The sequence below is a fragment of the Tamandua tetradactyla genome, chromosome 10, assembly GCF_023851605.1.
Source record: "Tamandua tetradactyla isolate mTamTet1 chromosome 10, mTamTet1.pri, whole genome shotgun sequence".
Taxonomy (NCBI): domain Eukaryota; kingdom Metazoa; phylum Chordata; class Mammalia; order Pilosa; family Myrmecophagidae; genus Tamandua; species Tamandua tetradactyla.
This window is the reverse complement of record NC_135336.1, coordinates 45,678,108-45,740,033: the sequence shown is the minus strand read 5'-3', so window position 1 is coordinate 45,740,033 and position 61,926 is coordinate 45,678,108. Positions and strand designations below refer to the sequence as shown.

General features: G+C 37.0%; 1 protein-coding gene across 4 annotated transcripts; it reads left to right on the top strand.

Moving 5' to 3' along the window:
• The first annotated feature begins 26,075 nt into the window (after positions 1-26,075).
• LOC143648451 (centrosomal protein of 97 kDa-like) lies at positions 26,076-60,511 on the top strand. Of its 4 annotated transcripts, none has more exons than XM_077118523.1 (11): positions 26,076-26,198; positions 27,957-28,099; positions 30,925-31,083; positions 32,021-32,122; positions 39,841-39,954; positions 40,493-40,659; positions 44,048-44,212; positions 46,511-46,644; positions 46,997-47,765; positions 52,748-52,823; positions 58,664-60,511. In XM_077118523.1, the coding sequence occupies exons 1-11, from the start codon at positions 26,156-26,158 to the stop codon at positions 58,682-58,684; spliced, it is 1,893 nt and encodes a 630-aa protein (XP_076974638.1). In that variant the 5' UTR covers positions 26,076-26,155; the 3' UTR covers positions 58,685-60,511. The 4 variants fall into 4 exon arrangements, with proteins under 4 accessions (XP_076974638.1, XP_076974635.1, XP_076974636.1 ...); XM_077118520.1 differs by having other exon boundaries at positions 55,306-60,511; XM_077118521.1 differs by lacking the exon at positions 26,076-26,198 and adding an exon at positions 26,375-26,653 and having other exon boundaries at positions 55,306-60,511.
• The last annotated feature ends 1,415 nt before the right edge of the window (positions 60,512-61,926 follow it).

The window sequence follows — 61,926 nt, the reverse complement described above, 5'->3', positions numbered from 1 at the left end:
AAGGGGCATGTCTTCTGCAATGAGTGAGGCTTACTCTAATCACCAGAAGCCTTTTAAGGAGAATTCAAAAGAGACAGGCTCTCTTCCTGCTTCAACCAGCAAGCCTCTCCTGTGGAATTTGTCCAGACCCTCCATTGGAATCGTTGGCTTCACAGCCCGCTCTGTGGATTTTGGACTCTGCGTTCCCATGGTTACGTGAGACACTTTTAAAAATTTTATATTTGTGAGTGTTTCCTGTTGATTCTGTTTCCCTAGAGAACCCTAACTAATACAGTGAGATAGATATTGGCAAAACTGAAGAGAGCAATAGATGTTTCAACAATAATACTAGGAGACTTTAATACACCACTCTCTATAGATAGAACAACCAGACAGAAGATCAACAAGGAAATAAAGAAATTAAATAACTTGATAAATGAATTAGACCTAGCAGATGTATGTAGGTCATTGCACCCCAAAGCACATACATTTTCTCTAGTGCTCATGGAACATTCTCCAGGATAGATCATATGCGGGGGCACAAAACTGGTCTTTATAAATTTAAGAACATTGAAATTATTCAAAGAATTTTCTCTGGTCACAATGGGACGAAGCTGGATCTCAACCACCAAAGAATGAGAACATTCACAAATATATGGAGATTAAAGAACACACTCTTAAACAACCAGTGGGCCAAAGAAGAAATTGCTAGGGAAATCAGTAGCTATCTGGAGATGAATGAAAATGAGAACACAATTTACCAGAACTTATGGGATGTGGCAAAGGCTGTGCTACAGGGAAATTTATTGCCCTCAATTACTATATTAAAAGACAAGAAAGAACAAAAATTGAGGACTTAACAGCACATTTGGAGGAATTTTAGAAAAAATCAGCAATCTAACCCCAAAGCAAATAGAAGAAAAGAAATAGCAAAGATTACAGCAGAGATAAATGAATGGGAAAACAAAAGAACAATAGAAAGAATCAATAAAACCAGAAGTTGGTTCTTTGAGAAAACCAATAAAATTGATGGGTCACTAGCAAGACTGACAAAGAAAAAGAGAGGATGCAAATAAACAAAATCAGAAATGAGAAGGGGTGTATTGCCACAGACCCTGAAGAAATAAAAGAAATCATAAAAGGATACCATGAACAACTATATGACAACAAACTAGACAACACAGATGAAATGGACAAATTCCTGGAGATACCCAAATAAGCCACACTGACTCAGGAAGAAATAGAAGATCTCAACAAACCAATCACGAGTAAAGAGATTCAATCAGTCATCAAAAATCTTCCTATGAAGAGAAGCCCAGTGCCAGATGGCTTTACAGGGGAATTTTATCAAACATTCCAAAAAAGAACTAACACCAATCATACTCAAACTTTTCCAAAAAATTGAGGAAAGAGGAACTCTACATAACTCATATTATGAAACTAATATAATTTTAATACCAAAACTGGGGAAAGATGTTATAAGAATAGAAAATGACAAGCCAATCTCCCTAATGAACATAGATGCAAAAATTCTCAATAAAATATTAGCAAACTGAATCCAAGAACACAATAAAAGAATTATACACCATGACCAAGTGGGGTTTATACCAGGAATGCAAGGATGGTTCAATGCAAGAAAATCAATTAATGTAATACAGCACCATTAACAAATCAAAAGGGAAAAATCACATGATCATCTAGATTGATGCTGAAAAAACATTCAAAAAAAATTCAGCATCCTTTTCTGATAAAAACACTCCAAAAAATAGGAATCAAAGTTAACTACCTCAATATGAGAAAGGGAATATATAAAAAACTGATAGCCAGCATTGTACTCAATCGAGAGAGACTGAAATCTTTCCCCCCAAGATCAGGAAGAAGTCAAGGATGACCACTGTCACCACTGTTATTCAACATTGTACTAGAAGTTCTAGCTAGAGCAATTAAGCAGGACAAAGAAATTAAAGGCATCCAAATTGGAAAGGAAGAAGTAAAGCTCTCATTATTTGCAGATGATATGATACTATACTTGGAAGATCTTGAGAAATCTACAGCAAAGTTACTTGAGCTAATAAACAAATTCAGCAAGGTGGTAGGATATAAAATTAATATGCAAAAATCAGTAACATTTCTATACAGAAGCAGTAACCTAGCTCAGGAGTCAGTTAAGGAAAAAATTGCATTCAAAATAGCAACTAAAAGAATCAAATACTTAGGAATGAACTTAACTAGGGACGTAAAGGAATTGTACACAGAAAACTGCATAACATTGCTAAAAGAAATCAAAGGAGATCTAAATAGGTGGAAGACATTCCCTACTCATAGATAAGAAGGCTAAATATAGTTTAGATGTCAATTCTACCCAAATTGATCTACAGATTCAACACAGTATCAATCAAAACTCCAACAACCTACTTTGAAGATTTGGAAAAGCTAATTACCAAATTCATCTGGAAGGGAAATAGAACTCAAATAGCTAAAAACATTCTTAAAAAGAAGAAGGAAGTGAGAGGATTAACACAATCTGACTTTGAAATGTATTTGTTCTAGTTTGCTAGCTGCTGGAATGCAATATACCAGAAACAGAATGGCTTTTAAAAAGGGAGTTTAATAAGTTGCTAGTTTACAGTTCTAAGGCTGAGAAAATGTCCCAATTAAAACAAGTCTTTAGAGATGTCCAATCAAAGGCATCCAGGGAAAGATACCTTGGTTCAAGAAGGCTAATGAAGTTCAAACCTTCTTTTCAAGTGGAAGGGCACATGATGAACACAGTCACAGTTTCTCTCTTGTCTGGAAAGGCACATGGTGAACACATTCAGGGGTCCTCTCTCATCAGGAAGGGCACATGGTGAACACGGCATCATTTGCTAGCTTTCACTCCTGGCTTCCGGTTTCATGAAGCTCCCCGGGAGGCATTTTCCTTCTTCATCTCCAAATGTTGCTGGCTGATGGACTCTTTGCTCCATGGTGCTGCAGCACTCTCTGCACTCTCCAAATCTCCTCATTTTCCAAAATGTTTCCCCTTTTATAGGACTCCAGAAACTTATCAAGACACACACACAAATGGGTGGAGACATGTCGTCACCTAGTCCAGCTTAACAACCACTCTTTATTAACTCATATCTCCAGGAGATGATCTGATTACAGTTTCAAACATACAGTATTGAATAGGGATTATTCTGCCTTTATGAAATGGGATTTAGATTAAAACATGGCTTTTCTAGGTGATATACATCCTTCCAATCCAGCATAGTATTATAAGTCACGGTGGTCTAAACAGCATGATCCTGTCACAAAGATAGAAGCATTGACCAATGGAATCCAATTGAGAGTGCAAAAATAGACCAGCAAGTCTATGGTCAACTGATTTTTGACAAGGCCTCTAAATCCTCTGATCTGGGACAAAATAGTGTTTTCAATAATTGGGCATGGAAGAACTGGATATCAATAGCCAAAAGAATGAAAAAGGACCTCTATCTTACATCCTGCACAAAAATTAACTCAAAGTGGATCAAACTCCTAAATATAAGAACTAGCACCATAAAACTTCTAGAAGAAAATGTAGGGAAACATCGTCAAGACCTAGTAATAGAAGGTAGCTTCCTAAACTTACACCCAAAGCACAAGCAACAAAAGAAAAAATAGATAAATGGGAACTCCTCAAAATCAAATGCTTTTGCACTTCAAAAGAATTTGTCAAAAAGGTGAAGAGTCAGCTAACGCAATGGGTGAAAATATTTGGAAATCGCATATCAGAGAAAGGTTTGATTTCCTGTACATACAAAGAAATCATACAACTCAACAGCAAAAGAACAAACAACCCAATTATAAAATGGGCTAAAGATATGAATAGGCATTTTTCTGAAGAGCAAATACAGATGGCTCAAAAGCTCACAAAGAGATGCTCGTTTTCACTGGCTATAAGGGAAAGGCAGATCAAGACTACAATGAGATACCACCTGACACCTATAAGAATGGCTGCTATTAAACAAAGAGGAAACTATAAATGTTGGAGAGGATGTGGAGAAATTGGGACACTTATGCACTGCTGGTGGGAATGTGTAATGGAGAAGCCATTATGGAACACTATTTGGTGGTTCCTTAGGAAACCAAATATTGAGTTGTCCTATGACCCAGCAGCAGCACGGCTTGGTATATACCCAGAAGAGCTGAAAGCAATGACACAAACAGACATTTGCACACCAATGTTCATAGCAGCATTATTCACAATCACCAAAAGATGGAAACAAACCAAATACTGATTAACAGATGAGTGGATCAACAAAATGTGATATATACATATGATGGAATAATATGTATTAGTAAGACAAAATGACATCCTGAAGCACATGACAAGATGGATGAACACTGAGGACATAATACTGAGTGAAGTTAGCCAGACACAAAAGAATAGGTACTGTATGATTCCACTTTTATGACCAGCCTAAAGAATGCTGATGGACTGTGGACTTTGGGCCCTCTACATGATGCCCAATGAGTTCAGGTGGCTGAAGGATGCACTGATGGAGAAGTAGATTGGCGAATGATGGTGTATACTTATGATCTAAGGTTGTGCTGCTATGAAGAGGAACAAAGCCATGAGACATCCAACGATGTGAATGAACATGTGGGACATTTGGTGAGACAATAAGCCAGAAACAAAACAACAAGAATGGTAGGGTCACCTTAGAAAATGCTTATAAGAAAACAGGGTCCTAGATTGTAATCTTTTAGAGCAGACACATTAAGTGTGGAGTGGTGATTATTATTTCTGGATTTTGAGAGACTGTTTTATATATATATAAAACAATCTGGGACATTGTTATGGGACAACATATAGTGTATATATATGTATATAACAGATATATATATATATATATACCTGACATTTAGAGACAGGAACAAAGCAGAACAAGTTGGTGTTAAAGTAATTCAGAACATAGGGGTAAGGAAGACAGTGTCTGTATTTTAGAACCACATATACTCTTTGAGACCAATGCAACAAAGTTTTATTTGGTTTGGAACTGAAATTTTCTGTAGTGCATAATCTAATTTAACCTATCTGTATAGCTCATTTGAACAATTGTAACATGGGGAGTACAGAATAAGAAAGAGGTCCTTTAATTCTGTAGAGATTATTGTAATGCATGGCTACGTCCTAAAGTATATTAAGCAGATAATCAAAAAGTATTGGCAAAGTCCCTTGAGGGATGGGAGAAAAATATGGAGGTATTAAATCTTACCATCAGGGAATCCCCTGACACTGTGTCAAACTTTAGGGACACCCAAGTCGATAAGCCATGCCCTTGATCAGGAGGCTTACTCCTGTGAAGCTTATGTAGGTAGCGGAGAAGCTGAGACTACCTATAGACATGTCTGAGTTACTTCTGGAGGACTTTTTGTTGCTCAGATGTGGCCTCAGTCTCTCTAAGCCTAACTCTGCAAGTGAAATCATTGCCCTACCCTCTACATGGGACATGACATCCAGGGGTAAAAGTCTCTGTGGCAACATCAGAGAGGACTCCCAGGGATGAATCCAGACATGGCAACATGGGATCAACAATTCTGTCCTGACCAAAAGGGGAAAGAGAAGTGTAATTAATAAAGTATCAGTGGCAGAGAGCGTTCAAATAAAGTCGAGTGGCTACTCTGGATTTTGCTCCAATTAGACCTTGTTACCTATCATAACCTGTCAACCCCCAACTAGGACCATTCCAGCCAATCCTAAAGAACACCTAAGACAATATATAAGATTCCATAAGGGTCCCATGCACTAGAGTAACTTTCCAGAAACCTACATCCTCCAGATAGGTTCCTGGTCCAGATAAATCCTGAAACCTAACCCAGCCTCTCCAGAAAATCAGATAGTTCCATCTCCCTATCCCATATTAGTGACAGACCCTTCCAATATCAAAAATTTAAAATCACCATAGCCCAAATACCCCTAAAAAGAGGGATGGAAAGATCAAAGGTGATGGTGGAGTTATGTAGAGAATAAAGGATTTTACAAATAAATATGAATACTGAATCATTAAATTGGTATCTCTTTTAGTCGCCAGTATTTTAGAGTAGCTAGAATTAAAAACCTAAAATTGTGAAATTGTAACCCAGGTCAAACTATGAAATATGTTCTACAACTAATTGTGGTACTGTGCTATGAAATTTATAGCTTTTGTGTGAATATGTTATTGTTCACAAAAATAGAAGGGAGACTTCCGGAGAAGATGGCGGCTTAGTAAGACACGCGGGTCTTAGTTCCTCCTCCAGAACAGCAACTAAAGAAACAGAAACAATATGAAAAAGCTCCCGGAGCCACGACAGAGACCAAAAAGACAGCGTACCCCATTCTGGAATGGCTGAACGGGCAGGGAGAATCCGCTGCGGTAAGATACCTGAGGGGCGCGCGCTTTCCCGGGCCAGGCGGCTGGCGACCGGGTCCCTTCCACACACGTGGCTTCCCGGTCTGACTGGGAATGTTGGATAGTGGGGCCCTCCCACCATGCTTGGCGTCTCGGGCCAGCTGGGCAATTTGGACCGGAACTCCCCAAGCCGCGGTGGCCAGCGACCCCCCCTCCACGCGCGGTTTCCCGGGCCGACTGTGAGATTCGGATTGGCAAATTAAAGGAGCCACAGCATCTTTTACTGGTGGGACCCGCAGACAGACGAGTGCCACGAGCGCCACCTACTGGGCAGGAAAAGAAAAACAGAGCCCAGAGATTTCACAGAAAAATCTTTCAACCAGCCGGGTCCCACACCCAGGGAAATCTGATCAAATGCCCAGACACCAGCAGAAAATAACGGATCATGCTCAGAAAATTGAAGATATGGCCCAGTCAAAGGAACAAACCAATAGTTCAAATGAGATACAGGAGCTGAGACAACTAATGCTGAATATACGAACAGAAATGGAAAACCTCTTCAAAAACCAAATCAATAAATTGAGGGAGGACATGAAGAAGACATGGGCTGAACAAAAAGAAGAAATAGAAAATCTGAAAAAACAAATCACAGAACTTATGGGAGTGAAGGACAAAGTAGAAAAGATGGAAAAAACAATGGATACCTACAATGGTAGATTTAAAGAGACAGAAGCTACAATTAGTGAACTGGAGGATGGAACATCTGAATTCCAAAAAGAAACAGAAACTATAGGGAAAAGAATGGAAAAACTTGAGCAGGGGATCAGGGAACTGAATGACAATATGAAGCGCACAAATATACGTGTTGTGGGCGTCCCAGAAGGAGAAGAGAAGGGAAAAGGAGGAGAAAAACTAATGGAAGAAATTATCACTGAAAATTTCCCAACTCTTATGAAAGACCTAAATTTGCAGATCCAAGAAGTGCAGCGCACCCCAAAGAGAATAGACCCAAATAGGCGTTCTCCAAGACACTTACTAGTTAGAATGTCAGAGGTCAAAGAGAAAGAGAGGATCTTGAAAGCAGCAAGAGAAAAACAATCTGTCACATACAAGGGAAACCCAATAAGACTATGTGTAGATTTCTCAGCAGAAACCATGGAAGCTGGAAGACAGTGGGATGATATATTTAAATTACTAAAAGAGAAAAGCTGCCAACCAAGACTTCTATATCCAGCAAAATTGTCCTTCAAAAATGAAGGAGAAATTAAAACATTTATAGACAAAAAGTCACTGAGAGAATTTGTGACCAAGAGACCAGCTCTGCAAGAAATACTAAAGGGAGCACTAGAGTCAGATACGAAAAGACAGAAGAGAGAGGTATGGAGTAAAGTGTAGAAAGAAGGAAAATCAGATATGATATATATAATACAAAAGCCAAAATGGCAGAGGAAAATATTATCCAAACAGTAATAACACTAAAAGTTAATGGACTGAATTCCCCAATCAAATGACATAGACTGGCAGAATGGATTACGACTCAGCAATACCACTGCTAGGTATCTACTCAAAGGACTTAAGGGCAAAGACACAGACAGACATTTGCACACCAGTGTTTATAGCAGCATTATTTACAATTGCAAAGAGATGGAAACAGCCAAAATGTCCATCAACTGACGAGTGGCTAAACAAACTGTGGTGTATACCTACGATGGAATATTATGCAGCTTAAAGACAGACTAAACTTATGAAGCATGTAATAACATGGATGGACCTAGAGAACATTATGCTGAGTGAGTCTAGCCAAAAACTAAAGGACAAATACTGTATGGTCCCACTGATGTGAACCGACATTTGAGAATCAACTTGGAATATATCATTGGTAACAGAGACCAGCAGGAGTTAGAAACAGGGTAAGATAATGGGTAAGTGGAGCTGAATGGATACAGACTGTGCAACAGGACTAGATACAAAAACTCAAAAATGGACAGCACAATAATACCTAATTGTAATGTAACTATGTTAAAATATTGAATGAAACTGCACCTGAACTATAGTTTTGTTTGTTTGTTTGTTTGTATCCTTTGTTTTTGTTTTTTTTCTTTTCCTTTTTATATATATATATATATATTTTTATTAGTAGTATTATTTTAATTTTCTTCTCTATATTAACATTCTATATCTTTTTCTGCTGTTTTGCTAGTTCTTTTCCTAAATCGATGCAAATGTACTAAGAAATGGTGATCATACATCTATGTGATGATACTAAGAATTACTGAGTGCATGTGTAGAATGGAATGATATCTAAATGTTGTGTTAATTTCTTTTTTTTTTAATTAATAAAAAAAAATAGAAGGGGAAAAAAAGCCAATTGTGATGACAGAAAAATATTTAAGCCCTCTAGCCTCCCATATTCTGGAGCAGCTAGAAGGAAAAATATGAGAGGATTGTGTGGTAGCCCATTCCAAACTCTGGGATCTGTCCTGTAACTACTTGTTGAAAAGTACCTTGAAAGCCATTGCTTTCTTATTTCTTTTCTTTGTATGTATGTTATATTATACAAAAAAAGTTTAAAAAAAAAAATGAACACAAGGCCAGCTAGTCAGTATGTTTTTTCACTAAGAAAAATGTTTTGTAGCCTTCAAAATACGCTGCCTAAAAAATTATTTAATTGATGTTCCTATAAATTAAATAATGAGTTATTTAATACCATAAATAATAAAAAACAATAAGATTAATTACTAATTGTAACATTTTAGTTTCAAGTGAATTAGAACTTTAGTGAACTTGTTACTTTCATGTGAGCATAAAATTTCCTCCAAATTAAACTTTCCTGATAAGATTTTTGTTGATATTAACAAATATGAATTATTTAAGTATTAAGCAATGAAATATATCTTATTTGGGAGATTTGCAGCTCTCTGTAAGCCAATATTGTCCAGCTGAAACGTCAGGATTTTATGAAATCATGCATGAGTAAAACCCCACTCAAATGACTAAATAGTTCAATGAATTTAAATCTAACAAATAGAAAAATTTCATTAATATGATTGCAGATTACGAACTGCTAGTCTTTAAGAAATCACTTTTTGTTAATTTTTGGTGTAGAATGACAGAAAATTAATAATGGTTGTCTGAAAGCACTACCAATATCGTTTCCCTTTGTAATCGTGTATCTGTGACATTACTGACTTTTGCACATTAATTTTATAACCTGACATCTTACAGAATTTGTTTATTAGCTCAAGTAACTGTGGTAGATTTCTCAGGATTTTCCAAGTGTAGTATCATGTCATCTGCAAATAATGAAAGTTTTACTTCTTCCTTTCTAATTTGGATACCTTTTATTTCTTTTTCACTGCCTGATTGCTCTAGCTAGAACTTCTAGTATAATGTTGAATAATAGTGTTGAGAGAGGGCATCCTTGTCCCCTTCCCAATATTACAGGGAAAGGTTTCAATTTCCCTCCATTGAGTACAATGCTGGTTATGGTTTTTTCATATATGCCTTTATCATATTGAGGACGTTACCGTTGATTCCTATCTTTAGAAATGTTTTTAATCAGAAAAGGATGTTGAATTTTGTCAAATGCATTTTCAACATCAATCAGGATGATCGTGTGATTTTTCCCTTTTGTTTTGTTAATGTGCTGTATGACATTAATTGATTTTCTTGTGTTGAGCCATTCTTGCATGCCTGGTATAAAGCGCACTTGGTCATGGTGTATGATTCTTTTAATGCACTTTGGATTCAGTTTTCTAATATTTGTTGAGAATTTTTGCATCTATATTCATTAGGGAGGTTGGTTGTAGTTTTCCTTTCTTGGGCATCTTTTCCTGGATTTTGTGTTAAAGTGATATTAGCTTATAAAATGAGTTAGGTAGTGTTCCTTTTCCCTCAATTTTTTTGGAAAACCTTGAGCAGGGTTGGTGTTAGTTCTTTTTGGAATGTTTTATAAAAATCCCATGTGAAGCTATCTGACCTTGGCTTTTCTTGGTAGGAAGGTTTTTGACGACTGATTGAATCTCTTACTTGTGATTGGTTTGTGAGATCTTCTATTTCTTCTTTTACGATTTTATTTTTTTTTAATTTTTTAATTTTTTACATGGGCAGGCACCGGGAATCGAACCCGGGTCCTCTGGCATGGCAGGAGAGCATTCTTGCCTGCTGAGCCACCATGGCCTGCCCTTCTATTTCTTCTTGAGTCAATGTAACTTGTTCATTGTGTTTCCAGGAATTTGTCCATTTCATCTAAGTTATATAGTTTGTTGGCATATAGTTGCTCATCCTCTCATCTTATGATTTAAAAAAAATTTCCTCAGGGTCTGTGAGAGATAGACCCCTATCTCATTTCTGATTTTGTTTATTTACATCTTGTCTCTTTTCTTCTGTCAGCCTTGCTAGTGGCCCATCAATTTTATTGATTTTTCCAAAGAACCAGCTTTTGGTTTTATTGATTCTTTCAATTGTTCTTTTGTTCCCCTATTCATTTAACTCTGCTTTAATCTTTGTTTTTTCTCTTCTTTATTTGCTTTAAGGTTCATTTGCTGTTCTTTCTCAAGTTCTACCAGGTGAACAGTCAAGTCCTTGATTTTTGCTCTTTCTTGTTTTTTAATATAGGCATTTAGGGCAATACATTTCCCTCTTAGCACAGCATTTGCTCCATCCCATATGTTCTAGATTGCTAGCTGCTGGAATGCAATATACCAGAAATGGAATCGCTTTTAAAAGCGATTTTGGTTTTATTGATTCTTTCAATTGTTCTTTTGTTCCCCTATTCATTTAACTCTGCTTTAATCTTTGTTATTTCTCTTCTTTATTTGCTTTAAGGTTCATTTGCTGTTCTTTCTCAAGTTCTTCCAGGTGAACAGTCAAGTCCTTGATTTTTGCTGAGAGAATTTTGTCAACAAGAGACAAGCCCTACAAGAAATACTAAAGGGACTTCTGCCGGCTGTAAAACAAACAGACAAACACAGAAAAGGGAGATCTAGAGGAGGGCACAAAATTGAAAAATGCCAGTAAAGGTACATGTTTTAATCCTAATTGAAAGGATAAAAAGGGAAAGAGGGAAAAGAGTATATACATCTGGCAAATGTATATACACTCTCTGCCACTGATACTTTATTAATTACACTTCTCTTTCCCCTTTTGGTCAGGATGGAATTGTTGATCCCACGTTGCCATGTCCAGATTCATCCCTGGGAGTCCTCTCTGATGTTGCCACAGAGACTTTTACCCCTGGATGTCATTTAAAAAGGGACATTTATTAAGTGCACATTTACAGTTCTAATACTGTGAAAATGTCCAGATTAAAGCAAGGCTATAGGAATGTCAAATCTAAGGCATCTAGGGAAAGATACCTTGGTTCAAGAAGGCTGATCACGTTTAGGGTTTCTGTCTCAGCTGGAAGGGTACATGGCGAAGTCTGCTAGCTTTCTCTCCTGGCTTCTTGTTTCACGAAGTTCCCTGGGGTCATGTTCCTGCTTCATCTCCAAAGGTCTCTGGCTGTGTCTGCTCTCACGTTCTCATTGCTCTCTCACGGCTCTGCTCCCGGGATTCTCTAGCCTTTTCCAAAACGTTTTCTTCTTTTAAAGGGTTTCGGTAAATAAAAAAGACTCACCTGGAATGAGTGGAGTCACATCTCCCTCTAATCCAAGGTTGACACCTATAATTGGGCAAGTCACATCTCTGAGGAGATAATCTAATCACGTTTCCAACCCATAGTGCTAAATGGGGATGAAAAGAAATGGTCGCTCCTATAAAATTGGATTAGGATTAAACCATGGCTTTTCTAGGGTACATAAATCCTTTCAAACCAGCACACCATAATTTCTAACATGCTGTATTCTAATTTTCATTTGTTTATAGATAGATACTGGTTTCTTTCGCAATTTCTTCTTTGACCCACTCATTAAGAGTGTATTATTTAATCTCCATATGTTTGTGAATGTTCTTGTTCTTCGGTGGTTATTGATGTCCAGCTTCATTCTATTGTGATCAGAAAAAGTGCTTTGAATAATTTCAATGTCTTAAAATGTATAAATTCTCCATTTCCTTGTTGACCCTCTTTCTGGTTGTTCTGTCTGTAGAGAAGAGTGAGGTATTGAAGCCTCCTACTATTACTGTTGAAGTGTGTATTGCTCCGTTTAGTTTTCCCAGTGTCTGTCTCATGTATTTTGGAGCTCTTTGACTGGGAGTATAGACATTTATGATTGCTATTTCTTCTTGGTGAATTGTCCCTTTTACTAATATATAGTATCCTTCTTTGTTTCTTATGATGTCTTTACATTTAAAGTCTATTTTGTCAGATGTTAGTTTAGCTACTCCTGCTTTCTTTTGGTTACAACTTGCGTGAAACATCTTTTTTCATACTTTCACTTTCAATCTATTTTTATCCTTGTGTCTAAGATGAGTCTCTTGTAAGCAGCTTATAGCTGGATTATATTCTTAATCCATTCTGCTAACTTATATCTTTTAATTGGTAAGTTTAGTCATTAACCTTCAAAGTTATTACTGTGAAGGAATTTCTTGAATCTACTATTTTATCCTTTGGATTTAATTTGCCAGATGTATATACTCTTTTCCCTCTTTCCCTTTTTATCCTTTCAATTAGGATTAAAACATGTACCTTTACTGGCATTTTTCAATTTTGTGCCCTCCTCTAGATCTCCCTTTTCTGTGTTTGTCTGTTTGTTTTACAGCCGGCAGAAGTCCCTTTAGTATTTCTTGTAGGGCTTGTCTCTTGTTGACAAAATTCTCTCAGCATTTGTTCGTGAAAATTTTAAGCTCTCCCTCACTTTTGAAGGACAATTTTGGTGGGTACAGAGCTTTTGCTGAAAGTCTTTCTTTCAGGATCTTAAATATATCACACCACTGCCTTCTTGCCTCCTAGTGCCAGCTGAGTAGTCTGACTCAGTCTTTTGTAATTTCCCATATATAGTAGATTCTTTTTCTCTTGCCACTTTCAGGATTTTCAGCTTCTTTTCAACATTTGACAGACTGATTAATATGTGTCTTGGGGTAAGCCTATTTGGATTTATTTTATTTGGAGTTTGTTGGGCTTCTCTGATTTCCACATTTATATCTTTTTAAAGGGTTGGGTGTTTTCCCCCATTATATCCTCAACTAATCTTCCTAGCCCTTTACTCTCCTCTTCTCCTTTTGGGACACGAATGATTCTTTTATTTGTGAGCTTTGTTTTGTCCATCATTTCCCTGGGATTCAATAAAAATTTTTTCCATCTTTTTTGTCATTTGCTCTTTTGTGTTTTTGAAATCAGTTGTTCTGTCCTATAATTCACTTATTTTTTCTTCTGCCTCCTCAAATTTGCTGTTGAATGTCTCTAGTATATTTTTCACTTGGTCTAGAGCATCTTTAATCTCTGTGATATCTGTTATTTTTCTATTTATTCTTCCAAGTTCCTCTTTATGCTCTTCTGGTGTGTTCTTCTTGTTTTTTTTTTTTTACATGGGCAGGCACCAGGAATTGAACCTGGGTCTCTGCCATGGCAGGCAAGAACTCTGCCTGCTAAGCCACCGTGGCCTGCCCTTCTGGTGTCTTCTTGATTTCCTTTATGTCATTAGCCATCTCACTGATTTTATTTATGAGTTATATGAACATCTTTGATTAGTTGTTCCACAGTTTGTGTCTCCTCCTGTGTTTTAATTTGGTCATTAGATTGGGCTGCATCTTCACATGCTTAGTGATCTTCTGTTGTCTTTGTGGCATGTAAATATCTTGACAGGGTTACTTTGAAAGTTGATTTCCTTCAGTACTCTAAAGCTTTGATTTCGAAACAGGTGTGAAACAGGATGCAGAGCGTCAGGGGTGGCACAGAAGTATGGTGACAGATTATGGCACACATATATCCACAGATTGAGAACGGTAGGCTGGTGAATGTGAGTGCGGGGTGCAGGTTGCATTGTTGTGGAGGCGTGGTGTCGGGGCCGTGGGGCGAGGTGCAGCTCTGGCAGGCCTTGGAGCACAGGAGCAGGGTGCAGCATTGGCAACACAGTGGTAGGGTATGGAGGGAGGCAGATGGGGGCACTGAGAAGATGTGCTGCGGCTGGCACTTGGGCAGGATGCGGGTAGGTATGTTGAGCATGTGGGTCATGGGTGTCAAGGTGTGAGGTAGAGTACACAGAAGTCAGAGCAGAGCGAGGGCAGGGCTCAGGTGTGTCCTTATACAGGGGGAGATGCCCCGGGTGGCTGGGATGCAGATGCATGAGTGTTTAGGGGTGGGGAACAGGTCGCAGAGGTTGTGGGACATGTATTAGAGGTGGGTGATGTTGGGTGAGTGATGTTGGGTGGGTGGGGCCCTGGTGCAGGTGCACATGTGTGGGGGTGGGGGTGGTATATGGGTGCCTGAGTGTGCAGGGTGTGGTCTGTGGCACAGATGCACATGAGAACACCTGCCAGGTGTGGGAGTAGGGTGCTTGTGCTAGGGGTGGGGCAAGGGTTGTGCACATGTGTGGGGCAGGGGTGGTGGGGTGCAGAAGTCAAGAGGTCAGTGCACGGACACTTGGGTACCCGGCAGAGAGGATGTGATGTGGCTGTCATGGGTCTGGGGGGCAGGGCCCTGGTGTGCCCATGTGCAGAGCTCAGGGGCAGCGCAGAGGGATTGGAGCTGCAAGGGCTGGGGAGTGGGTGTGGCCAGGATGCACAGGTCAGTGCCTAGAGCTGAGGGGGTGTGCATGTGCATGTTTCTAGGGGGTTGGATGCTGATGTGCGTGTGCACAAGGCTCAGGGGTCCTGGGCGGGGTTGAGCAACTGTATGGGCTGGATGCAGGTGTGGCCCGGGTATGAAGGTGAATGCTTGTAGCCTAGATGTGCAGATGAGCGCCTGCAGGCAGCAGGGAGGGGAGGTAGGGGTTGAGGGGCAGGGTGATACTTTGTGCTTGTGCAGGAGAGGTGGGTTGGGCTTGGACAGGCTTGCCCAGATGCCTGGGGCGGGGCTGCATGGGGAGGGGGCGGGGCGGGGGGGTGCTTCAGTGCGGTGGTGGGGGCAGGTGATGGGGTTAAGGTGCATGGGGTGTGGGGAGGTTGCGGATCATGGGGAGGGGGTGACGCATGTGAGGGTAGGGCTTCAAGGAACACGACATTGTTTACTTCTTGTCCCATCTCCCTGTCCCCATATTCCTGAGGGCTCCAGACCTCAGTTTGACAAAGGGCACATTAGGCTGTTTGCACTAGCTGGATGGTTTCTGGTTCTCTGCATCTCAATTCTGCTTTTTCAGCCACAGCTTCCCTATGCGGTGTAGAAAACCCTCCCAGATCACTTACACCCTGGAATTGCTCTCTGGGTCATTTTTCTGTCACTTCTCTAGCTGTTCCTTGGACCAGGGACAACTGCATATCATCTTACATGTGCATCTAATAAATTTTCTGCCTGCTTACTCTATGCCGTGCTGTGCCACTGAATTCTTTATCGCAGCATGGCCAAGATCCTAGGAAGCTGAAATCCAGCAACACGACTAGTAGATAAGAGTATGAATGAAAAAGGGTTGACTAGGAATTGACAATGGTTGATGATAATGGTTGAAGTTGGGTATGGGTAAGGGGTTCATTGTAATTATCTCTATATTCTTACATGCTCTTTTTAAATTACGTTTCCATGAAGCAAAACTTTAAACAATTAAAATATACCTTGGGAATAAAAAACTCAAGTCCTACAGTTTAATCTTCAAAAATAGAAAGTACAAGCCTCACCTATATTATTTTGTATATAAAATTTTTTAAAGGGAAAAGCAGAATTTATAGAGAATGTTTATAGCAGCTTTACTCGTAATATATATATATATATATATATATTTATATTTATATACAGAAAACAGTTTAGGTGGCCATGTATAGATGAATATATAAATAAAGAATACTATATTTATACAATGGAGTACTACTCAGTAATAAAATGGATTAAACACATCAACAACGAACACATGAAAAAATGGATTTGAAAAAATGAGTCTCAAAAACATTATGCTGAATGAAAGAAGTTTTACATTAAAAAGTTCACACAGTCTGATTCCATATATTTCAAGTTCTAGACCATGAAAAACTAATCTAAGGTGGGAAAAAATCGGAACAATGGTGGCTGGGGCTGTGGGTATGGTGTAAGGATTATCTGAGAAGGAGTGTGAGGAAGTCTTCTGGAGTAATGGTAATATTCTATATGTTGATGGGTTTTGGGTTATGCATTCAGAACTCAGGACATGGTGAAGATTTGAGTATTCCGTTGCATGTAAATTTTGGTTCAACAGAAAACAAACTGTAAACAAATGTTGAACACTAAGTGAAATCCTTGAAATATTTAGGGAGTGGTGTACTGATGCATCAAAAAACAAGATGGATTAGTGGAAGAGAGAGGTATAAATGGATAGATATGTGATAGAACAAGTATAATAAAATGTTGAGAATAGAATCTAAGTGGTGAATATAGGAGGGTTTACTATAAAATTCTTTCAGCTTTTCTATATGTCTGAAGATTTTCATAATAAAATGTTGGGGAAAATAAAGCCATCTTCTGGAGGAAATTAGTATTACTGATTATCCCAAAAAAGCAAGAGGGGTAAAGTATGAGTATTGAGTATTTAATAGATCTTATTGTTTTTCATATGCCCTACTGGTTCTCATTCATATGTGCAGGCTGTCTTCTTTGGCTGGAAAGGCTCCCTCCCTTTTACTGCTAAATCCTATTCAATTTTTTTTCCTCTAGAACAAAGATTGGCAAACTTTTTCTGTAAAGTGTCAGTAAATATTTTAGGCTTTGTGGGCTGAGACAAAATTGAGGGTATTATATAGGTACCTAAATAGCAAGACAGAAAACCAACTTCAACAAAATTGTCATCGATGGAATTCCAAATAAGAATATTGAGCATTTTTTGTAATGTATTATAAGTCTAGAAATGAGAAGAATTAGATTTTTTTTGTGGGGGTGGGGATTACATTTTGCTTTTTTGGGGAGTTCAAAGTTATCATCAAAATTGATACAAATGTGGTCTCACTGATATGAATTGACAGTGAATGAACTTGAAGAATTTCAGTTGGTAATAGATACCGTCAGGGGATAGAAATAGGGTAGATATTGAGTAACTGGAGCTGAAGGTATACAGATTGTGCAACAGGACTAATTATAAAAATTCAGAAATGGATAGTACAATACTACCTAACTGTAATACAATAATGTTAGTACACTGAATGAAGCTGAATGTGAGAATGATAGAACGGGTAGGGCTGGAGTCACAAATGAAATCAGAAGGAAAGATAGATGATAAAGACTGAGATGGTATAATTTAGGAATGCCCAGAGTATATAATGATAGTGACTAAATGTACAAATTAAAAAATGTTTTAGTATGAGGAAGAACAAAGGAATGTCAATATTGCAGAGTGTTGAAAATGGATGGTAATTCATAATTTAAAACTTAAACTTATGTGTGAGACTAAAGCAAGAAATGTTTATTTGGTACAAAAAATTTATATTTTGACTAGTGCATTTCCTAATATAACTTATGTGGACAGCTTAATTGAACACTATAGTACATGGAAACCGTGACTAGGGCGTGAGATTTTGTAGGTTTGTCCAGAGTGATGCCCCAATAAATCCTAGAGTGATTTGATCAGTGAAAAAAAAGGTATTTGCAAAGTCCCCTTGGGGGAATGGTGAGAAAGGGGGAAAATTCAACTTCCCCAAGTGGAGAATTCTTGATATTCTCATAAGCAGTGGGGACAACCAAAGCTATAGGCTGAGCCCCTGATCATGGGGTTTGTACTTATGAAAATTAACCCTGCAAAGGATAGGCTAAGCCTACTTAAAATTAGGCCTAAGAGTCACCCCCAAGAGATGCTCTTTTGTTGCTCAGATGTGGCCTCTCTCTCACAGCCAACACGACAAGCAAACTCACCGCCCTCCCCCTCTCTACATGGGACATGACTCCCAGGGGTGTGGATCTTCCTGACAACATGGGACAGAAAGCCTAGAATGAGCTGGGACTCAGCATCAAGGGATTGAGAAAACCTTCTCAACCAAAAGGGGAAGAGCGAAATGAGACAAAATAAAGTGTCAATGGCTGAGAGATTCCAAACAGAGTCGAGAGGTTATCCTGGAGGCTATTCTTATGCATTAAATAGATATCACCTTTTTAGTTGAGGTGTAATGGAGAGGCTGGAGGGAACTGCCTGAAAATGTAGAGCTGTGTTCCAGTAGCCATGTTTCTTGAAGATGATTATGTAATGTTATAGCTTTCACAATGTGACTGTGTGATTGTGAAAACCTTGTGTCTGATGCTCCTTTTATCTACCTTATTGACAGATGAGTAAAACATATGGATTAAAAATAAATAAATAACAGGGGGAACAAATGTTAAAATAAATTTAGTAGATTGAAATGCTAGTGATCAATGAAAGGGAGGGGTAGGAGTATGATATGTATGAATATACTTGTTTTCTTTTTATTTCTTTTTCTGAATTAATGCAAATGATCTAAGAAATGATCATAATGATGAATATACAACTATGTGATGATATTGTGAGTTATTGATGATATATCAAGAATGGAATGATCATATGGTAAGAATGTTTATGTTTGTATGTGGTTATGTTTAATAAATAAAAAAAATTTATACAAATGTTCCTTAGTGAATTCTCATCTGTAATGAGGTTTTATAAATTTCATCTTTGAAAAATGTCTTTTCACAAAATTACTACTTCCCAATACTGATATCACCTTCAAGGACGTATGATTTTAATTGAGCATACTCATCTCTTGGAAAGCAACTTTAGAATTATATTATTTTCTTGATATTTGCCTGTTAGCTTGTTGGATTAATTACCTCTAATTGAAATTGGGGTGAAATTTCCTCAATTGTACAGTTAAATGGATTTTGATATATGGAAATTTTCCTTGCACTGGATTAAGATCTGTAAAATGCTGGTAGAACTTTGTTTGAGCCAGAAACATATTACTAAATTTGTATGAGAATAGATAATTGTTTTAATGTATGACTCAAATAATATTAGTTATTATCAAGTATTACTTTACTACTGAAAATGTTTTGTATGGAGGTGATGTTTTACTCTGTAATTTTACATTGAATTCATTAAGAAACATAATCAAAATGATCAAAACTTCTAAAGCTATTCTATCTTCTCTAACAGTGGTTAAAGGAGGTTCTTCTCACTCAGAAAAATTTTAATCTCGGCTGTTAGCTACAAAAAATTGCAGTAAAACATTACCACTGGTAAACTATTAAACTGCTGTGAGGTAGGCCGGTCAGGATGTTCAGTTGCTATTTCTCACAAAATATCATGCGTTGATGATGGTTAAGTCCATGAACTGAATGAAGTTTATCATTCATGCTACTGGTTTAAGAACACATGGTAGATTCAAATATATTTCACAAAATACCTCTTGATATAAATGCTTCCATAAACATCGGATTGAACACCTTATATTTTCACAAGTGTTGTAAATCTGTCCAAGTAAGCCTTTTTCTGTTTACCTCACATATACATAGCAGATCCCACTTCAGGTATATTGATTGAATTAGTGTTTTTTCAACTTCTCTAACAATGCTCTCATCTGTAGTTGTCCCATGCAGATTATTCATAGAGGCTAATTCTACAGTAACTTCAGACACTGACTTCTTGAATAGACAGCAACTGAGCAGTATTGGTAACATCTGTCAACTCATCAAAGCTAAGGAAAACCACTCAGAATCATTTGCCTTGTTTCCAAATATGTTATTGATATTGTACCTAGTATCCTCAATATTTTAAGCAACAGCTCTTGCTGAAAAGCTAACAGTCTTAAAGAAGTTTATTTTTTCTATACACTTTTCTTTAGCTGCAGCAATCAAACGTTATTTAATAAACACACCATAACTAACAAATGAGCCACTTGAAAATTCACTTTGGTTATAGCCTCATTTTCATTTATTTTCGTCAAATTAGTCTGTTTATATTTTCTAACTTCTCTTACCAATGCTTTCCCATGATTTGGGAATTTTGTGATGAGTACTTAGTCTGGTAATGCTGACATACACTGTATTCTTTAAAACTATAGTTTCATTTGATAAGAAACATACTGCTTTGCCATCTAATTTGGTAACAAAATAACTCACACATAACTGTGCCTTCAAGATGTGACATTTTAAATCCACTTTTTCCTAATTAATTAGGCTGAGGGACCTGAAAAATATCTCCCAGTGGTTTTATTCTTGAAATTCAGTTATACTCCTACCTCTTCCTTTTCTTAAGCATTAGGTGCTATGCCATATAAGGGGAAATAGGCAGCAAATTTTTAGTATTCCATCTTGAGATGGCTTACTCTTCCATGTTCTTTGTTTTGGCCCTGACATTGAATTCCATTTAGGATTGGTGCTTGAGTGAAATAAGCCAGACTGAAAGTACAAATATTGTATGAGCTCACTGATTTGAAACAATTAGAATAAGCAAACTCATAGAGTCAGAATCTAGAATATGGTTAACAGGAGAAGGGGTGGGGCTAGGGAATGGGAAGTTAACGCTTAAAATATACAGGCCTCCTATTTGGAATGGTGGAAATGTTTTGGTAATAGATGGTGGTGATGGTAGCACAACACTGTGAACGCAATTAACAGCACTGAAATATATATCTGTGATATGTTAGAGTGTATGTACAGTAACACAATAAAACTTTTAAAAAAGATTCCATATGTGATGGTTTGAAGTTATGTACCCCAGAAAAATATATTCTTAAAGTTAATCCATCCCTGTGTGTGTTGTGGGCCCATTGTAAGTAGGACCTTTTGGTGAATAGAGTCTTAAGTTAATAGGTGACCCATCTCATGCAGGGTGGGTCTTAGTCCTCTTACTGGAGTTCTTTATGAGAGAATGAAAATTAGACAAAGAGAAAGCCACAGAAGCAAGGTGCTGTAGGCAGTGAAACCCGTAAGAGAAGGGAGAGACATCAGAAGTCACCATGTGCCTTGCCACGTGGCATCGGAGCCAAGGATCATCAGCAGCCGGTCTTCAGGAAGAAGGCATTGTCTTGATGATGGCTTGATTTGGACATTTTAATGGCCTTAGAACTGTAAGCTTGTAAGCTAATAAATTTCCATTACTAAAAGCCAACCCATGAATATACAACTATGTGATGATATTGTGAATTACTGATTATATATGTAGTTCGCAAGGATCAAAATAGGAATGTTTGTGTTTATTTGTTGTTTCTTGTATTTAAAAAAAAAAGCCAACCCATTTTATGGTTTCTGCCTTGGGAGTCAAGCAAACTAGAAAACCACGAAGTACACTGCACACATTGTGAACCCTAAATTAAACCATGGTCTTTAATAGTACAACTATAAAAATGTGCTATGATCAATTGTAACAAATGTTCCAGACAAATGCAAGGTGTTTGTGGTGGGGTGTATATTGGAATTCTGTTTTTTATGTATGATTATTCTGTAAACCTACAACTTATCTATTAAAAAAAAACAGCGGCTGCCTACTGTTCTGAAATCTCATTGGTTTGTCCATCATTAACTTCTTGCCAGAAGCCCAGCTAGAATCTCTTTATAATAAAACAAAGATGAGCTATGGTAAGAATGTTTGTGTTTGTATGTTCGTATGTTTAATAAAAAAAACAACAACAAAAAGAAATGCTAGTGATCAATGAAAGAGAGGGGTAAGGTGTATGGTATGTATGAATTTTTTTCTGTTTTCTTTTTGTTTCTTTTTCTGAATTGAATGCAAGTGTTCTAAGAAATGATCATGATGATGAATATTAAAAAAAGAGAAAAGCATTCCAGAACCTAGAAAAAAATAAAATAAAAACAAAGATGATCAGTCCGTCTGTTAATATTGTAGAATTTTATTGTTGAGAGTCTTTAAAGTTTTGGTTCTAAATTTTTTGGCTTATAAACCACTTTAGTAATCTATATATATATATTGCACTATCTACCTGTGTTCCGGTTTGAAGCTATTATGTACCCCAGAAAAGCCATGTTCTTTAATCCTCATTCAGTATTGCTGGGTGGGATCTTTTTGATTATTTCCATGGAGGTGTGTGACCCGCCCAGTTGTGGGTGGTAACTTTTGATTAGATGGTTTCTATGGAGATGTGTTTCCACCCATTCAAGGTGGGGTTGCTTACTGGAGCCCTTTAAAAGGGAACTGTTTTTGTAAAAGCTATAGAACCAACAGCCAACAGAACCCACACAGCCAGAGACCTCTGGAGAAGCAAAAGAAAACGCCACCAGGGAAGCCATCAAAGAAGCCTGGAGAGAAAGCTAGCAAACATCCCAATGTGCCTTTCCAGCTGAAAGAGAAATCCTGATCGTCACTGGCCTTCTTAAACCAACGTATCTTCCCATGGATGTCTTAGTTTGGACACTTGCAGAGCCTTGCCATAACCTGGACATTTTCACAGCCTTAGAACTGTAAACTTGAAACTGAACAAATTCCCCTTTTTAAAAGCCATTCCTTTTCTGGTATATTGCATTCTTTCAACTTTTACAAACCAAAATGAACATGGAATATATATTTTCTGTGATGCTTAAAATACTTAGGGGCAATATTTGGAATATATTTACTCTAAAAAAGTATTTCCTGTTTAACTGAATTTCAAATTTAAGTGGATGTAAACTGGATGTCCTGTATTTTATCTGCAACCCTAACCTTTTGGGATCTACTTACAGAGATGTGGGGAAAATTAAAGCTGATATCTGAGAAGTAGCCTAGCACACAGTCTTAATAATAATAATAACAACAATAATTTAATGCTCATTTTGGGATTCTAGATAACCCATGAATAGATATTTCATAGTGGCAGTCTCTTCTTCCAGGCAGGAAGTAAAAGGAGCATGATCATAAACGGTTACCAGTGAAAACATTAATCAGAGAAGAGAAGCTTAACTTTACCCACCAAAGCCTTTGCATAAATATGGATGCTTAAATTTTATTTACTTTGGCACATTTTCAAAATATTTACAGTGACAAATTCTTTATATTAATATCTTCTTAGTTTTAAAACTTCAAATTATCATATTTACTTCTTTCAAATATAATTTCTCATCCTAATTAGAAAACCATCTTAGTTTTGTTAAGATAAATTGCATTATCCACACCTGTTGTTCCAGTTTCCTGTCTGCTTAGTCTCTTAGCTTTATGCTCCTTAACTCGTTATCATAACACTCTATGGAAACTGCTCTGTTGAAGGTTACCTTCCCCTATTACAAAGTCTCCTTTCTGCCAGTATTGTCTCCACCTTCCAATTCATCCTTGTTACAGGAGCATGCAGCTTTTCTAAAACACAAGTTTCATTGTGTCAATCTCTCAATTAAAAACAGCTATTGAAGACTAAAGGAACGAATGCTTGGAAAATAAGGGTAAGACTATGTTTCTGGTCTTTGAAAATTAAATTTCAAATGGGAAGTGTTTGGGAAGGGGAGTGATTTGATAAAAGGTGTTTTACTTAGATCATGCCAGTAACAGTGGGACAGGATGAATTAGAGATGGGGAAATAAGTCAGGGTGATTTGCTATTGCAGGAATCAGACTTATTGTGTAGTCGGAAAGGAAAGTTGTGTCTGTGAGGCCTACACCTGCCAAGGAAATATGAGCTTACCGAGAGTTTCATCGTGTTGGTTAGTAGAATCCTCAAAATTGGTTTGAGCATGCAGGCTTTATTTAACATATGTTGAAGATGATGTAAATTAGTTAAAGTGTAGTAATTTGATTTTAGGTGTAAAAGTTTTATTAGAAGTATAAAATAATTTCTGTGGTGTGATTTAAAAGTGTTGCTGGGTCACTTGGGCACGTGGGACCTTGCCCAGGAAGGTCCTCTGGCCTCTCTCTTTAGGAGTAATGACTATTCTTAATCAGCCCCATAAAAGGAGTCCTTTGTCCCTTTCCTTCAGGACTTTAGGGCAGACAAACCAGACACAACTCTTTTTGATTTGGTTATTGCTGCAAACTTGCAGGAACCTGAGGTCATCAAGTACCTTCTGGGCTGTCAGTAGCCTCTGCACAAGTCATTACTGTCCTATGGTGGAGAAAATTTCAATTGCTTTCTCTTTCCTTGGGCTAGCCTCTTCTCAATTCTCACTGCCTATTCTAGGGTATCAGGGTGTGGTGGTCTGGAGCTGTATGTGCTCCAGAAAACTGTTTTCTTAAACTTAATCCATTCCTATGGATGTGAACCCATTGTAAATAGGACCTTTTGATGAGGTTACCTTAGTTAAGTTCATCTCAATCAGGCTTGATCTTAACTCTATTACTGAAGTCCCTTGTAAGCAGAATGAAATTCAGACAGAAAAAGAGAAAAGGCCATGAGAAGCAAGAAGGTGAAATTCAACAGAACCTGGAAGAGAAGAGCCAACAGGAGAGGCTGCCATGTGCACTGTCATCTGACAGAGGAGCCCAGGACCAAGATTCATTGGTAGTCAGCCCCAGAAAGCCAGTACTTGGGAAGAAAGTGTTGCTTAATATACCTTGATTTGGACTTTCTCTTAGCCTCAAACTGTGAGCTAATAAATTCCCATTGTTTAAGATGACCCATTATATGGTGTTTCCTTGAGCAGCCTAGGAAACTAAAACACAGGGTTAGAAAGGAGACAATGTGGAAGCTTGTTTGCTTTTGTATAAAGTAAGTTTGTGTTCTCTGGCTATGAGATCTCTTGGTTAGAGAGAGAAAAAAAATAAAACCCTTACTTCCCTCTTTAGAGCTAGAAAATTTGCTTTTATGCTAAAACAGTGGGAAACAGGCAAAAAAGGAGTTAAGGCAGGTGCAATGAGAGGGAAGGAGGGAATGCTCCTAGAATCAAGTGACTGGAAATCTAGATGGGTTACTGTATTTTCCCAAACAGAAATTATCAGAGACACTGGAGATTGCTGTTTCATAAAGATTGCAAGAGAGAATGGGAGAATTGATAGTTGAAAGTGGAAACTCTCTTTGTAAATTCTGTGGTGCTCTCAGGCACCAGTGAGCAGATTCATTACCACCTGGCTTACCAGCTGTAGCCTGTATTCATGTCTTTTTACCTTCTATTCTGAACCTATTTATAGTTTACCTATCTTTTAAATCCTCAGTCAGTTTCATTTCCTTTACCAAGTCTTCCCTGAAGGTTAGTTTCCAATTTTTCTTCATTCCCTACAATCTTACTGTCTGTAGTCACAATCACCACATTAAGCATGTAATTATGCACCTTCTTTACCCCAACCTGCAGTGTACTTCCTGAGTTTAGAGAACACATTTAAATTTCTTTTCTATATTCACTGGAAAATTCTGAGTTCATATTCACTCATTAAATACATTCTCAGGTCAAAAGTTCAGATAAGTTCCACTAAAAAAAATACCATAAGAAAATTTTTATGTCAACATGTTTTAAGTCCTTTTACTTAACTAAAATTTCAAATAAAATGTATTTGCTTTGATTATCACAAGATCAGGTCAAATCCTCTAGAGTATTTGAAAACTTTCAATTCTTTCAGCTTATTGGAACAAAAAAGAGGCAGTAAAGTCAAATTAATCTGCATTAAGTAATATCTTTATAATCATTCCGACGGTAAAAGTATCAAATTACGCAATTATCTAGTGAAGGCATGAAACGACCACTTAATAATGCATTTTGCTCATGAGTCAAATGAAGCAGTTGGATAGAGGTTCCGCGCTCTTAATCTCTCAGTGACTAACCAGGGCTGCGCGTCATTCAGCGTGGCCAGCCAATGGGGCCGTGGGAGCCGTGCATTCTGGGAGTTATAGTTTCCTGCTCTGTCCTCCCGCCTACAAGCTCCAGAGAGCCGCTGGAAGTCGGTTGCCTGGTATTATTAGCAAGCGGGAAGTATGGCGCTGGCGCGTGCGGACGCGGGTTTGCCTCCGGGAGAAGGTAAGACGATCCCCATCGCTGTGTCCCAAGCTTTATTCCAGTGAGCAGAATCAAATTGTTGCGTGCTGGAGAGGGGACTCTTACGTTTAGGGGTGCAGCTTTGGACCAGTTCTTTACTGAGGGGGCGGCGGGCGCGCTGCTTTCTGGGAGTGGTAGTCTCCTGGCTGTGCCCACTTGTCCCGCGTCGCGGCGAGGGCCGAGCCGGGGGACTACAGCCTCCAGGGGACTTCGCGCGGCCGGATACCACGGCTCCCGCCCTCCGGGGGATGGCTGGGCGGTGGATTTTGAGCTGCGGTTGTCTTTCCTGGACATCCACTCTGCCTTTCGGTTGCTTAAGTGAAATTTGGAGTTTCTCCCGCTTTCCCTGCAGGCGCCCCATTTTCCCCTCGGTTCTCCTAGAATGTTCAGGAAATCCTCCTTCAAACACTGCCCTGCACTGACGTTGAGCCGCTCTTGTAAGTGGCCTGTGGTCGTGATAAAATCTTGATGCGATCCAGGTCCCGCAGTTCACATGCTACAGCTTCTCTCCGCCACGGGGTTCTGAGATAGGGATCGGTCGCCGCCCGGCGGAGCTTCGGGGTATGGGAGGTTCTGTGGCCCGGCGGTACCTCCTTGGGGCTTGGGCTTGGGCTTCTTTGTTTTGGTTACGACTGCTCGGGTCTGGGGTGGGGGCAGGGCCGGGGTCGAGGCCTGTCTCGGTGGTTTAGACCCGAGGCTCCTGATCTGGAGGCGGTAAATCCTTGTCTATGATTCTAAGAGGCCCGCCAGTCCCTTGGAGTTGTGCGCAAAGGCTGTGCATTTTCCTGGGACAGTCCACAGATCTCATCAAATTTCAGAGGAGCTCATGCCCCCCCCCCCCCCCCCACACACACACATGGTATGAGACAATGGGAAAACGTTGAAATCCTCCAGGCTAGCAATGCCAGCTTAATTATTTCCCACAGTCGTCTTAATCTGGGTATAAATTTCAAATAGGCAATTTCCCTGGCTTTGCCCCTTCTGAATTGGCTTCTTTTTAACTCCACCTCCCCTGTCCACCAAAGCAAGTACAGAAAGTAATAGCAGTTAACATTTATAGAGCACTTTTTATGGGTCAGATGATGTTCTAAGTGCTTTTCATATAATTTAATTTTTTTCTGTAGAATAATAGTATAAAGTAGGTATTATTATCATCCATACTTTACAGAGTAGAAATGTGAGCCCCAAAAGATAATTTGCTTAGGATACCACAGTGGGTAACTAACTGGTGGAGTGAGAATCTGAATGTGTCTCTTTCATATACTAAAGTGCTTTATTAAGTGCTGTGCTCCAGAGCCTTTAATCCTTACTCAACCCCATGAAGTAACCATATTGCCCTGGTTTCATAGATGAGTTGAGTGAGCTATACTTTGATTTTCAAAATAGTTTGCCCACTTTTTGATACGCTGGAATTCAGGCTGTAAGCAGGTTCGTGAGGTCTTTCAAAAATTTCTGTTTTTAAAAGCCATCCTTATAAAATATGGAAGTAATAGGTCATATTTAAGAGTGAAGAATTTCAAAATATTACATTATAGACATTTAAAAACTCGTGAATCGGTTATAAGGAAGAAAATCAATCTGGAGATTTAGAAGTCAAGATAGCTTTAGTTTTAAAATCTTCATATTTATTGTGCTCTAGTTTTTTCTAATTCTAAGTGTATAGCGATTTTATGAGTATAATTCCATCTTGATGCACTGCTATTATATTTGCTTTCTAACAATTTCCTTTTTCTTTTTAAGGATCAGTAGTCAATTGGTCAGGGCAGGGACTACAGAAATTAGCTCAAAATTTACCATGTGAAGCTGATATTCATACTTTGATCCTGGATAAAAATCAGATTATTAAACTGGAAAATCTGGAGAAATACAGAGGATTATTACAGGTAAATATTGTTAACTGGGGAAATTAACCAATTTATTAGTAAACAAAACGATAAAATAACCAGACAAAAAGTTACTCTACAGGCCTAGAAAGCAGTAAATGTTGCCTTAGGTTTGTTTTTGTTTTCTATTTTGTTTTTTTTTTCATAAAAGCAAGAGATTTATATACATAAACAACTATAATGCAAACAAGAGGGACAAGATTGTGAACTAATTAACAATACTGAGTTATATATTTGAATATGGTTAAATGGGGAAATTTTAGATTGTATGCGTGTTACTAGAATATAATTTTTTAAAAAACAAGCCATAGGACTGTACAACATAGTGAATCCAATGTAAACCATGGACTATAATAGTACAATTATAATAATGTTCTTTCATCAGTTGTAACGAATGTACCACACTAATGCAAGGTGTAAATAATAGGGGAATTATATGAAACTTTTTTCATGCATGATTTTCTGTAAAACCTATAAGTCCTGTAATAATAATCTTTTAAAAGTTTGCATAAAGCTTAGCAGGAGGCAGTCTAAAGAACAGTTTTGCCTGTGTAGGAAGTCATATCTGTCTTTCTGTTCACAGCTGTAGACTCAGAACAGCAGTCTATGAATATACCTCTTACATAAATAAAAGTTACCATTACCAGTTAATCCAGTTGATTAAGTCCCTTTCAGATCTTGGAATTATAATTTTGTGATTAAGCTATTTAACATCTATTATTAGAAAAGTGAAAGATAGGAAATTGAATTATAAGTGAAGAACAGAGTATATATAAAGATCCTATCACTGTGCCCAATCTATAGTGAGTATTCTATACATATTTGAATGAAAGATATAAACGCAGCTCATGCTGCCTTGCTTTCTCTACTACATGTCCCTGCTTAATAATCAGCAAACTTTAGAACTTCCAGACCACCCTATTCCTTTAGTTTCACCCACAAGTTAAAGATACTGAGCAGCATCGTTCAATCGCTCACCACAAACGTGCATGTAAGTTCACAGTGCCAAGGGGGTGGAAATTGTATGCTGCTATCTGAAGAATTAGTAAGTTTGGGAAAATAGGTGTCCTATGTGGCACATCCCGTGGTAGTGAACTTGGGTTCACCGTAGGTTCAGTTTGGAGGACATCGACAGCACAGACAAATTATGCCCAACACCGGAAGATTTTACCACCATCATCTTCTACCTTAAATTGTCAGAGCACTTGTTTGATTTCCTGGTCACCCCCACTGACCAGTGGGGTTCAAAGCCAAACCTTTAACGCAGATGAAAGGCTAGAGAGCTAATTTGATCCTGAGGTCAGAAGCAGCAGCAGATGATGCGGCAGGAACCTGGGCGTGTGGGGCCGGGAAGGGCTAGGGTGGTGAGAGGTGACTTAGGGGAGTGGAGGTCAGCTCAGGCGACCAGGTCAGGCGCCCCCCGGGTCGTGTTGGCTAGAAGGCCAGTGAGGGAAGCGCGACCATTCCAGCCGGTGGCAACCAGCGGGCGCCCAGACGGCTGGGCAGGGGTCCGACATGGGCTCCTTACCCGTAGTTGCGAAAGGCACTAATGATGGACCAGAAATGCTGGTCCTCCTCCTCCTAGGGGTGCACGCGGTAGCAGCCGACACCCCTGCCCCAGAGCCTAAACGCCCCGCAGAGAACTGCTCTTCCACTTAGCCACTCCCAGCGCCATCACTCCCCCGCAGCTCTCTGACATCTGAGAGGTGGGTGCTGTCCTCTCTGCGTGCGGCCCGCAGCACTGGCCTACCTCGCTTGTTATTGCAGAGAGGTCAAGGTTGGTGGCGGCTACTCCGCCTTCCTTGAGACAGCACCACTTCGGACAGACCCCCAGCCAGAGGCACGCTCAGTCCCCACCACCCTCAGGCTTCCATCCTCTGTTGCCTTGTGTTTTTATGACAGTTTCTCCTGAAGATGGAAACATATGCTACATTAGTAAATTAAAAAAAGAAGCAGTGCTAAAAAAAAACTATAGGCAATTATAGTAATATTAGATAAAATAAATTCCTGAAATCAAATATTTGAAAATATTCGCTAACATAGCTCACTACTATAGCAAACTTGGTATTTTTAAGAACTTTCTTGATAGTTTGAGAACCTTCACAGTTTTGACAACTGGTCAAATGGTATCTAAGTAAGTGTTAAATACTTAGAATTTAAGAACTTTGCTATCTGAATATGTAGATTTTTTCCTTGTTGCCTCATTTTTAATTGATTTGTGAAATCAATTTAAAATGCATGAACACAGGCTTTAAAATGATTATATGGATACTTTATTTAAATATGCCTATGATTAAGCTAACTAGGGCATCCATTTCTGGTGGTTCTAAGAGTATTGTTTGTTTTTTTTAATTAAAAAATTAACAACAACAAAAATGTTTTGCTAACAAAACATTTCATGTTGGAAAAATATTGTGATTAAGATACCCTTTTTCCTCATGATTAGGTAGAGTTTATTAGTTTCTTTATTCATTCAAGAAATGTTTATTGAACTCCTTATGCATCTGGCTCTATTCTAGGTCTTAACTAAGTAAAAGGAGCCCGTTAATGTGTAACTTATTTTCTCCAGTTGCTGTTGTGTTAAAAATGTTTTCTCATTGGTGGCTGGAAGAGTCTGATCACTGAGCTTTATTTCTATTTGCCTTTGCTTAGGAACAACAACAACAACAAAACCAAGATTTACACTGTAGCATATTCCGACAGTATATGTGAAAAGTACATACTGGGTTTGTGTATTTGGAGATGTATGTTGTTTAAACAAATATAATGTGAAAGTAAGATATGTATTTTATTCCCAAGGATAATGTGATGTTTCTTTTCCACAGTTGTCAGTGGCTAATAATCGACTAGTGCGGATGATGGGTGTGGCCAAACTGACCCAACTCCGTGTGTTAAATTTGCCTCACAATAGTATTGGCTATGTGGAGGGGCTGAAGGAGCTAGTGCATTTGGAATGGCTGAATTTGGCAGGAAATAACCTCAAGGTGAATTTTTCTGTTTTTGAAATTACAAAGTATTAACTGTAAAAAAGAAATTTCAAGCAGTATAGAAGTAAGTAGATTTAAAAGTGAAAATACCTGCTCCTTACTCTTCAGGAATAATTTCTGTTAGCATAAACTTAAACAATCTTGATTTAAAACATGTCATGCAGTATACTATTCTATTTTTTTTACTAAATTTTTTTTATGAGAAGAATCTATATTATACATAGAAAACTAGAGCAAAAAGTAGAATAAACGTGTTAAAAAGGAGACTATATTACACTAAAAGAATCTCAAGTAAATGTTTAATGGTATGATGAGAACATACTGTTTTAAAACTCAGGATGTGTGGAGTCTTGTCCTGTTTCCACCCACTTGGTAGTTGTATAATTTTGGGTAAGTTAATTGATATCTCTAATGTCTTATTTTTAATTGTGCTAGGTGACAGGGTTGGATTAAATGATATTAATAGCTGACTTTTGTTGAGTACTTAATTTGTACTAGATGCTATTCCGAGCACCTTAACTATATTGACTGTTTCAGTCTCAATGCAGCTGTGAAGTAGGCATAGCTATTATGCCCATTATACAGATGAGGGCATTAAAATACAGAGAAGTTAACCAAGTTGACCAAGGTCACACAGCCAGAAAGTTGTAGAGCCAGGATTTAAATCCAGGCATTCTGGCTCCATCCTTAACTGATAAACTCTATGATGTATAAATTGTCATTTGTCATCACTGAAGTTGCTTCAATCTGTAAATATCTGGGGTGGTATAAGCCCCTTTGTAGCCTTCTGTTCTTAGAGGGAAAATGAAGGTAAAAGCTTATAATATGCCGCTTTACCAGATTCTGTTAGCACTGTCTCCTCTTTCTTTTGCTAAGCCCTATTCATATTTTGATTTTGTGTGCATGAAGTAATGTGATGCTTTTTTTGCTGTAGGCCATGGAACAAATCAGTAGCTGCATAGCTTTACAGCACCTCGATTTATCAGACAATAACATCCCCCAGATTGGTGATCTATCTAAATTAGTCTCCCTGAAGGTAAGTGTTTTCTGATCATATTGCTTTTGAAATTTCAAACCAAAATACCAAGAGAAGTGATCTCCTTGACCTAAAATCAGCCTGCTTTATATGAAGAACAGATTGTGCTCATTGTGATGAAAATTCTTTTTGAGTACTAGAATTTAAGTATGGAACGTTAAAAAAAAATATTTTTATTACTAGAACTTAACATACAAGCATTCTTTTTTTAAAAAACTTTTGATAAGTTTTAATTTTGTACACTCTTTTCATAGAAAAATTCAATGTTCAGAAGAAGTTGGACCTCATAGTTTATTGATATAATTGGAACTTTGTTACACATTGAGAATCCTTCCTTTTATTTATGTGTTTAGTCATTCTTTGTAGACCCCATCCTAATTGGCCTACTTACTTAAATTGTCATTTGCATATCTTTGCTTTCAAAGAAATATCCCTTTTGCTGCATCTTTGAACACGACTATGGTAGCTCTTCTGAGACTTCAGTAGCTAAATTTGGTATAATATTATGATTTACCACCCATTTTGGAGGGAACATTGTGTAGACAGAGCCTTTATTATTATTTTTTGCCTGTATTGTATTTCACTTCTTATTCCTGTTATCTCAAAGTAAATAATTCTGTATTTCCAAATTAATGAAAATACATAACTTAGTAGAGTAACTTTCCCAGAAATGTTTTTGGTCATGTAATTTTGTCTATATGGAAAAGATTGCAAGATTAAAGTATTTCCTTTTCCAAATTAATTGAAGTATTATGAATCTTTCAACAGTAATCCTATTTTATATTGTTAATATACCCAAATCATGTTAAAATGACATACTAGTAAGTATTCATTCTAATTTCTTTTTAAAAAAATTTTTTTATTGGTAAAGCTTAACATACAAACATTCCATATATATTGTACATTCAGTGTCTCACAGTATCATCACATAGTTGTGTATTCATCATCATGATCATTTTTTAGAACATTTTTCTCGCTCCAGAAAAAGAAAGAAAAAAGAAAAAACTCATGCATCCCATACTCCTTACCTCTCCCTCTCTTTGACCACTAGTATTTCCATCTACCCAATTTATTTTAACCTTTGTCCCAACTGTTAATTGTTTATTTTTTATCTATATTTTTTACTCATACCCTGGATAAAAGAAGCATCAGATACATGTTTTCACAATCATAAAGTCACGTTGTAAAAGCTATATCATTATACAATAATTTTCAAGAAACATAGCTACTGGAACACAGATTTATAGTTTCAGATACTTTCCTTTAGCCACTCCAGTACACCATAAACTAAAAAGTGGTATCTATATAATGCATAAGAATAACCTCCAGAATAATTTCTTGACTTTGAAACCTCTCAGCTACTGAAGCTTTATTTTTTCTCATTTCTCTCTTCCCCCTTTTGGTCAAGAAGGTTTTCTCAATCCCTTGATGCTGGGTCCCGGCACATCCTGGGATTTCTGTCACACATTACCAGGAAGATTTACACCCCTGGGAGTCAGTCCCACATTGTGGGGGAGGGCACTGAGTTCATTTGCTGTGTCAGTTTAGAGAGAGAGGCCGCATCTGAGTAACAAAAGAGTTCTCCGGGGGTGACTCTTAGACCTAATTTTAAATGGGCTTAGCCTATCCTTTGCAGGACTAAGTTTCATAGGGGCGAACCCCAAGATCGAGGGCTTAGGCTATTGATTTGGTTGTCCCCACTGCTTGCAAGAATATCAGCAATTCTCCAAATGCGGAAGTTGAATATTTCCCTCCTTCTCCCCATTCCCCCAAGAGGACTTCGCAAATACCTTCGCAAAATTCACTGCCCATATCACTCTGGGATTTATCAGGGCATCATTCTAACCTGGGAAAGCCAACAAAATCTCATGCCCTTTTCAAGCTTGCGTGAACTTACAGTGTTAACTAAACCGACCATACAAGTTAAATTAGGAAATGCACTACCTAAAATATAAATTTTGCACCAAATAAACATCTCTGCCTTTTGACCCACACAGAAGTTGAAGTTTTAACATGTGGATGATATCATCCTTTACCCAGGCTTCTGATATACCTTGGTTCTATCCAGATCAGCTTTATTCATATCTCTACTCGACGTCTGATCATTTTTTCAGCTTTTGAAACATTGTTATGAAACTTTTTGCTCTTAGTTTCTAGAACTGATTTATTTTGTGTGAAGTGGGTCAGTATAATTAAAGTCAATTCCTTATTTATCATCCTTCAGATATGGTGGAGTTGCTTCATGCCCAACGAGTCAATGCTAGTAGCTTTAGTGATATAATATATAATGTGTTAATGAAATTGAGAGTAATCATCCCTGAACTTGAGTCTGTTTTTTGATGATCAGGATTACTGTTTTAGTAGGTATTAGTAAGTTATCAAAACTAATTTCATTTTAACTAAAAAAAAAAGAAAGTCCTCAGCATTTAGCACTGTTTATGGAGGGGAATATAGCATGGAGTTAAATAAGTAGCAATTGGAATCATAGCTTAAAAAATGCATAGGGCTTTTTCCATATTTATTCTTTATTGGATATTATTAGCATTAGTTGGAGTCATTAAGTTGTGGGAGTAATATGTTAGCTCAGTTTCCTCTATGTCTTTAATAGAAATAATTTTCAGCTGTAAACATTGTACCAATAGATGCCAAGGGATTTCAGATGAACTAAATAAAGATGATCTTATTTTTTTGAAATGTAGGCATGATTATCTTATCAGAACCCTGAATATTCATAGTCTTGGATTTATTCTTTAATAATAATTAAATGTGTCAGCTTAGAGAGCGAGGCCACATCTGAGTACAAAAGAATTCTCTGGGGGTGACTCTTAGACCTAATTTTAAATGGGCTTACCCTATCCTTTGCAGTACTAAGTTTCATAGGAGTGAATTATAAATTATGATTTATAATTAAATTATGTTGTTGATTTAATTTAAGTCAGCTTCATCTTCAAGTAGCATATGCTACATTCCTTGAGCTTTGAGTTACCAAGAGAATATAGTTGCAGATTATAGGTTATGGGTTATCTTTCTCTTTCTCTTTTGGAAATCTTACTGTATACATGACTGTTGTAATGAATTTTTTCTTTCATTTTGCTCACCCTGGTTTGATTTTTTAATTTTTAATTTTTTATTAATTAAAAAAAATTACAAGAAACAAACATTCCCAACACATACACTCAGCAATTCACAATATCATCACATAGTTGCATATTCATCATCATGATCATTTCCCAGAACATTAGCATCAATTCAGAAAAAGAAATAAAAAGACAACAGAAAAATATAACAAACAGAAAAAAAAATTTTACAGGCCATACCCCTTACTGATGGTCCCTTTTATTGATCACTAGCATTTCAAACTAAATCTATTTTAACATTTGTTCCCCCTATTATTTATTTTTATTCCATATGTTCCTCTCATCTGTTGACAAGGTAGATAAAAGGAGCATCAGACACAAGGTTTTCACAATCACACAGTCACATTGTGAAAGCTATATCATTATACAATCATCATCAAGAAACATGGCTACTGGAACACAGCTCTACATTTTCAGGCAGTTCCCTCCAGCCTCTCCATTACATCTTGGATAACAAGGTGATATCTACTTAATGCATAAGAATAACCTCCAGGATAACCTCTCGACTCTGTTTGGAATCTCTCAGCCATTGACACTTTGTCTCATTTCACTCTTTCCCCTTTTGGTCGAGAAGGTTTTCTCAATCTCTTGATGCTGGGTCTCAGCTCATTCTAGAGTTTTTCTCAATCCCTTGATGCTGAATCTCAGCTCATTCTGGGATTTCTGTCCCACGCTGCCAGGAAGATCCACACCCCTGGGAGTAATGTCCCACGTAGACAGGGGGAGGGTGATGAGTCTGCTTGCTGTGTTGGCTGGAGAGAGAGAGGCATATCTGAGCAACAAAAGAGGTTCTCTTGGGGGTGACTCAGGCTTAATTTTAAGTAGGCTTGACCTATCCCCTATGGGGTTAAGTTTCATATGAACAACCCCCAAGACTGGGGCTCAGCCTATAGCTTTGGTTGTCCAAACTGCATGTGAGAATATCAAGAATTCAGCTTGGGGAAGTTGAGTTTTCTACCGTTCTCATGATTCCCTGAAGGGGACTTTGCAAATACTTTTCCACTCACTGATCAAATCACTCTGGGATTCATCAGGGCATCACCTGGACAAACCAACAAAATTTCATGTCCTATACAAAGTTCCATGTACTTAAGGTGTTCAATCAACTATCTACATAAGTTATATTAGGAGATGCACTAGTCAAAGTATAGATTTGTACCAAATAAACATTTTTTGCTTTAGTCTCACACATTAGTTGAAATTTTAAAATATTAATTACCATCTATTTTCAGCACACTGCAGTAATGACATTCTTTTGTTCTTCCTCATGCAAAAACATTTTTAAATTTGTGCATTTAGTCACTATCATTATACACTCTAGGCATTCCTAGATTACACCATCTCAATCTTTATCGTCTCCTAGATTACACCATCTCAATCTTTATCGTCTTTCTTTGTGATTTCATTTATGCCCCAGCCCTCCTCCCTCTATCATTCTCATATGCAGTTTCATTCAGTGTTTTAACATAATTGTATTATAGTTAGTTAATATTGTGCTGTCCATTTCTGAGTTTTTATATTCAGTCCTGTTGCATAATCTATATCCCTTCAGCTCCAATTACCCAATATCTTACCCTATTTCTATCTCTTGATGGTCTCTGTTACCAAGGAAATATTCCAAGTTTATTCACGAATGTCAGTTTGGATCAGTGAGACCATACAGTATTTGTCCTTTTGTTTCTGGCTAATCACCCTCAGCATAATGTCCTTAAGGTCCGTTCATGTTGTTACATACTTCATAACTTTATTCTGTCTTACGGCTGCATAATATTCCATCTTATGTAAATGTCACAGTTTGTTTAGTCAGCTGTCTGTTGATGGACATTTTGGCTGTTTCCATCTCTTGGCAATTGTTAATAATGCTGCTATAAACACTGGTGTGTAAATGTCCATTTGTGTCCTTGGCTCGTGTCCTTTGAGTAGAGACAGCATATAGATGGGTCCTGTTTTTTAATCCATTCTGCCAGACTATGTCTTTTGATTGGAGAGTTTAATCCATTAACATTCAGTGTTATTACTGCATGGGTAGTACTTTCTTCTACTATTTTGCCTTCTGGATTTTATATGTCATATCTAATTTTCCTTCTTTTTACCTTTACTCATAGTCTTCCTTTCTCCACTCTTCTCCACACCTCTCTCTTCTGTCTTCTGTCTCTAGTGTTCCCTTTAGTATTTCTTGCAGAGCTGGTCTCTTGGTCACAAATTCTCTCAGTGATTTTTTGTCTGAAAATGTTTTAATATCTCCCTCATTTTTTGAAGGACAATTTTGCTGGATATAGAATTCTTGGTTGGCAGTTTTTCTCTTTTAATAATTTAAATATATTATCCCACTGTCTTCTCACCTCCATGGTTTCTGCTGAGAAATCTGCACATAGTCTTATTGGGCTTTCCTTGTATGTGATGGATTGCTTTTCTCTTGCTGCTTTCAAGATCCTCTCCTTCTCTTTGACCTCTGACATTCTGATTATTAAATGTCTTGGAGTATGTCTGTTTGGATCTGTTCTCTTTGGGGTACGCTGCACTTCTTGGATCTGTAATTTTAAGTCTTTCATAAGAGTTGGGAAATTTTCAGTGATAATTTCCTCCATTAGTTTTTCTCCTCCTTTTCCCTTCTCTTCTCCTTCTGGGACACCCACAACATGTATGTTCGTGCACTTCATATTGTCTTTCAATTCCCTGAGTCCCTGCTCATATTTTTCCATTTTTTTTCCTATAGTTTCTGTTTCTTGTCGGATTTCAGATGTTCCGTCCTCCAGTTTAGAAATCCTATGTTCTGTCTGTCGAAATCTACCATTGTAGGTTTCCATTGTTTTTTTCATCTCTTCTACTGTGCCTTTCATTCCCATAAGTTCTGTGATTTGTTTTTTCAGGCTTTCAGTTTCTTCTTTTTGTTCTTTCCTTGCCTTCTTTATATCCTCCCTCAATTCATTGATTTGGTTTTTGATGAGGTTTTCCATGTCTGTTCGTATATTCTGAATGAATTGTTTCAGCTCCTGTATGTCATTTGAATTGTTGGTTTGTTCCTTTGACTGGGCCGTATCTTCAGTTTTCCTAGTGTGATTTGTTATTTTTTGCTGGCGTCTAGGCATTTAATTACCTTAATTAGTTTATTCTGGAGATTGCTTTCACTTCTTTTATCCAAGGTTTTCTTGCTAGATGAATTTGTTGTCTACCTGTTCTTTGACATTCCGTTCAGCTTTATCTGGACCTTTAGCTTAAGTTTTGTTTAACAGAGGAGAATTTTTCAGTTCTTGTTTTCTTGTTTCTTGCCCTGCTTGTGTGGTGCCTTCCCCCCACACACACTTAGGAGGGTCTATTTAGATATTATAGACCCCAGCCAGATTTTCCCAGACCAAACTGGCCTCCTATCAGGAGGAAAGAGTCACCTGCATCGGTTTTCCCTGAGGGTGAGACCCAGCAGGTTGAAAGACTTTCCTGTGAAGTCTCTGGACTCTGTTTTTCTTATCCTGCCCTGTGTGTGGCGCTTGTCTGACTGCAGGTCCCACCAGCATAAGATGATGCGGTACCTTTAACTTTGGCAGACTCTCCCTGCTGGGGGCATGGTGAAGGCAGAGGAGAGGTTGTAGGCTGGTTTTAATGGCTTCAAATTACCAAGCCCTGGTGTCTGAATTCCTTGAGGAAGGGATCCCACCTGGGTGCGTCTTCACCCCTCCCCTGTGGAAGGCACAGGGTCCAGATAAGCCCCCAAAAGAGCTCACTTCTGCCTGTGCCTGGAGCAGTTGCAGCCTGAAAAGTCCTGCCGCTGTATCTAGAGGCAGTCAAGCCTTTGTAGATACACAGCCACAAAAAACTTCTGTTTCCTTCTTTTTTTTTTCCCCCTTTTTCTGTCAGTCCTGCCCCCTTGGCGCTGGGGCAAAAATGAGCAACCTCCACTTTGATCAGGTTCACCTAAGCTGGGGGCCTATTTTTAGTATTCAGAATTTGTTAATTAGTTCCACAATTGTTATTTGATTGTGCCCATTCCCTGCTGCTGGTAAAGTCCTTTCCTTTCCCCTCTGGGAAGCAGCCTGTGGGGGAGGGGCACTGGCCGCCGCAGCTTTGGGAACTCAAGGTTCTGGGGGGTGCTCACAGCCGGTCCAGCTGGTCCAGACTGGGGTACACTGTGTGTCCGGTCACTGACGTGGCCCCAGGAGCTGTTCTGTACTGTTTCTGGTTATTTAGTAGTTGTTCTGGAGGACGAACTAAAATGTGCATGTTGTTAAGCCGCCATCTTGACCCGGAAGTCCCTGGTTTGATTTTTAAAAGAAAATTAACAAGCATGTTGAAAACATCTTGATGTCTAATATTGTAAGCCTCACTATATGATAGTTGCTACACCAAGCATGTGTTTTTGGGTAAGTCTTTCAACTTTCATGGACTTAGGATGCTGCTGTGAAAAGAAGTTGAACCAGAAGATCACCTAGACCCTTTTTAACCTTAACAGGTTTTGATTTGTATGCATAAGAAATACAACAGAATGGATCCTGTTTTTTAAAAATCTTATATACAGCATTACTGTTAAAATAGACCAGTTAATTTGTAATTGTTTTATTTACAATTCATCCTGTTTTTACTTTCAAGACCCTCCTTTTACATGGAAACATCATCACCTCTCTTAGAATGGCAGCTGCTTATCTACCCAGGAGTCTTGCTATACTTTCCTTGGCAGAAAATGAAATCCGAGACTTAAGTGAGGTAAAATTTGAAGGTATTTTATGGGATCAGGGAAGCTGGGAATCTAGGAGATACCCAGAAGTAGGTGGTGGGCTCACTTTTAGATTGTGAGCATCTTGGAAGAAACTACTATCAGGATGAAGCATTGAGCTATAGACATCATTACTTTTCTTTCTACTTTTTCTTAATTTCCTTTCTTGTGTTACAATTCTCATTGCATTAGGAGGTGATTGGTGGTAGAGGAACATGTGCATTAAAAGGGTTAATAAAGCACCATATCTTTGGCTGATTATGTTTTTAAACCAGGGTTCTCTCTGCTAGGGTAAAGTGCTAATACTTTCTAAGGGACTTTGTACAACAAAGACTGATCATCAGATTGTTGGAAGTTTGGAAGTCAGTGGATAATTAAAGAGTGTTGCTTGTGGTTTCTCAGAACAAGAGAGAAATTATTTCATTCTCAAATGCTGCCAAGATTGGGTCATCAGTGGAAAATCTGTGCTTACACTGAATAGTCCATTTAATAGTCCATTTTATTCAACAAAGATATCCTTTGTTCCAGATCTCTTTTTTGGCATTCTTAACTGAATTGGAACAGTTGTCGATCATGAACAATCCTTGTGTGATGTCAACACCTTCCATTCCAGGGTTCGACTATCGGCCATATATGGTCAGCTGGTGCCTAAACCTCAGAGTCCTAGATGGATACATGATTTCCCAGAAAGAAAGGTAAACATGACCTCTTTGACATCACATTTATTATGAAATTTATTGAAGGGGTCATTTCTAACTGTTACAGATTTAATTTCTTAAAATGTACATTTTAAAATGAAGATAAAGCCATGCAGGAGACAATGTACTGGTTATTTAGGATTTTCTTTTCTTTCCTAAAAGGAGAAGAAATAAATATTAGCCCAGAGGTTGAGGCTAATGAGTGTAACTTTATACCCAATATACAACAATTTAGTTTCTAAAAGATCTTCTCTTTATTAGTTGTTTGTGGGTTAGCACACATTTTTGCATAGCAGCCATGTTATGGATGGTGCTTAGGGCTTCAGATTATCCCCCAAATCTTGCAACCCATTATATATTTAAAAGCAGTATTAATAATACCTTAGACCTCAACTACTCTTTATAACAAACGGCTACAAGTTTAGAACTGGTAGCAGGCATAGTGATTAGCTCTCCCCTTCTTTTATCTGTGAATCAGCAGAAGTGGGGCCTCCAGCATCTCTAGATAATTGATTATTTCTGTGGCTTAGAGCTGAGATTCTTGCAGGATGGGCTTTTCTAGATCCTGACACAAGATCAGTGAAGTCAGAGCTTTAGGGCAAATAAGGAGCTAGGATGTGAATGAGATGGGTAGAATTAGAGGGAATAGTGAAAATTGAGATGACTTTATTCTCTTCACCATGCTTTGTTTCATTACCTCTCAACATACATTGCATGAATTCATAGATACAACATAAACGTTCTTCCTGGACTTTTTTGTAGTAGCAACTGGTGGTAGTTATTGAGAGGACTTATTCTGCATGGTTTCTGCCTGTCCATTAGCCATTTTGAAGAGAAGTGAACCCTGCATCTCCCTATTCCTCCATTTTCCTGGATGAAGCCTCTCCCTTATTATTTTGAAGCAAATCTCAGAAAACATCATTTCATCTTTGAGTATTTCTGTATTTATCTTGAGAGAAAAGACTCTTCTAAAAAAAAGCATAATCACAATACTATTATTTCGAATTTAAAATTACAATAATAATAATTCCTTAATAATTCCTTAATAGCATCAGTTATTCAGTCAGTGCTTATATTTCAAGCCATTTCAGAAAATACATTTTTTAAATCAGTTTTTTGAGTAAGTATCCAAATAAGGGTGTACCTTGCAATTAGTTGATATGCAAGTTTCTTTCTCTTTCTTTTTTTCAGCAGTTTAAAACTATTATTATTGCATGGTTCTATGAGTTGGCTATGCTGAACTAGGGGTGTCTCACCTGGGATCTCATGTGATTGCATTCATATTACAGATAGGGGTGGAGTCCTTGGTAGACTCCACTTGGCTGGATGTCCAAGATGCTGTCTTTTGCTCTCTTTTCTAATTTGAGAACTTGTTAGATTGATAGAAACATCATGTATAAAATACAGAGTTTCCTTATACCATCCTATTATTCACACGTTGCAGTAGTGTGGTCCATTTGTTAGAATTCATGAAAGAACAGTTTTATAATAAATTGTACTATTAACTGGAGTCCTTCATTTATAATAGGGTTCATTGTGTTATACAATCTTGTGGAATTTTACAATTTTTTTATTCTAGTAACATATGTACAACCTAAAATTTCTCCCTTTACCTGTATTCAAATGCAGAATTATGTGCTGTTAATTACTTTCACAATGCTCTCCTGCCATTACCACCATCCATTACTAAAACTTTTACACCCCTCTTAAGTCTATTTTAATCTATTTACAGGCCTCTTAAATCGATTGTAATCTGAAATTCCTCCCTCTGATAAATTCCTTGTTTTCTTTTCTCTGTTTTTGGTTGCTATTAAAGAAATCAGATTATTGGTCCTATAGATTTTTCCACTATCTGCTTATTTTACTGATTCTATCCCTGTGCCCTTTTACATGTTCTTCTTTCTTCTGTATTTCCTGTAAATTGTTAGTTGGCTGTGGATGTTTGATCAGATTCAAGTTTGATTTGGGGGTGTGGTTGGAGGACTGTTTTGTAGGTTTTTCAGAGGCACACAATGTCTAGTTGTTTCTCATGATCTATTAATTTATTAGGGGTTGCAAAATAGTGAAATTTTATTTCTAGCATTCATTTATTTATTAGCTGGAATACTATGTAGTAAGCATTTGGTTGTGCATTGGTATAGCATGTATAGGAAAGGTAGAATAATATTTAATTTATACCCTGTTTTTAGCAGTAATGATTTGGTGATTCACTAGTATCTTCCAATTGTGACCAGTTAATTTTGTTTATTTAAAAAAATGTCATTATGAATTCAAACTCATGGGTTTAAACACAATTATTGTATTTAGATTCTTCAATTTGACAGTGTCTGTGGATGGAATACTCATTGCTTTTTTGAAAATAATTTAAAAGTATTTAGAATCCCTAATGCAACTTTATGGAAGTGACTCCAAGCAAGACAAAAGGTTAAAATATATTAGAATAAGGGGACTTTAATATAAAAGCTGTCCTGGAAGTGTGAAGATGAATGCATTGAAATGCTTCTGAGTGTTCACATAAACAGGCTGGGTACATGATATTAAGTTAAACACCAGTTTTCCTTTTCTGGATCGGTAAAAGGATTCCATAGTTTTAGAAATATGAACAAAGATGCAAAGACAAAAGAATGGGACAGAAATGTTCTTTTAAACCGCGGAGGTGGCCTAGCAGGTAATTTCAATTTGTTTGAGTGACTTGTGCATAGAAGAGCTTTTTTGTATTATTTATTTGGTATCCCTCAATCCAATAAACATGTATTGAGCATCTTCTGTGTAAGTGCTGAGGGTCCAAAGAGGACTGTGATGGTTTAAATTTGTTATGTACCCCGGAAAAGCCTATATTCTTTTAGTCCATCCCCATGGGTGCAAACCTATTCTGGGTGGGACCTTTTGCTTAGGTTGTTTCCATGGAAATGTGACCAAACTCATTCAAGGTGGGTCTTAATTCCCTTGCTGGAGTCCTTTATAAGAAGATAAAATGCAGAGACATTTTGGAGAGAACTTGGAGAAACTAAGAGAGAAACGCCTAGAAATATTTTGGAGAGAAGGACCAGCAGAAGCCGCCATATGCCTTCCCATGTGACAGAGGAACCCTGGATGGCAGCAGCCTTTCCTGAGAGAAACAGCTTTTCTTGATGACTTAATTTTGACATTTTCATGGTCTCAGAAGTATAAATTTATACATAATAAATCCCTTTTGTCAAAGCCAAGAAGAAAACAAACAAACAGAGTAAGGGGAGTGGGTCAGAAGGATAGACTTTAAAAAACTTGGGTGAATTTTATTTTTGAAAAACATCCTATGGTGTTATAAAGATTAATTAAGAAGAGCTCTTAAAAGTGTATCTGTCTACTTATGCTATCTCCTCTTCTTTATTTTCCTCAATTCCAGTTTGAAAGCTGAATGGCTCTATAGTCAAGGCAAGGGGAGGGCATATCGGCCTGGACAGCACATTCAGCTTGTCCAATATCTGGCTACAGTCTGTCCTCTCACATCTGCACTGGGTCTTCAAACTGCAGAGGATGCCAAACTAGAGAAGATTCTGAGCAAGCAAAGGTAAACCCATCTATTTATAAGAGCTGATAAATTAACAAGTGGAAATACCCTTGAGATTTTCCTACTGTGTTAGTAGGCCCAATTAGTAGGCCTGAGGCAAATGCTGCAGACCCCATCCTGGGCATTTGGGCTCCTTGTCACTGAGGCAGTCCTACAGGGCAGTAGAACCATGCAGTTGAACCATCCACCTTTCTCTACAACATTAAAACTGCATTGCTGATCACTTGAGCATGGAGAACCAAGCAGTTTGGGGAAATGGGATTTTAAAAAGTTTAATTGTCCTGTTAATGTAAATGTTTCATTTATTATTTTTTTAAATTTTTAATATTGTAATAATCTCAAGCTTAGACATTTGCAAAAATAATACAAAAACCCATACAGAAAACTCCAACATGTCCCCACCAGTTACTCATATGGGTTTTTAAACAGTAGTATTAAAAAGTACAGCTAGAAGCATGCAATGGTCTCTCTGTTTTTATTAGAGATCTTGCCTTCAAATGTGTATGTGTGTCTGAGTTTATCTATATATGTCATTGAAAAATATCTTTCTTTACCTTTTCTATCCAGTGTTTTCAAATGAGGTTTTATAATTTGGAGATGAATGAAGGTACTTACTTTTTTTTTTAATGGAGATGCCTTTTTTTTTATATCGTTTACTAGGATTACAAAGTTATATTGTACTGTGTTGATACAGGGAAGGAAACGTTCGCTTTTAAGCAATGTTAGTGGAACTCAGGTTTGATAATGGAGTTTTTTGAGGGCGATTTGGTACTATCCAAGTTTTAAATGCATCCATTTTTTTTTAATGCATCCATTTTTGATATAAAAATTTCATTTCTAAGATTTTTTTAGAGATATTTTCATATGTTCCTAAACTTATATGTATAAGTTTTCAATAGCTTTGCAATAATAAAAGAATGAGAACAATGTAAATTTGATCAATAGGCAACTGCTTAAACAAATATGAATAATAGGCACATGGTACACTGTGAAGCTGTTAAAAGAATGAATTAGATTCAAATGTGCTGATAAAGAAAAATTCTGCAAGAGATATTATTAAATGAGCAAAGTGAGCTGCAAAATAATACATAGGGTAAATCCTATCTATAAATACTAATAAATGCTTTTCTAATTTGCTAGCTGCCGGAATGCAACACATCAGAGATGGATTGGCTTTTAATAAAAGGGGATTTATTTCATTAGTTCTTCAGAGGAAAGGCAACTAACTTCCATCTGAAGTTCTTTCTGATGTGCGAAGGCTCAGGGTAATCTCTGCAGGCCTTCTCTCCAGGCCTCTGGGCTCCAACAACTTTCCCCAGGGTGATTCCTTTCTGCATCTCCGAAGGCCTGGGCTGAGCTCTGAGTGCTGAGATGAGGTATGCCAAGCTACTTGGACTGTGGTACATTGTGCTCTCTAATTTAAGTACCAAGCAATTAAGTCAAACATCATTCATTGCAGCAGGCATGCCTCCTAGCTGACTGCAGATGTAATCAGCAACAGATGAGGTTTACATACAATTGGCTCATGTCCACAGCAACAGAACTAGGTGCCTTCACCTGGCCAAGTTGACAACTGACTCTAACTACCACAGATGCATTAAAATTTTTTCTGGAAGGATGCACAATGTAAATTTGATCAATAGGCAACTGGTTAAACAAATATGAATAATAGGCACAATGGTACACTATGAAGCTATTAAAAGAATTAATTAGATTCAAATGTGCTGATAAAAATTCTACAAGAAATGTTATTAAATGAACAAAGTGAGCTGCAAAGTAATACATAGGGTAAATCCTATCTATAAATACTAATAGATGCATTAAAATTTTTTCTGGAAGGATGCTTAAGAATCTGTTATCAGTGATTGAATCTATAGAGGAAAAGAGCTGGTCAGAGATGGGGAAATAACTCACTTCTTATAGTATCTTTAATATTTTTAAATCTTTTTTAAAAAGTCATGTTTATGAATTACTTTTTAGATTAAAAGTTAAAAATTTTGAATGATATTATGCAAAATAAGAAGACAAGAATTTATACATCTGTTTGATGATGGGACTCTGGTTGCCTTGATGGTTATTACATCTCCTTGAGATTCTCTGGGTCTTGGCTTCAACCATGAACTTGTGATTGAGGATCCTCCTTTTTGGTTTACTCAGATATGAGTAATATATCATGAAAGGTACTTACTTTTAAAGCTTGTGAGCTTTCACCTTTTGGACATCATTACCTAGGAAGCATAAAAAAGTTGTCGTGTGTGTATGTGGGTGTTTTAAGTAATATCAGATGTTGGTTTCTAGGTTTCACCAGAGGCAGTTGATGAACCAAAGCCAAAATGAAGAGTTGTCTCCATTTGCTGCTTTTGACACAAAGGCACCTCTTTTGTCTGAGCATTCATATCCTGTTCAAGATAGCCAAATAGTCCAGGAAAGCGGTAAAATACTAATTTATCCTTGATTCTTTTTCTTCAAGTTGTTTGATATGTTGGGTATCATAAAATGTTAAAAGCTCATATTTTTATTAGTTTGTTAACTTAAGTGATCATTTCGGTCATGTATATGTGTGTATGTGTATACATATATGTGTATGTATATTATTAATATTTATTTCTAATTTTTAAGAAGTTAGAGGACTACTACCTTTTGTATAGACCTGATACCTTGATTATTCTTCTGATTTTTGCAAGAATCCGTTTTCTTCAAGACGTTTAATTTGATGGTTTAGGTATAAAAAATAACAAACTCCTTAAATATTTAGTGGTTTAAGTGATACATTGTTTCCTTTAGAACCCATCATCAAATTCAATTCTTGGATTGGGATAAGTGATAATGATGAGCAATTGTATGCTGCTAGGAATAACTTTCCAGCTTCTGTACATTCTACAAGATATTCTCGAAATGATCTGCACCTAGAAGATACACAAACAGATGAGGACAAGTTAAACTGTAGTCTTCTCTCTTCAGAATCTACTTTTATGCCTGTTACATCAGGACTATCTCCAGTATCACCTACAGTTGAGCCGAGGCTACAAGACATTAACTTGGGCCTAGAAGATAATGGTGTTACAGATGAATCTGTGAAAGGGATGGAAAACCAGGACTTGGATAAAGAAGAGAAAAAGGTTATACAGGTTACAAATGAGAATTCTGTTAGAAAAATGAAACATGAAATTAGTACAGAGATAAATGAAAAAGCTGGGTTGTTACCTTGTCCTGACCCAACAATAGCCAGAGCTTTCTTGAAGGAAGACAACCCAAGTCTTACATCGTATCCTGAATTAGTAGGACACATTGGTGTCCATTCACGGCCAGATAGTGAAGAAACCATATCCCAGACAGCTTCAGAGAAACTTCCCTGCAAGATTTTAAGCCAGAGATCTTTGGAGCAAGATAAAGTTTCCCTTCTGAAATTGAATGAAGCAGCTACCAAGCTTCAGGCCTGTTGGCGAGGCTTTTATGCCAGAAAGTACAACCCTGAAGCCAGAGATGTACGTTATGAAATTCGGCTGCGTAGAATGCAGGAGCACATTGTCTGCTTAACTGAAGAAATAAAGAGGTGAGCCACGAGAGCTTATTTAAGTGCTCTTTTGTTGGTTTGGGGGATTCAGAGTCTTAGGGCTGATTCAGAACACTGAAGCATTGCTGCTTTGGTCAGAACACTTTTCATACCACGTTGCCATTACTGGTTTGTTTGTCAGAATCCTACAATGGACTGAAAGTATCTTGAGGGCAGCAATTGTCTTTCATATGCTTCTCTATCCCTGGCCAGCAATTGGTACACAGATACAGTGTAGCCATGAATGTTAAATGAATGAATGTGAACATTATGGAAGAGCTCTATAGGCGTCTGTAATTGTAAACATGGAGAGGTAAAAAAATGTAGAAAAAATGAATAAATATTTATTTGGAAAGGTGAGAAAGTTTAAATAGAACCCAATAGGTGGCATAAGAATTAAAGAAAGTAGTATTCAGAAGGGCCTAAAATTCTGGGGCTACCATAGGAATTATTCCTTAATTCCATGTCTCACAGGCTTTACTGACTGCCAGCCAGGAAAATTAGGAATTTATAAATTTATTTTGAATATTAATACCACAATATTGATTTTTATTAATATTATCAGATGGAAGAGAAGGAGGCAGCAGAGGATACTGAGAAGGGGCAGACAGAGCAGTAGGAAAACTGGGCAAGTGTGTTTCTCGGCTCCAACAGAAGAAGGTGTTTTGGGAGAGAAATGAGGTACCAAAGGGGTGAGGTCAGAGAATTGTCCATTAGATTTAACAACTCGAGGTCACTAGTGACTATATTGAGAATTCCCAAGAACTACCAAGGTTCTAACTCAGGAAAGCTGTTACACTCATGCTTATTGTGTATTACAGTGAAAGCATACCAAATAAAATCAGTAAAGGAAAAAAAGGCACAGAGGGCAGAGGCTATAGGGCACAGGCCTCCATTTGTCCTCTCCCAGTAAAGTCAAAAGGTCAGTGCTTAGTTCTCCCAGCAATTATGGGAGACATGCAAGGTATTTGCAACACATGCAAGGTATTGCAAAGAAGACACTCCAGAGACTTGGCATCCTGGGTTTTTATTGGGGTTAGTCATATAAGCATTTAAACCCTACTGAATGGGCTCAGGTCCTGCTGAATGGGCTCAGATCCTAGCCTCCCCATCATGGAGATTAAAAGGATACAGACTGGTCCAGGACCCCAGGTGGACAAAAACAGGTGTTCATCTTAAATCATATCTCTGATGTGACTTTAGGTCCCCAGTATATAAAGACCCTTTTATCAGGCAAGATATTTCAAGGGCTTAGTTAGAGGTTATCTCCCAGGAAATAGATCAAGGACTTGGTGGTCACTGCCCAAATGACCTTCCTAAGAGCAGCTTCAGTGAAGTGCTGGGATGAAGGCCAGATCGGAATGGGTTGAATAGTGAATGCAGGGTGAAGAGTTTAAGGAGTCAATGTCTTTTGGGGAGTGTTTTTTTTTTTTTTTTCTAAGATTTATTTATTAATTGAAAAAAAATTAACAAACTAAAACATTGTTTCATTCCATTCTACATATATAATCACTAATTCTCAATATCATCACATAGTTGCATATTCATCATTTCTTAGAACATTTGCATCACTTCAGAAAAAGAAATAAAAAGACAACCGAAAAAGAAATAAAACGATAATAGAAAAAAAAAGATTATACATACCATACCCCTTACCCCTCGCTTTCATTTATCACTAGCATTTCAAACTAAATTTACTTTAACATTTGTTCCCCCATTCCTTATTTTTATTCCATATGTTCTACTCGTCTGTTGACGTGGTAGATAAAAGGAGCATCAGACACAAGGTTTTCACAATCACAGTCACATTGTGAAAGCTATATCGTTATTCAGTCATCATCAAGAAACATGGCTACTGGAACACAGCTCTACATTTTCAGGCAATTCCCTCCAGCTTCTCCACTACATCTTGAATAACAAGATGATATCTACTTAATGCGTAAGAGTAACCTCCAAGATAACCTCTGACTCTGGAATCTCTCAGCCATTGACACTTTGTCTCATTTCATTCTTCCCCCTTTTGGTCGAGAAGGTTTTCTCAATCCCTTGATGCTGAGTCTCAGCTCATTCCAGGATTTCTGTCCCACGTTGCCAGCAAGGTCCACACCCCTGGGAGTAATGTCCCACATAGACAGGGGGAGGGTGGTGAGTTTGCTTGTTTTGTTGGCTGGAGAGAGAGGCCACATCTGAGCAACAAAAGAGGCTCTCTTGGGGGTGACTCTTAGGCCTAAATTTTAAGTAGACTTGACTTATCCTTTGCAGGGTTAGGTTTCATATGAACAAGACTGGGGGCTCAGCCTATAGGTTTGGTTGTCCACACTGCTTGTGAGAATATCAAGAATGCAACTTGGGGATGTTGAATTCTCTTGGGGAGTGTTTTTGAGGAGTATAGAATAAGGGTGATGCTCGAGGAGAATGTGGAGAGAAGGAATATTCTTTCTCCTAAAGATGGCATTACTATAGTATGTTTATGTATTGACAGGAATGGTTCAATAAATGGAAAAACTGATGGTGCAGAGGAAAGAAGGATGAGGGCAGGATTGACACTTTCAAGGACAGGAGAAGAGGGAATCCGGTGCACAAGTAGGAGTGACCTAAGATAGGAGCAGATGCATGCATGGGTGGTAGGTTTGATGGTGGGAGAATGGGGAAATCCTATCTGATGCTTTTTCTTTTTCAACAGCACATTAGATATGGTCTTGAGATTGAGGAGGGGTTAAAGGTGTGAGAAGTTTAAGGAGAGACGTGTCAAGTGTGAGGTGTGAGATAATCATCTTAAAATGAGCTTATGTGGGAGATGGGATAGGATTGCTGTAAAGTGTGAGGAAGGAAGAGTGCAAGATAGTAGATTTCTAGAGCAACTTGCTCTGCTCTGATGCAGACATGGTTGTGTGGGTTCAGCCAAGAGTGGATTTTTACAGGTTAATGTGGTAGAGGGAGAGAGAGAAGGGCAAAGGAGCTGAAGATATTTCCAACCGAGTGATTATAATGATGAACTGTGGAATTTAAACGAGGTAAGAATGTGATATAGATCAGAAGAGACATGCTTTCTGCCTGATCTGCTCAAATGATCAATTCCTGAGACAGTGGATTTCCAAGAGGGGAAGATTTTATTGCTAAGTGCGAAGCAGGAGATCAGATGACCTTCGGCCTAAAAATGTTTCTCCCCAAACTGGAGCAATAATGAGAGTCTTGTAGTATCAGAAGATGGGCAGGTTTGGGGATAATGAGCACAATGACTTTTGATATTGTGATTAGAGATGATCTAATTATTGAGCATGCACAAATTGATTACTTAGTTATAGAACAAATGTAAGTTAATGGCAGCCTTAAGATGATAATGGGCATGATTTTTAGTATCATAATGAGGTGTGGGTCACTTACAGGTTTAAAATTTAAGCTGCTGTACATGTCAAGCCAGCCAGTTTTGGTTAGATCCAGCTTTACCTAGCAAGATAATTTAGGAACTGGAATGGGTTAGTTCTGGGCTGACTCAGGTTCTTTGATTAATAAGCATTAGGGACTGTCTTTTAGACATTAATAAACATTAGGGGCTGTCTTTTATATCATAAGACTCTAAAATTGAAAAACAGGTTTAGGGGCTACAAATGGGAGCCAGGTAGAAGGTTTTTACAATCACAAGATAAAGGCTATATAGTTAAATAGTCATTTCAAAGATCAAGGCAGCTGGGCCACATTTCGGCAACCTCAGGCATTTCTCTTTGGTCATTTTACAATATGTGGGAAATAAGAAAAGCATCCGTATAATGATTCAGTAATCATAATTATTTGATAATTCTTAACTCTCAGTTACAAAGGGAAATGAATGCAGGATGGAAGTCATTGGATTGGAGATGCAGATGAGAATTGGAGGTCTAGGTTGTTGCGATGTGGAGTACAAGAGAAAATGAACTGGGAGGATAGGAAGGTAGTGATTGATGGAGGGTGACAAATCAATTTTGAAATGGTGTAGTCATGAAGATTCAGTTTAGAGTGAGACTATGAGACTGGGTGACTGACGTGGGTGGATGATTGTTGGATGGAACATCCATGTGGATGTTGAGGTCTCTGAAACTGATGACAGGAATGGGGCACAGAGAAAGGCGGTGAGTTTGGTGCTGAAACTTCAGTGAATGGAGTGAGTAACGGAAGGACAGTCGTTGTCAAGAAGCTTTAGTCAGTTTATCAAGATAGCAGGCATGAGCTGGGGTTCTTAAAAGAGGAAGGTAAAAACAATTGGAAAACAATTCTGACACTGTTTAAAGAAAGAAAAAAATACCCTCCACTTGGGAGGGCTATCATGCTCTCAGAAGATGATCTGGTTTGGCAAAAGTTCAGAAAACAAATGGGTATATAAGGGAGTTTGCTGATTACAATTCAGGAGGTGTAGATGGCACAGGTGAAGGTTTTGCAGGGGCTAGACAAAATGGAGAATTGGGTCAGGTTCAGAGCAGAATGATGGTGAAAATCTGGGAGATCATAGATAACCAGGGATCCTTGGGTTTTGATAGGTGCAAGTATATGAAAGGTGGTCGTGAGTATAGAGCTAAACTTTAATGAAGGGAGTGGTGGATAGAAAGGTTCATTATCAACAGGAAGGAGTATGTCAGGGGCAAACAGAGATGTGAAGCTTGATGGAATTAGCCCTGCTGGTCTCTTAGAAGAGGGTGGTTCAAGCTATGGAGCTCCCTTCTGCAGCTGGGAAACTGAGGCCAGAAAATGAGCCACTTGATACTTTATTTTATTTTTTATCACTAGCAATACTTTGTAGAACTAATATAATCAGAATGTCAGTCACATCTCCTTTAGCTTCTACTTTGAGTCATAGTTTAAAATTAAAGATTCAGTGTAAATATTCAAAAAATGGAAAAGACTGTTATTAGAATATTAATCTCTTCACATCGCATGTGTTTATTAGCTGTAACAGGAAGTGCAAGTCAGAGCACCCTTCCTTACCAGTAATATATTTGGAATTACTGTAGGTTGAGAAAAGAAAGAGATGAAGAACATATGAAAACATTTGTACGGGAAGAGGCCATCCAATTCCTTTGGAACCAGGTAAACCCCCTTTGTTTGATTTAGCTAATGTATGAACAGAGGTAAAGTCTAGATTTATTGAGATAATCATAGAGTAATTAGCATATTAAATATATTTTCTGAAAGTTAAGGGTATGGTTTGTGTACTTTGCCACTAACTCTGAACTACGCAGTGAATTTTGTTGTGTTGTTTTATCTGAAGAATAATATTTTCATAAGTTTGAGAATGAAGAAAAACTGAAGACAGCAGCTAAATTGATAGATGTTATAACTTTCCAATAGGCATAAGAAACCTAATTTGTAGTTGAATGTTGCTATCTATCTGGTTTACCTTGTTAAAAATTCATTTGGGAATGTTTGTTGAAAAGTGACTAAAGTGGTATTGGGGATTGGATTATATACCCCAGAAAAACATGTTCTTAATCCATTCTTGTGGGTCTGAACCCAATTGTAAATAGAAACTTTGAAGATGTTATTAGTGAAGGTATACAGAAACTGAATGAGGGTAGGCCTTAATCCAGTATGGTTGAAGTCTTTATAAGCAAAGGAAATGGGATGCAGAAAGAGAAGCTGTGGGGAGCAGCCAGAAGCTGGAAGTCAACAGGACCAGGGAAAGAAAGGAGAAGATGCTGCCATGTGCATTGCCTTGTGACAGAAAAGCCAAGGGCCAAAGATGGTTGGCAGCCAGCCCCAGAATGCCAGGAAGCATCACCTTGCTGTTGCTTCGACTTTTGACTTCTCCAAAACATGAACCAATAAATTTCTGTTGTTTAAGCGGCTGATTGGATGGCTCTTAGTTTTAAGGCCCTAAGTCCAAAATCAAGCCATCAACAAGGTGAAACTTTTTTCCCCAAGACTCTGGTGTTCTGGGGTTGGCTGTCTCTGATCCCTGGCCCTGTTTTTTCTGTCCCTTGGCAATGCTCACGGCAATGTCTTCTCCTTTCTCTTGTGGGTTCCGTTTTCCAGCTTCTAGTGGCTACTGTCTACAGCTTCTCCTGATTTTCACTGTGCTTATGAAGGACTTCAGTAATCCAGATTAAAACTCAGCCTAATTCAGTTGGGCCACACCTTGATTACATCTTCAAGATGTAATATGTTGAAGAGATTGTATTTATAATGGGTTCACACCCACACCCCTCTGATTGTGGACCAAGACCAAGAACTTGAACAATCTGGGGTGCACAATTCAGCCCACTACAGATGGCTATGATATGTATGTCCTAAAAAGTACAGCGTAACTCCCTGGGAAAGAGAGTTTGAATTCGATAACAGCACACTTTAGGGACAATTCAGATAACTAGTTTTACTAGTCTTGTATTGTTTCAAACACTCGATAATTTCTTGGAAGAAAATATTCTTATGGAAGAATTTTTAATAACAGGATCTGACCTATAAAATTAAATAATTATTGATTTTAAGGTTTTGTAATTTCCAATAGTCAAGAAATAGTTATATTAATTATAAAATACCAGTACCATGGAATACTATGGAGCAGTTAAGAAGAGTAAGATAACAGTATGAAATGAAATTGAAAGAGCTCCAAAATAATACTTTTCAGTAAAAAAACCGCAAGTCACAGAACTGTCTATTCAGGTTCCACTTATGTTTCTTTTTTCTTTTAAAGCCTGTGTGTTTAAAAATATTTAGTAAAAGGTCTAGAAGAATATACATCAAACTGATATCAGTGATTTACCTCCAAGAGCAAAGGGAAACTTTAAAAAATACTGTATCTTGCTTTGTTGCTTGATCTGGTAACATCTCCTTTTTTATATTTTTGAATCCTCTGTTACAATTTGGTCTTGTCTTTTATCTCTTTTAACATAGTAGGCATAGTTATTTTTTTATTGTTATTTTTAAAAATATTTTTATTGTAAACCTTAACAAACATTCTATACATGATGTACAATCACTGGCTCACAATATCATCACATAGTTGTGTATTCATCATCATGATTGCTTGCAATTTTTACAGTAAATATTTTTACTTGTGAAGTTTTAAGAATATTTTAAAAATGTGAAAGCTATATTGTCAAGAGCTCAGGATATTTTTAGGCAATTTGAGGATTGCATATACTATGGATAATGTTTAAATACTCTTCTTATGTGGATATCTAAGGAAGACTTTTTAGTGGATTTACTTATATTAATAGGTTCTGATCTGTCTTACTCAATAGACTTAGGTGTATATTGAGTATATTATCGACCCCTTGGTCAATTAGAGGTAGACTGTTGTGCATTGGATAGTTTATCTAGTAGATGCAAGGGACTTGCTATGGCCCGGCCCCACTGGTGAGGGCTTTTTGTAACCAAGGACACATGCCATTTATGCCAGACTGGTTTAGGCTGAGGCTGCTATGAAAAGAGCAAGAGCTTTAGAATCAGGTAGTTTCTATTCTAATGATGCATTTACCAGCTTCATAACTGCTGGAAAAAAATCTCAAAAGGCAACTATAAAACAGGTATGATTTTTATATTATAATAACCATTATCCTTTGGTATATAGGTAAGGTCTTTACAGGTTTGGCAACAGACAGTGAACCAGCACCTCAGTTCTTGGCATGCTGATGTTCCTGTGTCAAGTAGTTGGATACCATCTAAGCTTCCATTATCCACGGAAAGCCAGGAGCTATCTTCTGATCAAAATTCCGACTGGGTCATTGCTCCTGATGAAGCTCCTCAAGAGAAATCTTTACCAGAATTTCCAGACTCTGGTTTTCATTCCTCCCTAACAGAACAAGTACATTATTTGCAGGATTCTTTGGATTTTGAAAAAAATTCCCCAGAGGGCAGTGAAAGTTCCATAATGAGGAATTCCACTGACACAGTCAAATGTGGCAAAGAGTCAGATTTAGGGGATGTTAGTGAGAAACATGTTGAATGGAGTAGGGAAAGTGCACACAATGAGCAGGATAATAGTCTGCTTGAACGGTATTTAACTTCAGTTCAACAGCTAGAAGATGCTGAGGAGAGGACAGCTTTTGATGAAGCGATAGGAGATAGTAAGCTTCATATAATTCATTCCCCAGAAAAGTTTGATACCTTGTGTGACAGTGGTGATTTAGGTGAGACTCATGGCATATCTGCTACTTTGCAAGATGAAATCAGCCAGACACCAGAGAATTATAAACTAAATAAAGAAGTTCAAGGGCAGCAGTCAGAATGTGATTCTACATTTCAGGTGTTGCATGTTGGTATTACTGTATAGCACATCTTTGCTCACTTGGGAAGCTCAAGTCCACTTAACTTTTCTTAAGAATGTTTTCAATTGCCTTTCCTTTTGTTTTTTTTTGGGAGTAGGGGGATAGGAAGGGCAGTACTCCCCCCAGTTTTGTTCCTGTTTATGTAGATTTTATATTCTTGTCTCATTATTTTTCCAGATTCTAAATACTAAGCTGATTTTTCATTTTTGTTTTGCTAACCATTTACTTAACTGTAATGTACAAAACAATATTTATATTTATATTGTTTGGTTCTTAACAAATGACTTATATGAACAATATTCTGGTTTCTTGTATGTACTCAGTTTATTTCCTTTCAAAAATAATTAAACTAGAAGGAGATGCAAGGTAGTTCAGTAGTAGAATTCTTTCCTACCATGAGGGAGACCCAGGTTCAATTCCCGACCCATGCATTTCCCAAAACAAACAAATAAAACAAGCAAACAAAAGAAAGAAAAAGCAAACAAACAAAAATTCAACAAATGTGCTACAATAACAGGATACTCACATGGAAAAAAAATGAAATGTGACCCCTGCCATACAGCATGCAAAAAAATAATAATTGAACTAGAATATCTTACAAATAAGAAACTTTATCTTAAAGATATAAAGAACAGAATGTAGATTCTTTTGTATATGTAGTAAGAAATGTAACTGTTAAAATGAATATAAATGACGAATATGAGGATGATGAACTATTTAAAGTTGCCAGAGAGTCTTCATGGAGTAAAAAAGTCTTTTTTTCTTCCCTTATAAGTCAAAGCCTTCCGATAGGTAAATTTAGAAATAAAGGTAATATAGGATTTTTCAGTGGGTATGATTAAATTGTCTCATGGGAACTTTAATGTCATGCATCATATGAAGTAAAATATTTCATCCAGTTTTAAAATCAAGCTTACTTAGAACAATACAGGAATATTTCTTTTAGATAGGAAGAAAGCAGATGTTAAGCTCTATTGCCTTGGAATAATGTCATGCCAAACATTTGTTATCTTTTCATTTACTGCTTTTTTGCCCTACAGAGAAGCATTTATGTGCCAATATATTGCCATAAATTAATGTGTGTTCATCTTCTCATTTCTGCTTGCATTTATGTATTTCAGCAGAAGATGCTTGGCTGTTCACTTCATTTTTAACCTCTACCCTATAGCGAACGAAGAATATTTCAAGTAATAACTAGTGGTAGAATATAAATTGCTTTTTTTAAAAAAAGCTATTTTTCAATCTAAATTTGTGAAATAGTGTCACATTTGGAAGACAATTTAATGATGATTAAGAAAAACAAAACCTTATTTTTTCCTTTAAAAATTACCTATTTTTAATTATGAAAGATAAATACAACATAAAATCATTTTAACCGGACAATTGTTTAACATTAAATACACTGACAATACAATGTAACTTTTTTCTTTGAATCACTGATTTATTTATTTATTTTTATTGTGAAAAATAACATATATATATATATATATATATATATATATATATATATAAAAGCAATAAATCTCAAAGTATACCGCAACATTATACAGCAGATTTCAGAGTTTGCTTTGGGTTACAGTTCCACAATTTTAGGTTTTTCTCTTTCTATCAATTATTTCTTAACTTATTAAAAAGAATGTTTATCTATAACTTCAGGAAGAAATGATAAGATTATGTTTCAGTGTTACAGATGAGCTGCATTTGCAAATCAAGGGTAATTTTTGGAAGCTTGATATTTTAATCTTTGAGAATGTTCTAAAATCATTAGACAACATATATCTTCTTTCCCCCATCTGTGGACATGCAGCTGTTTAAACCTATGGCAATACGTATGTGTTCTCTAAATTTAGGTGCTAAATATCCATATTCTGCTATAGTCACTAGGTCCTCTTCTTTGAAATTATATAAAATAAATCTTCTACTCCTTCAAGAACAGCCAAGGATCACATGTTATACCTAGTTGATAGTTAGAAATATTTCTCCAGTATAGTAAAATGTATTTTTCTGGGTTTGTAAATATGTAGTACTCAGGTTGAGAAGACTTGGATTTCATTCTTAGAAATCCAGAATGTCTTGCAAAGAAAATGTTTTCTGTCCTTATCACCAAAACAGCAGTTTTACATTCAGAATGATTTTCCCTATTGAAACCTGTGTAATGTTGGGTGCTTGTTAAATAAAAATTGAATTTTTTTACTTTTTGAATAGTGTTATCTTTTAAAATAACTTTAAAAAGTTATCTTTTATGAATAATCTTGAATTTCTTCTTAAATATATCCTATTTTTCTACCTAACAGTTAAGTGCCTCATTTGCTGCCCATAGTTAGAAAAAAAAACAAAACAAAGCACCCAACTTGCACTGTACTAGTTCCAAAGTGCTACTTCATGGTACATTAATTTTTCATAAAAGCTGCTGAAATGTCATAGTATTACTTAAGTGGGTTTTTGCTAACATTATATTCTTCTTCTTTTTTTTTTTAAAGAAATGGGAAAACACAACCTAATTCATTTTAACATCAGCATTTATAAGCAATATTTTCTTTTTCACCTTTGCCATGTTTTTCTAGCCCATAAATAGTATTTAGAATACTTTTTAAAAAATTGACAGACTATAATAATTAATACTCTACTTCTCATCTGTATTTTATTTAACTTTTATTGCAGTTTGAACTACAAGAATATTAAGCAGTCTCCCCACCCACCCTAATTGTACAGAGTATCTTGAATGTAAATGAATGAAAAAATGTAAATTAAAATGTAGGAAATCTGTGGCATAGACTTAATGTTTTTTGATAGGTTTACAATGTTATTTAAAAGTAATATTTGTAAGTAAGATATTTGGTTTTAACTATGGGCTATTCATTGGTCTTGAAGAGGGAATAGTGCAGTATGGCTTGGGAAGTTGAGCTTTTACATATTTTTTTGTGATTTTTCTAACAGGAGAGATTTAGGTTAGCTGTTCTATTTTAGGTCATATCAGTTCTCTTGATTTATGAAAAATTCAGTGTATCAATTAGAAATTCTTATAGATGTACAGAATCATACCATGTGAGAGTTGGAAGGAACTGTAGGGATTGTCTATTCAAATCTCTTTGTTATAAACATGAAACTAAGGAGCAGAGAAGTTGAACAACTTGTTTAAGGTTACCACTAATTAGTAGTAAATAAACCATGAACACTTAAATATTATTGTATCTGAAATTTTATTATACTCTCTTTATTAATCTCTACATTTAGTGAGTCAGTAGGGGAGTCTGTATGTTTTTCATTCTCTTTGAAAGAAAAAAAGTTTTAAGAGAGAAGTTTCCCTCTCAATGCAGAGATGTTTATAGAAAATAACTAATGTTCTCAGAACCCTGAGTGGATTTTCTCCAAGAAATGTTATTTGATTAAAATAGTTTTTAAAGAGCAATAGTAGATAATAGTAGAAAAGAATAATTGCATCTTAGAGTCCATTTATTTGATGTTAAGGAAGTAGACACTCTGCTGAGAAATATAAAATTTTATGTTGAAATGCTGAGTTTGATTATATTTCATCTTTAGTTTTACAGAACAACAGATGTTAAAGTTTTAACTCTTCTGGTGTGCAGAAAGCTGTGATCATGACAGTTGATACATACACATATTAGTTCGATTTTATAAATTTAATTGTAAGAAGCCTCATAAAATGCATGTTTTAGGAAAAGCTTCATTTATTTACCCACACAATTGATTTTATATATATATAAATACATTGTGTATATATATATACACACGCACGCAAATACACACACGTATAACCTTATTCTTGAATAATGTGGGTGCCATTCTTGAGTATGTGTTTATCTCCTGTTTTGGATTATTTTAAATATATAAACACTATATAGTGTATTCTCCTGTTATGCATTAAAGACAAGTATACACCTTTTTATAAATATTTTCAGGAACAATACAGACTCAAAATATTATACTGTTTCCCTTTTTTGTGTGTGTGTGTTTGAATTCTTCGAATTGGATTTATAAAATTAATATATAAAATATAAAACCTTTTTTTTATAGGGGAATATAGGATGAGTCTAGTCCATTTCATAAATGAAAAACATTCATGAAGTGAAGAAGAAAGGGTCTGTAAAAATTCTAAATATTTTTAATGAAATAGTTTCATGAAGAATCTTATTGTGGCATATTAAACTTAAAAGTCAGTCAACAAAGCAGTCCTTACAGCCTTGGAAAGAAAACAAACAATAATTGTCTTTTAGAAATGAGGTGCTTTTTATTTATGAATGAATAAAAATCATACTAAATTTTAATTCCTTTTCTGGATAGCAGGAATCACTCTATAGGGCTTTATTCAATTTATAATTAGAGTGTTTTATAATAATTTTATGTTGACAATAAGAGCTTAAAAATAATTTGTTTTTGGACTATCTTTAGATTTCTCTTAATCTGTTGTAGAAATAGTGGGCGATTTAAAGTGGTTACGGTCTGTTTTATGAAGGGTTAATATTTTATATTGTACTTATTTAATTTGTATTTGAGTTTCTAATTTTAAATAAAATTTAAATTGAAAATGTTAAATAAAAGCTTTTAACATTTGTTTGAGTGTGATATCTTTATTATACTGATTAGTAGTAATGATTCTTATTCATTTTGCTTGCAATTAATGGGTAAATGAAATTCAAAACAAATTATAAATAGAACTCAACTAAAGAAGGTACAGAATATTGTCTTGATATAAGTGAATTTACAATAAAATAGTCTTAACCTTATTAAAGTGGATATGAAGTGAAAAGGATGCTAATTTAGTTCTGTCAGTATAGACTTCATTACCTACTGTTTACCCACTGGAATTCTCTGGGTAGGGAAGAGCAGAGGCTATCTGTACCTCCAAGAGCACAGGTGACACAACCAGATGCTGGAGAAGGGGTGCTGAACATTTTATGGGGTGAGTGAATAAGTGGAGTAGAAAACCCTTTTATTTGACACAATTACGACCTGTAGTTGGTTGGCTAATCAAAAGATTGCTTAGAGTAGGGAATCATAAAAAATGATAAATATGTTTATATATGATATATATTTAATACCTTAAACTATACATGGAGAGAAATGTAATTGACATACAGTGTTCTCGTTTGCTAATTGCCGGAATGCAATATACCAGAAATGGAATGCTTTTGAAAAGGGGAATTTAATAAAGTTGCTAGTTTACAGTTCTAAGGCCAAGAAAATGTCCCAGTTAAAACAAGTCTATAGAAATGTCCGATCTAAGGCATCTAGTGAAAGATACCTTGGTTCAAGAAGGCCAATGAAGTTCAGGGTTTCTCTCTCCACTAGAAAGACATGTGGCGAGCAGGGCGACATCGACTAGCTTCCTCTCCAGGCCTCTTGTTTCATGAAGCTCCCCAGGAGACGTTTTCCTTTTTCATCTCCAAGGGTTGGCTGGCTGGTGGATTCTCTGCTTCGTGGTTCTGCGGTGTTCTGAAGCTTTCTCCAAAATACTTCTTCTTTTTATAGAATTCCAGTAAACTAATCAAGATCCATGTAGAGTGGGTGGAGACACATTTCCATCTAATCAAATTTAATACCCACAATTGATCATGTCACATCTCTGTAGAGATAACCTAATAAAGTTCCAATTTATAGTACTGAATAGGGATTATAGGAAATGGTTGCTCCCACAAGATTGATTAGGATTAAAACAAGTTTTCTAGGGTACATAAATACTTTCAAACTGGCACATATTTAAAGTAGAACGTTTGATAAACTTTGACACATGCATTCCCATGAAGCATCACAACAATCAAGATAATGAAAATATCACCCCCAAAAGTTTGCTATTGATAATCTCTATGTTGTCTAGTTTATTTTACTCGGTATAATGATTTTGAGATTCATCTGAGTTCATTCTTTTCATTGTATGTGTTTGCCACAAATTATTTATCCACTTA

Coding starts and splice junctions, on each gene's coding strand:
- LOC143648451 (XM_077118520.1), top strand. CDS start 26,156: ATGGCGCTGGCGCGTGCGGACGCGGGTTTGCCTCCGGGAGAAG. Junction 31,084..32,020: donor TGGCAGGAAATAACCTCAAG/GTGAATTTTTCT, acceptor TTTTTGCTGTAG/GCCATGGAACAAATCAGTAG. Junction 40,660..44,047: donor ATGATTTCCCAGAAAGAAAG/GTAAACATGACC, acceptor CCTCAATTCCAG/TTTGAAAGCTGAATGGCTCT.